At 42.1% G+C, this 72089-nt stretch overlaps 1 protein-coding gene across 1 annotated transcript; it reads left to right on the top strand.

Annotated features, from left to right (window-relative positions):
• The first annotated feature begins 35377 nt into the window (after positions 1-35377).
• On the top strand, positions 35378-43979 carry btg1 (B-cell translocation gene 1, anti-proliferative). Its single transcript, XM_041029726.1, has 2 exons — positions 35378-35838; positions 39598-43979. Exons 1-2 carry the CDS (start codon positions 35694-35696, stop codon positions 39999-40001), a joined length of 549 nt encoding a protein of 182 aa, XP_040885660.1. The 5' UTR covers positions 35378-35693; the 3' UTR covers positions 40002-43979.
• Positions 43980-72089: the final 28110 nt, after the last annotated feature.

Below are 72089 nucleotides of genomic sequence, written 5' to 3'. Positions count from 1 at the left end.
TAGTTTGCAATTCTCATGTTCCCACACGGGCCTTTAAAATACACAAAACTCCACCTAGGAATATGTAGAAAACAACATGAAGCACAAACAATCACACAAAAAATTGTGTGAAAAGATTAAAAATGACTGTTGCAACAACAATTGCAACAAACTGCACAACCAGAGAAAAGAGCCAGTGCAATGAGCCTCCAAACATCCTACACAGCGTTCTCTTTCTGGAGCCTGTCTGCAAGCATGTGGAGCTCCATACCGTTAAACTTAAACTATATATAAATATATATATTTTGACTGGAAAAGCCTCAGAGCTGAGAGCAGACTGAGCAAACAGGGTCCACTAATGGCAGTCGTGTTGCTTTACCATTTGTGTGTGCATGCTTTGAAATCCTGCCAAGCCAACTGTATACATTGTAGGTGACGGTATTTCACAGTTTCCCCTGCTGTACAAACGCAGGACTGTCTGCCGTGTGTTTTTGCTTCCATAAAAAGGATGCAGGTGTGTAGGTTTAACTTGTAGCTATACCTCATGGTATGCCCCAACACATGCAGACACACACACACACATACACACACACACACTCATAGATCCCATGAAAGCTGTGCTGCCTCGCATTCCCAGGTGATTCTTGGTAAAAATAACTTCAGCCTGTGTTCAATCCTGAGGGCCCTCGAGTGCTAACAGAACCTCACACCTCCATAGTCTTGAGTTGTTTTTTCATTGAATTGGTTGATTCTTGTACATGCATGCTTTGTTTTGGAAATTAAGTTTATTGGAACGGGCTCACAGAACTAAAAGTTCAACAGCAAGTTGCAGAGTATGCATTGTGCAGCAGCTGCACAGTCGACCTACATTATATCTGTATGGACGGTTTGTGTCTATCTATGCTCGTACGTTTCAGCCGAAGCTTTACTAAAACGTCTTTGAGAAAAACACTGTTAGTCACTGCAGCTGACTTTGCTCTGAGTCACTCGTCAGATGGTGATGTTTTGTAGTAACACAGGGAGTGAAGGTCACTGAACCTTCAGAGGGTGTTGCAATCTCACTCCTCAGGTGACCAATGAGAATCCAGAAATACCTGGTGATAGGAGAGCAGGGGAGGGGCTGCTGCGCTTGCTCTGGCAAAACAACATCTTCATGTGCGTATGTGTGTGACAGGAATGTGTGCCAGAGGGTGTGGTAGAGGAGGGGGTGGTGGTTTACAAGATTGATAAGGTGATTGAGAAAAACACGCTCTAAAAGTGATTGGACAGATGGTGGGGCGGGGGTGTTGTCTCATCAAACTTGTTCCTTGAGTCTTTGCATGGGCCATGTAGAACGTGTGTGATTCTGTCTGTTTACGTTGTCCTGTATGCATGAGTCTGTGTTTGGGTTTCATTGTCTGTGTGATTGCCTGTGTATATCCACCACTGTCGAGCCATATGTGTTTCATTTCAGCACCAACACAATCCCTCTCGGATCATTTTTCATAACATCTCTGATCTCTGCCCCTCGCAGCAAATGGCCTCCCATGTTACACGAGCCGTGTGGAAACGCAACACCATTTGGCCCAAAGCTGTCCAAATATGGCCCGCAGCCCATTTGGTCACGCCTGCCCATGCCTTGAAGGCTCGCGCAAGAAATCGTTCATCATGTTCCTAATTCAATCAACAGCAATTTCATTACTAGAGCACAACAGAGACAGATAACGATGGTTCTCATTTTCTCTGCTCTGTCTTTTCAAACCATTCAAGTGTTTTTCAATGGCAAATGTAATTACCAGCAGCACATCTTGTGCAAAATGCTAATAGCAGCCAAGGACAAAACCCCCTCTGTCTCTATTGGCTAGGCACGGGGAATGTGTTGTGAGCCATAGAATCAACTCATTTAGGCTCTATTTGCCTTTATTATGTGACCTCAGTATCAAGCCTATCATTTTCTCCGCCATTGTTCAAAACCCTCACCGCTGTTTCTCCCACTCTCTCCCTCCTCCAGTAATCTGCGTCAGTTTGGTGATAATTATAGCTTACTGGAAGAGATGTGGCTGGCTGTAAGCTCTGCCTCTTGGGTAGAAAAAAAAAAAAACAGCAGGAAAAACAAGGAGACTTCCATTTTTCCCTTCTCCTGTGGGAGACAGAATTCAGGACTGTGTTGGTGACATTTGGGGGGTGAACAGGATCGCTGCTGCTTTTCTCTCCTCCTTGTCTTGGTTTAACTTCCTGCCAAAAAGTGGGCTGCAGGGGTGGATGCTCGCCGCTGTCATGATTTGACGTCTCCGCTCTTTTTTCCCACTCAAACAATCATGCATTCATACACTTTCTCACACATACATACAAAATAACTAAAGGCCCACTTAAGTGCTGTGAAGGAAGCAGAGGTAATGGGTTCCAGTATGTTGAGTGTGTGTCTGCCCTCTTTATACTGAGCAAATGTCTGCAGCACATGTACATATGTGTGTGTGTGTGTGCGTGTGTGTGTACGTGTGTACGTGTGTGTTGTATGTGTGTGTGTGTGTGTGTGTGTGTGTGTGTGTGTGTGTAGTCAGTCTCCAAGGCTCTCTATGGCCTGATCCTGTTACACTAATGGCTGCGGTCTTGCCATCCTTTAATGGCATACAGAGTTCACAAGGGACGGATGGATGACACAGGGAAGACAGAGCTGCACACACACATTTGCACACTAGCATGATGCATGCATGCACACAGCATATACACACATGAATTGTGCGAAGCAACAAAAGGAGCACGTCTCCGTTACGAGGGACTGTTATGTAGAGGGCCATTTAATCAGAGAGATAACATGTCTTTCCCCTAACAAGGTCTGGCAGTTTAAAATCCCACACAGCCCTTCTTCCTCTTCATATCTTCCTGCCCTCCTCCTCTCATCTTAGATGACCACTTTATCAATTTAAAACAGTTAGCATGCAGATTTCTACTCTTCGTATTTCCACTAATTTAGAACATATGCTGTATTGCTGATTTGATAATATTTGGAACTCCTTCTTTTTCCTTCCTCAATAGTTTAGAAAAGTATGATCTCTAATTATAATTCAACCATAAAACCCAGTTCAGTCATGAAGGGGAGATGCAGATGATGTGGAGGATACACAGAGATCAAAGCTTAGTCAGTGAGTGCTCCTCATATAGGAGTGTTTCCCTAATGTATTGTGCTGTATGCGCTCTTTTGCTTGGGGTTTGCACACTTCCCCTATATTCCTATTTATAACTTTCCAGCTGCCTTGCCTTAGAGGAAGAGAAGTACATTGTTGTTGTTTGTTTGCAGACTGAAAATGCTCACATACAGTATTTCTCTGGGAGCGGCGGTAGCCTACAGGTTAAAAAAGCAGGATTATGGTTGAAAAATAAAAAACACACAACACAACTGGCTGGTATCCCAGGACAGGCTGGGAAAGTGTAATGTTCTTTCATCCTTTAGCAAATGATTTTAAGTTCCACTTCAAAAAGACACTGTGATTTCTTAATTACAGACATTAGTATACTCTGATTGTAGTGGGTAGCATTACTATAAAAGCAAAGCATGGGACTTAATAAATGTGAAATATTCATTTCTTCCATAAGGTCTTTTACAGTATTACAGTGCATTTTATGATCCAATGCATTGCTCTTGAGCACTTTTGTGGAAATTTTAAGATCTACAGATATAATCATCTACTTTTTCTTCATCATAAACAGAGACGCACCTTTCTGTTCGTGCTAGGGCGCTAATAAACAATGTTTTTACCTCTAGGATTGGCTGCCAAACCTGTCCGATTTAATTGTTCGATGGTAAACCACGACCTACGACCTGTGTTGTCAGACATAAGGTGCTCCTCCCTTGGTGATAGAGAAACGGTTGACTTGTGTTTTGCAAATGTTGACATAGTTAACAATTTTAACACAGGCCCTGCAGAGAGAGGAGAGGCTCCACTGTGGTCATAAAACTCAGCTTAGGCTGAAGAAGGGCCGACCAGCACTTAGGCTAATAAATTTTGGTATTTGGTTGTGGTTTTGAGTGTATTTCTGTCCATATGTTCCACAAGATGTTTCTCCACACAGAAGATACAGCACATGTACAAATGCACATGCATTTGAACAGTGCACAGTATAGCATGTCTGTAGAAGTAACTCCAGGCTCATAGCATGTCTGCCGTTTTGTCTCCCAAGGAGTCGAGTTTATCAGGTGCCAGCGAGCCAGAACAGCATCGTTACAGGCCATATAAAAAGCCCAGGCTCAGCTTCCTCAGCAGGAGCTCATTGTTACTGCCCTCAGATCCTGGCTCGCAGCATTACAGCAGACTTCACAGGAACAACTCAGGAACACAAGACAACAGATAAAAACAGAAAATGATGCAAGAAACAAACTGAAAAAAAAAAAGAATAAGTCTCCCAGAAATTACAGTTGAACACTACTAATTTGTTTTGCCAGTTATGGTCTGAGAACATTTTGGGAACAAGATGCTACACTGCTGTTGCAAATTAGGATGTTTTAGTGTAATTTCTCAGAGACATGGTCTGTTGCAGAAAAAAACAGCTGGATTGTGGGACAAAAATATGTTGCAATGCAATCCCTTGATCACCAAGCTGAGATCACCCTACCTGTAAACTGCTTTCACTTTCCCCTTCACCATAATTCCAGTAAACAGCAGCGCCTCTATCTCTGCTGTGTACGGTAAAGAAACCCACATCAGGCTATTGAAGATTTCTTGGAAAGTCGGAACATAGGCAGTCGTAAGTCATAACAACCTGAATGTATAAAAACAGTTATTTCATTTCAATTGTCATACCAAAGAAGGTGACCTTCTAAAGGCCACAATTACTATAAACAGGTGATGCATGCATGGAAAAATCGTAGCGGCTGAGCAGCTGTGGCTCTCACTTCAGCCATTCTCACCTTTGGCCAGGGTGAGTGTGGTTTCTAATTTTGTCCTCTTGATGCTATGACCACAAAAGGTCTTGTTTGTTTATCAGCTCTTTCCAACCCATCTTTCCATTTCTGGAGAGATACGCCTGTACTATCAGGCTTCCTAGCATCATCCATAGATCCTCTCTCTGTCACTCAGTCAACACACACTCACACACACACTACTGTATTTGATCCCCCTCAAATGCTGCCGCAGCTGTGGTGAGTGTGCATCTGTGTCAGGTTTTGTAAGGCCTCCTGCTAATGCATCTCCATTGCTGATTGTCTCCCTTTACCCCTGTAACACTTTCCAAAACACCACACAGCTCTTTCAGAAGCTTATCCATAATTAACCCTTCATAATTCACCTATATGTCCTTGTGGAAGGCAGCATTATCAGCTCTTATGAAATCTGGCACCTTCAGGTAGTAGTTTTGTTTTGTCCCATCATGTTTGCCCCCCGCCACCCATTACACGTTATACATTGTATGAAGTGAGGTGGGGGGAAAAAAAACCCTCAAGGTGGCTTATTCTAGTCTAGACATGAGCAGTCGCGTTTCACTACACATAGACTGCTGTGAGAGATGATTTAACTTATGCAGTATACTGATAGTGAGCTGTTAATGCATTGCTATGTGTGTATATCACTTGATAAGAGGTTTAAATCATATGAGGAGCTCAATGAAAAGTATTTTTAAAGGCAGAAATAGTGTTTTCTTCCTGTTATATATGTGGGAAGAGGACTTTGAGTTTGAAATAATAGCTTTCGGTTGTTGTTTATTCAGTGCTTTTTATCTTCTTCTGCTCTTCCTCATTCTCATCCAGCTCCCACTTCTATTTGCTGCCTGTAATGAAATTGCTCTCATACACTTTCATTCTTCACTTCCCAGAGTCACTAAGAGTAATGGTAATGAGGTAATGGGTGATGTCTGCTTCTCCTTCCATTGCCTTCCCCAACACTCCCCCATCATCCATCTTCCTCCCTGTCTGCCTTCTATTACACACCAGGCTCTGCCTCTTTTAATGGAGTAAATCTCAGTGAATTATCAGTTTTTCCTTTCTTCTATTCTGTGCAAACTTTAATGGATAAGGCTGATTTATGCTTTTGATTCGACTCACAGCAACTGTGCTGTCATATGTGGGGCCTGCAGCTGAAGAAGTCCCCCAAAAATCTCAGGAGGACATATGTATATAGATCCTAATAAAGGAGCAGTATTGTTCTTGAACTGCAGGGAAGAGCTAGTTAGCCCTAGCATTACAATATGTGGTTTTAGAAATGTGATTTAAAGGAGGTGTTTTTGTGTTACGCTGTAATCTATCAATACTGAGGGAACAACAAGAAAGTATGAAAGGAGGCATTGTTAGACTTTTTGAAGCTTCTGCATGTAGTTAACAGCTGTAACATTTAATTTTTGGAAAAGGCAGCGTGGCATTAGTTTTTATGAAGCAATGGTAAGTGCGGCCTGGATGTTTTCCTTGGCATCAAGGAGAAAAAGAACAACTGCTACTGGCTGCAAAATGACGACCAACGCTCCAAGTCCAAGTCACAGTACATAGAAGGCAACCACTGCTCAGCCAAAACACAGCTTCTAGGAAAAACTCTGGCTCAGAAGTTTGTGATGTTGTCAGTCAAAGCTCAATATACTAATTTTATGTTCCCAGAGTAACCAGAAAAACACAAATGGCTATTGTGGACTTTCCATGTTAATGCTGGTTGCAGTTACATCAAGATATTTGGTTGGCTGCAGGTGTTTTTCCATGATCAGACGCAAAGCATCCCAACTAACAGCTGGCACCTAGATCTATATTCAGTTTATGATGTTAAACATGATATAATATTAGATATAGACATTCAATTGGCATTCAATCGATTGATTAAAAAAAACTCCCATGAAGCACATTGTTATTGAAAGCGTTCCTTTATGTGATGCAGAAACACTGAAAGCATGCAGCATTTTGTATGCAGCGCATTTCTCAAAAGAAATTTCCCATCCCCCTGAAAAAGCCTCCCTGTTTGGCAGTGAATCGTATCTTTAGGGGACAAATGCAAATATAATCCATACGGCATTGTGTAGCAGAGAAAGACGCAACACACCCAATCATAGACACCACTCTTGACTCGCATATTGTATGCCCAGGATCACATTTTCACAGCTTTCATAACCAAAGACGTTAAGCTATGACACATTCTGTATTCTAATGTATGTAAAACCCTTCGAGTTCTTACGGGGAACGTCCTTGCAGCAAGGTGAAGATGTGTAAATTGTGTGTCTGTATGAAATCAGGTTATTATTGAGATTGGAGGGGGTTTCAGTCATGGAGCTGATTGCCAAGTGCAAGTGAAGAAGAGAGGAGATTGATCGCAAATGTAATTTTGGACATATGTGGCACAAGCAGAGAGCTGATCTGAATATCTCAAATCAGGTTATATTGACCCGCTGACTTTTTTCCCCTTCATTTGCATGTGTGATTTTAGTATGCGTCTATGAGCATATGGGCTTTGTGTGTCTTCTGCAGTTATTTCTGGGTGTGTCAGCTCAATTTCCTGTTTCAACATGTTATTATTAAGGCATGAAAAAAAAAAGTGTTACAAAGCTTGAGCGCTCTTACTGTTTCCTCATTCCAAGCAGCTTCATAACATAAATCATTTATAACCACCTTAATCATCATTTATAAATCCATCACTTTATGAAGCTGGGTGCTGGTTTCTGTTGCATAAGTCAAAATAAATGTTTTTCAACCAATGAATACTAACAGATGTTAACATTACTGGACAGCATGGGGCCTGCTTTTATTCATCAGTCTCAATCAGCGAATTCTGCCAGAGTCTTAGGTCTAACACGGAAAATATTAGTTAGCGTAGAGGTCATCTCAAGTCGAAACACTCAGAGAAACAGAGAGGGGCTTTACGTTGGTGTATATGAGGAAGTAGAAGTTTTCTCTCTAGATGAGGCCATAATTTTATTATTAAAAAAGACAACTTTGTCATCAAATGTTTAGTTTTCCCTTTTTTTGTCTACATTTTGCTTGGCAGATGTCTATATATATATATATATATATATATATATATATATATATATATATATATATATATATATATATATATATATACATGTATGTGCTGAACTCAGTCTGGTGGAACTGCCCACAACTTACTGACATGTGCAACATGTGAGGCTGGTTCATAAGTAGATGTTTCTTCATTTTAAAGGTCATAAGGCAAAATGGATGGAAACCACTGCTTTAAGGTTGCCTAAAGTTCCCACTAATTCTATTGTTTTTCAGAGCTCTTTTGTCTGTCTCTCCCTGCAGTATAACCCTCTTTGTTGTCCCGCTGACTCTGCCTTGCTCTATACATTACCCTGTCTCTCCCAGGCTAATTAGCGGTCAGACTGATGGTGTGCGTAACGTCATGTAGCAAGGGACCTATTTAACAAAGGCTTTGTGAATGTGACTGACCGGGAGGCAAATTCCAAGAACCCCTGCGTTGTCGTTTCTCACCCGAAGGGGCCCTTGAAGAGCCACTTGTGGAGCTTATCTGAGATATGAGAGGATGGTTGCATACTTATCAAAGTATGCACTTTTTCCATTTCGTACGCATGAAGAAAAACCTGACTTGGCCTAGTTGTATTCATTTCCAAGGTAAAAGTAGCTTTCTCTTTCTGGTGCCAGTGAGACAGTGGTTCAAGAGCGAGTTTCCTCTTTCAGGGAAGTGTGGGGATTTTTATGTCAGTGTTCCAGCTATGGTTTGTGGTTTAAAAAAAAATCTTTACAGAAAGAAGAGGGGAGTTTGGGAAACTGACTGTGACACAAGAAGTTTAGTTTCACAAATCCACATTGTTGCCCTCTGCCCGGGTTGTTTTTGCTCAGATTGTACACCCATGTAGTGGGAAAAGGGTTTTGGCAGCCAAACAGTAACAAACAACATTCTGCAGATCTCTCTTTGCGGTGCAAAGGTCACTCAGTCTGCAACAGATGTTAAAAGGCCAAATCACAAGCCAATGTGAGCGTGGTGGTGGTGAATGAGCTCCTGTGTTCCTCCTGTCTGTCTCCCCTATCAGCTGAATTTGGGTTAGCTCACATGTGCACTAGCGCTGACAGAAAAGATGAATGAAGCAATGAACTCTTTTCGTAGCAGAACATGACACAAACAGATTCACGAATTTTATGTCAAACCGGTTTTGTTGTCCTAGACAGAACATGAAGTGTCTGCTCGATTGCATACAATGTGAAAAGACATGATTACGGATGAATTTGGTATAAATTAACACGAAAGCGCGTCTGTGAACGTTACAAATGTTTCTGACTTTGTGAATCTGCTTCACTAACTCAATGACGATGTGAGACAGGAGGAAAAAGGAGAGGTACTGGAAGGACGTTCACAGTCAGTGTGTCTGTTACAAGCTAGCTTCCTGCTAACGTCGATACAGATGGTATATTAGCTGTTTGGGGCAAAAATAAATGATCAAGTGTTCAAATTCACCAGGATGATGTGAGGCGAACATTTGCTTCGCTTTCTGTCTGAAAACACTTTGAGTCTGCGTCGGCTTTTTCTTCTGCAGCAAATGAAAATAATTACCTGCAGTAAAGAATGGCCTTGTTTCCCCTGTTCTCACATAGATGTTGAAGACAGCACCAAAACAAGATAACAGGTGGGAAATCACATGAGTTGCGGCAGTTCTGTGCCATTTGAGAAGACTGAATGGTTGAAATTCGTGTGTGTTAGCTGGTGACTTGTTTATGGCTCAAGGGGCCTAAAGGTCAGGCAGCCACAGTAGTAGGTATAAAGGGAGAACCAGTTTTGGACAATTTGGCTTTGAGGCTGACAGCTGCTCATCGCCAGATGCTTGGCCGCTACAACACACTTAGCCACTCACATTTTAAGCTTCATAAACAATGATTTCATCGGATGGGAGAAAATAGTAAGCTGCTATGTTTGGCATGCTGTGAATGAAATCTGGCAGAGTTAGAGCTTTTCTTTCTGTAGAGAGCAACTTATACACAACAAGATGATTCTAAACTTGGAGTACTTTATTTGTTCTTGAATGACATGCAACATCTGCTGTTTCACTGAAACTCATCCAGTGAAGCAGTGAGGTAGCCAACATCACATTTGTTTTTTAGGACGGAAGCCACTCCTAGAGGAGAAGGTTAAGCACTAATCAAGCCCAATCTTAGCTAGCCAAAGAGCTTTGCCCTCTCATCTTGTGGCTGAATTGACAAATAGCTTATACTTTTTTTTGTTAACAGCCAAACCAGCTGAACCAGCCAAACAATAACCCTGCTGCAGGCTCCAGGTCGTTTTCTGTGCAGTTTTGTGACACTGAAACCAGCACAAGACGACAAAACGATATTCACGTCTGTGAGACAGTTGGAGAATGTGAACAGACTCGATAACACTCAAATTAGCACTCCCACAAGTATCGCTACACATTTCAAACAAATCTACACACACACAGACATACACTCGCACACACATACACTGAATCAGGATCCACAGGAGGCTTTTAGCCTCTAGCTCTCCAGTCAGAGGACCTACCAGGCTACATGGCTCATTACAGCTCCTTAGCCCTCCTCCGCAGCCCTGTAATTATAAATCCCCTAACAACCCATCCACATAAAGCCTTTCATTAGCATACAGGAGCACAGGAAAGTATGAGTTCATCATTGTCCGAGATTTCCATCTAGCTACCTCTGGGGTTTTAAATTTGCATTGGCTTTTACAACAGCCTGTTTGTTGTCAGCACAGCCAAAAAGGGGAAGTTTTGAGTGGTTCAAATCTGCTGTGTTTGAAGTGTTTACATATCACATGCCTGTGCAGTGGTGGCTTGAATGTTTCATCTGTGTGTTTATGTGTATGTGTGTATGCATTCTACGTGTGTGTTGCTGCAGCAAGAAGGGGCAAGACTGATTTGGTTGGTGAAGGCAAAGGAGATGTAATCAGCGTAGGCAAATGCTACGGTCTGAGAGGACTGTTTACACTTATCAGCCACACACACGAGTACACAATCCATTTTGTACACACCCATACGGACACTCATACCCTCAGACACACATTCAAACACGCACTCAGTCTTCTGTTTTGCATGGATTATCAGACAAACTTGTTATGGTACACAGAGAGCAGTACGACAGATAAGGAACTGAAAGTTGTCCCATCAAATCCACACATCATCTGCTGTCATTAGCCTGCCTTTGTTGATTCAGAGACAAGTCCTTGGTGATACAGTCACCTGTGTGTTTTTCCAACACGCTGCCTGTCCCTGGGCTGTTTTGTTCCACAGCATGCCCTTCAGGACATGCAAACACAGCAGATACTATCTCCCACTCACGGCATCTCTGTGGATCCTCATGAGACTCGGTGATTAGCATCCCAAACAGTCGGCCATTTTGTGGCGCTGGTGTGGATCACAGCCTTAAGCAAGGTGATATATTGTACATCCATTCCATTTGGTGGCCTGCTCTTTTGCGTTCAGTGACCTATTTGAAATGTTTTTTGTTAAGTATTAAAAAAGGTTGTGCTTTGTTTCGGTTTTTAGGAACTGAAAACAGGCAGACTGAGTACTATTTTTTGAAAGCACCTGTGATTCAGCTGCTTGTGTCACTTTTTAGCCACGCTAGCAGTGTAGCTCTAGGGATGGCAGTTTCAGCTGGTGGGCCAACACTTTACAGAAACATGAACATGCAACATGATCCTTTAAAGATGAATCCCAGTGACTTTGGCGATATCGACTTTCAGTTTTGTTCATCTATCGGTTTTGTTTTCTGTCTGCCAGCTTCCCCATTTAAAACTTATTGTGTTGGATCACGAGACGAGCCATGGATCACCCATGCTTTTCCCACGTGCCCACGCTGTTCCCTCTCTGTGCCAGTCTTGTTTGGCACTGGCTGTTTCTCTCTGCATAAATAAGAGGCCCATTGAAGAGGCGAGGCCTCGGCAGACAGTTCTGCGGGGGTCGGGAGAGCTCGCTAATAACAAGCTGCCTATTATGAGTCCGAGACAGATGCAGTTTGTGGTGTAGTATGTTTGCTGGAAACTGATAGTAGGCCAGTGTGAGTGTGTGCAAGAGTTGTTGTGGAGACTCATCAAATGACCATTGTTGATTATGTCTGTGATGTAGGTCAATGGAGTTCTCCACCCCCCCCCCACTCACTGGACTTTTTGACCTAGTGCTTTGTGAGAGGCTTCTTTTAGAGCTACTGGCCTGTGGAGAAGGAAGCCCAGGAGGGGTGTGTGTGTGTGTGTGTGCATTGCCCTGCTGAGAGAATGAATGATGTCACCGATCCCCGTACTACAATCAGCCTTGTTGATGTCTCCTGGCAGACTGAAAAGAAAGGCAGTGTTTATTGTCCCGCCCTGTGGCCACACTACACTGTTACTGACCACCCTGGTCAGCACCCAGGATTAAGATACACTAGTAACTGTACTTATCTCTTTTTAGCAACAAACAATGGTGAATTAACCTTAAAGGAATATCATCCCTTAAACCATAATAGGATGGTAGGGCAGGACATAAAGTCACTCATCTGAATAAATTAGCTGCTGTTACCAAGAAGTGGAAAATATCTAGTTGTATCCAGCCTACTCTAAACACAGTGCATGAGAAGATGTCTAAAACGCACAGTGATAAATGTATCTGCTATGTTCATTGCACTTTCTTCTGAGGAGGAAATTATTACTGTGATTTCACCAATGACTGACTAAAGTCTCTAATTTTCAAAAAAAAAAAAAACATAATTTTTTTCTCAGACATAGCTTCTCTAAATTACTCTTTTGACCTCATAAAATTAATTTATGTTGACTTGCAACAGGTCATAACCTCATGTGGACACGTGGACAGTTTTAAGAAATAAACAAAAATTAAAGAAAAGTAAAAAATTAAAAAGAATTTGCGCCTGCAGACTTTTCCTTTTTTTCCTGTCCCTTTAATCTACTCATGATGTTATCAGGCAGTTATCTTTCTCATAGACTGATACTGATACAAATACATATTAATAAACACATAAAATGTCCTGTATGTATGTTGTTATGAACTGCTTATATGAGCTGCTTATAGATGCTAAACTTAAGTTTTTGTGTAACATTAGTTGCTGTATCATATACCCTAAAGATGTTACTCAACTCTTTTTGCAAAGAGAAAATGAAGTAAACTGATCTGACATCATTTTACATAGCAACTGGCTACTAGCATCTCTGTCATGTGATACCTGAAGCACAAAGAACAGCCAAGAGAAAGCCTCAGGGGATATTTGTCCCCGAAGTACCCTGTGTTTATCCCCAGAGAGCTAATATTTTACCATCAAGATGTTTTGCATAACACCAAACTGATTTATGGACTGTAGCACAGTGGCCACTTGTGTGCACACAACAGCATGCATATATAAGGTATGTGTGTGTACACCGATGTGATTCCATGCACATACATATGTTTGAAGTCAAGGAGACTGGAACTTGTTACAGGCCATGAAGGTCGTTTTTGCCTCTAAACTGCTTTCCCACAAGTAATTAGGCTTGATGAAGTGTGACACATTCTGCATGATGCTGTGAAAGGTCATCTGTACCAAGGTAAAGCAACAAACCCGATGACCCCTGCACTAGGGGAATTACAACACACACAGGGGATACACATGTATGCAGGCATAAACATACACACGTTAAGTCCTCAGCCGGTCCTTCATGGCAGTTCACGGTCATCTCCTCTCTGCTCTATAAGTGTAAATCCCATGTTCCCTGAACCAGACCCCAGTTATCCCCGTAGCTGCGAGACGCTGGGTGACATTGGGATGTGGTTAGACCCTGGATCCCTGTAATCTCTGGGCATTTTTACCTCCTGGATGGCCTCCAATCTCAGCTTCATTGCCAAAATACCTCATTGTTTCACTTTATCCTCTCCCACATAGTTACATAAGCACATAAAGCATGAACAAATGTTTCTACACACACACCAACGCACATTTAAAATACATATAGCACATGGTGCACATGCAAGTGTCTGTGAACTAGATGCATTTGTACACATACTGAAAACTTCACACACTTTATAGATACTTTTCCTTCCAACTTTGGCTGGGCACGCTCATTTATGAGGCAATGTAATCATCATAGCATCCTTCCTGACTCTTTTACTCCCTTCCCTCCCTTTTCTTTTATTTCTTTCATTTTAGACCAGCTAATGAAATATTCAACATGATGGCCACCTAAACTCTTTTCTCAGTTTATTTATGTTTTTGTGCATGTGTGTGTGTGTGTGTGTGTGTGTGTGTGTGATTTTTTTGTGAACTTGCACGTCTTTAGGGCTGATTTATGACTGCGGGTATGTGATTGTTTGTGAAAGTGCAAAAAAAAAAAAGAAGGATATGATTTGTTACATGTCACACTGTAGATTGGATTTTTTTGAAAACAGGGGAAAGAAAGCTGATTGGCTATTAAAACAAAATCTCACAAGGCTAACACTCATCATGCATTTCATACTTTAAGTTTCATTCATACACATACTGATTCATTTTTTTGGCACATGTAAAAAAAAAAAAAGAAAAGAAAAAGAAAGAAGACTCCGACAAACAATGAGCTCACATGGATTCTATCCTCCCACTGGTCCCAGGCTGTTCATAGCTGCCCCACCTCCTGCCTGCTCTGAAGTGTCTGATGGGTTTATATCTTATTTATAAAGCTTTGAAGTCATTACCAGTGAGACACAAAGACCCTTAACCCTTGAGTTCCCATGAGAAAAGAGGTGAGACTGACTACATGGAGTTTTCTTTTACGCTTTTGTATTTTACAGTTTATTCCGATGACCCTTCCTACAGCAAGTGATTGGCTTCTGTCGATTTCTCAAAATGGCCACACAACAGCATGCGATGATCCATCAGTAAATTGACACTTGGCTGATGTAACACGTCAAGCAGATGTGTGTGTGGAGGAGACTCAGTCATGTAATCCCCCCTACTGCCACTCTCTTTCACCCCAGGGGCTCCTGTGGCGCATGATACTAATAAATTTAGCAGAAATCACATCAAGACTCACTGCTCCATCGATTGTAAGAATGACATCATCCATCCCCCTCTCTCTCTCTCAGCGCTTCATATACCCACTGGAGGAAGCAAAGTAGGGGAGAGAAATCTTTAACCCTGAGAGATTCTCTTTCAGTAGGAGGGAGCTTTGTTAATGTTCATTTTCACGTCTTGCGTTTTCTCCCGCACACAACCACGTATGCATGCATGCTCACGAGCATCTGCACTATGTGGGATTTAACTCTGCATAGAAGTTTCCACATTAGTCTGCTAGAGAGAGGATAGACAATCTATGAGACAATTACATTAGAGTGCCAAGTGCGTGTGGAAAAGCTTCTCACACACTTAGGGCGAGAGCTAATGAATATGAGCCTGTGGGTGTGCTGGAAAGAGGTCGGTTGGTGGTAACGTAAAGGGTGAGCGAGCGTGCAAGCCGTGCTTATTTTCAGCCTTATAAATGTTTTTGTTCCATATGAAGTTCTGCAGCATATGGCCCTTTAGAGCTAACTGGGTTTGAGAGCTAATGAAAGGAGGGTGTTTTAAAAGGTTGTGGGACTTTCTGGCCGCTTGGATAATTAAAATATTTTCACTTCAGCAGAATCTAATTTTGTTGTTTACAATAGAAGAAACATAACTCCATAAAATGTTAAATCACACATTTCTCACGTATCTGTGAGAATCTGTGAGAAACTGCCTGTGATTTTTCAGTAGGTTGTATTACCATTGCTATATTCTTCCTAACCTTCCACATGTAGCTGCATTTGTGTCCTGTGTGTAGTTTCTGTGCAGTTGCATGTTCTCCCCTCTGTGTGTTTATGTGTGTGTGCGTGTGTTCAGAGCACTGGGTGACTCATCCAGGGTGAGCACGCCCTGTTCTATTCCCATCAATCCCTGGCTCATCCTCTCTCTCCGTGCCCCAGGGAGCTGATGAGATCTTCTGCCAAAATGGGCATGACCACCTGCACTCTGCAGATACTCATCAAAGATTTGACTCGCAAAATACTCAAAAACTGCCACAGGTCATGTTTAAGGTGTTGTAAACATCAACACAAAGCAACATTTTGGCTCGTTAGACATCAACAACTACACAGATCAGTGAGATCCTAAAATTTTGAATCCATTTTTTTTTTTTAACTTTGGGTTTCCAGAAAATGTTGAGTAAACAAGCTTACCAGCAATGCCCTGCTTCAAATTAATCTGGTTCAACACAATAACACCCGACAGTTGACTCTGTAAACACCACAGTCCCCCACTGTTGGCCACCGAGAAACTCCGTAATTGACAGTTCGGTTCTTTGCTCAAGGGCATCTTGGCTGTAGCTGTTAATAAAAACAGTCTGAGAGTGGCACTTATCCACTACCTTGTCAGTTTATACATTAAAAAAAAAAGGGTGACCATGATTGTGCTTCAAGCTTCAGTTCTGCTGCTGGACTAAAGCTGATCCTGAACTCAGACCTCTGTTTGGAAACCTCTCCTTGGAGCATGGGAAAACATCCCCTTAGGCCACATTCAGACTGACACAACCTCCTCATTCAGGGAATTTACTGTGTGGGCACAGCAGGAAGCCAGATGCAGGGTTCTAGCAAAGAAATAAGATACAGATTGATCCAACAAAAAATGGTGAACATGGCTCAACTTTTGCCAGCATAAATGCAACATCACCCGGAAACCATCTACACTTTTGAAGCAGTTAAAGTAATTGCCACAGAGATAATACCGCCTTCTGTTTTATATTACTATGAATTACTATGCAGTGTTCTGGTGTCTGATAAGTCTTCAGAATTGCAGAGTTACTCTAACTGGACTTCTTTAACTGTATTTAAAGGTGCAACTATAGAGCCAGGACACAGGTTAGCTTAGCATCAAGGCCGAAAACAGCCTGGCTCTTTACAAAGAAAAAAATGTATATCCATCCACCAGCACCTCCAAAGCAGCTCACTAATTAACACCTTACATCTGGTTTGTCTAATCCATACAAAACTAAAGTGTGAAAACTGAGAAATTTGAGATTTTACTATTTCATGGCTAAGCACAGTCTCCAGTTGCGTGGCAACCTCACTGGGGATGACAAGATCCCGCACCCCACCCCCCAGTCTTTATGTGAAGCTAATCTGCTGCTAGCCGTAGCTTCATATTTAGCAGCCAGACTCATGAGTGGAATCGATCTTCTCATCTAACTCTTCTTGCCAAGATCACTAAAAAGCTTATTTCCCCAAATGCCAAACTATTACTTTAATTTTCATTTTCATTTTAATGATAGTGTGAATAAGGTGCTGCGGTAATTTTGTCTGCACTCATTTAATGCTTTTTTTGTGGGGGTTTTGTTTGGTTTTTTTTGCATTACATGCTGACACCAGTCTGTATTCAAAGCTGTGATTCCTCTGTGATTTGGATCTGTTTGCAGATTGTCTTGGTGAGTGAAGTGGTAATCCTTTTTTATAAGAGCCCTATACCTCTAGAACAGTACAAGTGTGTCTATGTCTGTGTGTGTGTTTACTCATACTGAACCCTGAGATTAAAATGCTGTGACCATTCATCTCGCTGCCATATCTATCAAATATAACAAAGACACTCAATCCCTCGTCTCAGTCCCTGCAGCTTTCCCATATGTCCCTTTACGTTCCCTTGGTCAATATTTGTTTCTCTGCCCACCATTTCTCACCTTCCTGCTTATTAATCTCCTGTCCTTTAAAATATATGACATTTAATTATAAATGGATTAAGAATTCAGGTTCTGACTTTGGGGTATAGGGGAGGAAACAAAATAGATTGAGGCCATTGCACACACCATGACACAAGACAAATGGGCTTTGTATAAGTTGTTTCCATTAAAGCCTAATGCAGACAAATTATGACGAAAGATTGATTAGTGCTGGTCTGAACAGCAGTCACCGGAAATTCTATGGAGTCAGATGATTTCTTCAAAGAGCCACGTGAGACAAAGGCCTGCGTAGCAGAGCAGAGTCCTGTGTGGTAGAATTACTGCCTGGTTTAAAATTCGCTGGAGGAGCCTCTGATAGCAAGAAGCCTCTATCATCTTGTTCTTCCCTTCATTTCCTCTTTTTTTTCTCCCCTTCACTGATTCAGATGCTGAATTAGAATTCCCATTCAAAGTAGGTCAGCGCCCCCTCTCTCTCCTTCTGTTGCCCCATTCTCTGCCGGTGTCTCTCCACCTCTCTCTGTCTCTTTGGCTCTGTTCCCTATGTAATCCCTATCAAAAGCGCTAAAAAAAAAAAATACCAGAGATGAGACTCGGGTGCTTTGATTCTACTTACTCTGCTTCAAGCTAATTTCTTCTTTCCCTTTGTGGCCTTCTTCTCAGGCTTCCTCTTGATGTCTGCTTTGCTGTTCGTATCAGCCTGAAACGGTTCCTTTTCTTCCCCTCTCTCTCTCTCTCTCTGTCCATCCCATCGTTGCCTCTCCTCTTTACCCTCTCCTTGAGTTATCCATCACTGTCACTGTACTCCTTCACAGAGCTACTGAAATTATACATCGAGGCTGACCCCAGCCTACATGTCTCTGATAGCTCCTGTACAGCATTTCAGGCAGTTCAGCTAATGCTGTTATTAATGGGGCTCCGTGTAATGCTGAAGGACACTTTGACAGGACAGATGATTGCTGCAGGGACTGAAAGTTAGATCATTTGGTCATGGGACATGTTTCCAACCACTGGGCCATCTTGTCATCCTAAGCATAACACTACAGTATGTATAATTAGTCAGAGTCTTCCAGCTTGGGGAAGTATTGTTTTAACTTTTTTTGACAAGTACTGTAAGAAATTACAAGTTGAAATTCACTTTGGCGTAGCTTCATACTATTTATCAAACTAATCCCTTAAGCTTACCTTACACAAGTTACTACATATTATTTGTATAAGCCAGGGCACTGTACTCTGTATCTTTTTTTCTTGTGTTTAAAGGTTGAGGGGACGTTGTGGATTATGACTCTCTCCTTTCATAATCAATTAGTCATTAGCTTTGTCTGTCTGTCTCTCCTCCACTTAAATTGTCCCAATCAAAGCCCCAAACACTAGAGGAGGAAAGTGTATGTGTAAAAGCTTTGCAGGGGGAAAAAAACCCCTTGCTAATCCATTTTAATTACCAAGAACAAAAGCAAGACGCAGTCACTTGAAGGTGACGCAGGGACATTCTTCAAAGGGCCTGTCACCATGGCAATAGCTGTAGGCAGGACAGACCCCTGTGGCACACATCAGCCTGTGCAGGGTGAGCCTCTGTCTCAGACTTGGGAATGGTTCACAGCTTCGAAGATGCCATCCAATTCTGTGGTTAAAAAAAAAAAAGAATTAGCCCGAGGCCAGCGAGTGATACAGTACACTCCTGAAATGTACTGTAATGTTTAACTCTGACTCCTCAGTCACAGTCAAAAACAGACAAACGACAGCTTTCAAATATCCATAAAGAAATAAAAATGCATTTGTTCCATTGTTAATGTGACATTTTTCTTGACGGCCCTCTCTTTGATGGCGTGCGCAAATTGCAGTGTTCCCTGAAGGCAGCAGCACTACAAAGCTAAGCTTTATCTTTTACAAACACATGCTGTCGTTTCTCTCGCCTACTGCCCCATATGGTTGGATTTCCTTGGCTGGCCAGACTGTTGAATAGGCGGCTGTTAATGAAGGGTTGAGTGTGTGTGGTTTTGTGAGCACAGGTAATATCATGCTCCTTTTATTATACAGCATGAACCATTAAAGAGCGGGTATCTTTCCTAGACACCCCTATCCGTATAATTTCATGCTGAAATTTGAATAGTCTGTCCCACGTTAAGTCATACATACTGCAACATGATATCTAGTAAAATGTAATACTAGATCTTGTTATGACAATATTTTGAATATGTGCTTGTTACTGAACCCAGATTCCAAGAAATGTCCTTTCAAGTAACTATTAAGTTGGATCGTATCATCGTCTTTATCTGATCATTCCAGTGGAGCTAAATTATTTTGAATAGCTGGACTGTTGAACCATTGGGACTGTGCCATTCTCATTTAAACATTGATTGCAACCAGATGACAGGTTAATGGTTGTTTTTCCAGCATATCTCCAAAGTTTAACTCTGACCACCTGATCACTGCAATCATTTTTTAATGTATTATTTTATAGTAACTAATAAATCCACAGGGTCAGGAGAACACATGAGAAAGCTTTGATATCTTTGTTTACTTTTGTTGGTATTAGATAATATGTCGAGTAAGGGCAGTGGATGTTTATGTTCTTTAATTAGCAGTTTTTTTTTATCCCTTTCATATAAGGAAGATGAAGACTATATTCAAGACATTCCTTTTATAGTATTAGAGGATTATTTTTGCAGTCTAATGTTGCCTGATGGGAAAATAAAGTCATATTGGAAACTATCTTTCCAGTGAGAGGGTTAGTCTTTGCTTGAGTGAAAATATGTGAACACACTTAATTTCACACAATCAAAGGACTTCTTGAGTGGAGGCCCTGGAATTCCACTGCCTTAACCAATTAAAATCAGCTGTCTCTCTTTTCCTGCACTGTAATCATCCACTCACATATATGTGACACATATGCCCAGCCATACACACACGCACGGACATGTGCGCCTTCACACTGACACAAGCGCATCCTCTTATTAGGGACAGCAGGAACTTTTTGGCAGCAAAATGTGTATTTTTGATCATTTCAATAGTATTTACTGAACCCAAATCCAAGTCAAGCAGCAAACAGTACGCTAATCTTCAAAGAACAGCTTTGTTATACATTGAGGGGACATTTTACGCTCCACTAACCTGTTCCTGCTTTTGCTTAATACCACGTGGTAGGAAATACCCTCATAAATACTGAAGGCTCAGCTCTGGCTGGATGCAGCAACAAGGAACCCTGTTCTTGTGAGGCGGCGACGGATTTAGTCTAGACTGAGGTTGTGTCTGCCTGCTGTGGCAGGTGTGCTCACATTGTATATGTTGTACATGTAAAGGTGTGTGTGCAAGTGAGATTTTGCGCTCTGCAAACTTACAAATTAAGTTCTTTGAGGCTGTAAAAACCCACTTGATAAGCCACTAAACTATAGCTAGACACTCACAGGCTCATGTATAACAGTGCTTAGACACATGCACATAGTAACTATGCGGTTAGTGAGAGAATCTGGCACTCAGATCATTGTTTTCCCAAAGAGAAATGGCCACTGAAATAAGCATTCAAGGTATCACCTTCCATGGCAACATACACTTGTGGTGTGCGTCACACTGTGGAGGGTGTTAAAAGGATGCAGAATGTGTAGGAGGGGGGTCATTTTAAGATTTGAATTAAATATGATCTGAGTGTGAAGAGTGTTGTGTGTGTGTGTGTGTTTGGCCTTGATCAAAGCTGCACTGATCTTTGTCCTAACCTCGCTATGCAATTACCCTCTGAGAGTCTCTCACACTCACACAGAGCAAAATAAACCTCCAACCTCTGCTCTATCCACTCTAGGGACAGACAAACACAGAAACAGTGCATGGATACATACATGCACAAACATAAAAGCATGTTTAAATACACATGTATGCATACATACTGTACATAGGCCAATACATATACTACACATACCCAGACAGTACATATGATCACATAAATGTACAAGAAGCTGTAGGTATAAACACACGTGTACATTCATTCACACTTGAATAGATTACATACTTATTTACATGCATAAAATACACACATTTCCACGCATGTAAAACATCCATGGGTCAGTTCAGTGCTGGAAATGTTCCCTTTGCCGGGTCAGAGGTTCATCAGTTAATGCAAATGACGCGTGCCGACAGGAGCCGGACAGAAATATGGACGAGTGCATGTCGCACAGCTGCCGTAACGAGGGCAGAGTGGCACGACACGGGCTGCCAGGCCCTGACCCGTTCATGACACTCTGTGCTAACCTGCTCTGCGTTCGCTTTTATTTATAACTCTACTGTCATTTGTATTGTATGTGTCATCTGCTACCCATCAGGCACTCACACCAGTTCTCCTTTGTTTGCTCGCTTTTCTCTATAATGTCCTCTCTGTGCTCACTTTCTGTGTCCTCAGTACTTCTGTACTCTTAGTCTTTTTTTCTCCCTTTGACTTCACCTTTGTCCTTTACTGTTCTCCTTCACCAGAATTTGGTGAACAGGCCACTTGCATTGTTGGAGTAATTTTCCAGAGCACTGCTGTGCATATCACCTTTCACATCTCAAGCCCTGTTCATCTTCTCACAGCTCATTTGCTATTTTGTAATATCGAGGCAACCTTGACATTTAATCGTTCCTTTAGTCCACTGACTGATTTGTCCACCGACCTCTTTTCAGGTGTGTCCTATTAAAAAGGAATAAATTAAATAAACAAGCCGTATCTTTTGAGTTGTGTATCTTATCTGATGGCCACAAATAACAGTAGTAGAGGGTGGCCTGTTCAGATACCATCAGCAAATCCTCACAAAGAGCGAATACGTCTTGCCTCCCAGGGTGTGCAGCATGCCAGCGCTTGATCAACAGCCTTGCTGTTGCAAGTAAAGAAGCCAATTAACTTCCTCTGTCACCTTCCAGCTAAGTGGAACCATCGCTGAAGGGTGTACAAATTGCAGCCAGGAATCTAATTTCAGATCTACACACACCTCAGGCTCTCTAAAACAGCAAAAAATTCAATCTGAAGAAATTTGATGACTTGCACATGCTGCTCAGTATTGGGTTTGGCCCATCAAAGTCCCTCTCATAGTTGAGCTGCAGGCTGGGCAGCAGACCAGACAAAGGTGGGGTGTCTCAACCCAAAGCAGGTGCAGTAGTTTTAAAAGGAACAGTTCAACGGTTTGGAAACCATGCTTGACATACAAAGGGGAAAATCAATATCAAATTAGCATATCTTAGCATAAAGCTGAAATTGCCAGTTTAGCTCCATCAAAATTAAAAAAAAAAAAAAACTACACCTTCATACAGCTCAAAACCTGTTTTATATGTTACCAAGTAAGGTAGTCAGTTCTGGCTTAGGCTACAGTAAACTGAAATGAGTTAGATGAGAATAGGGGGGGGGTATGTACATACTGTATATACATGCAACTCCCCCTACGTGAAATTCAGTAATTCCACTTTGGATATACATCCTACTCTGAGGTCTATTCCTTTAAGGATGTCCCTGTAGTGTTTAGGCCAGGAGGATTTATGAGGTGATCAGGCAGCAGTATAATGGCAGTGTGCAGTGGCTATGGAATGTATTTTACTGCACGTTTTTACAGCAGGTTTTACCACAGTTAGATATCAGCTCAGACTCTTTGGGCCACGCTAGCTGTCTGTCACCCTGACACAATATCACTTTCGCTGCTGCAGTTGTCCCACTAATTCTGCAATGACACCGGGCCCTTCTCCCCATTACATAATCTTCACCTCGTCCTTGTCCTCAAAGAACAAACTGACAGGAACTTGGAAACACACCGCCATAGGCTCGCGCTGGGATGTGACATCACCCCAATACTCTTGCTAATGTACAAATGGGAGGGCGAGAGGAGAGATGCTGTGACATTCACACTTCCTCCGCAGCACATTCATTTCCTCTCTAATCTTGACGGACATTTCACTCTAGTTCTTTGTCTCCCGATCTAGATTGTCTCTCAATTTGTCACTTGCTGCCACCTCGGCTTGTTTCCATTCCCTCATTTCTCTCTGAGCCCGCTCTTCCTCTTATTTACCCTATATTTTCTACCCCGCAGCCATCGCCTCCTCTGCTCCCACCACCTGTACCCGCCTCCTGAAAACACTGACAGCAGGGACAGAAGCTGCACAGGGCCAATTTCCTGAGTGCTGCTCACCACTGGCACTCATTTAATTACTGCAGAGACAGGGGTGGGAGGCAGAGCCTGTCAGAGCTTTAGCATGGATTGGTGTGGTCGCTCACAACTCCTGCTGTCCTAGGGGATGGTGGTGGCGGGGGGCCATACCTGTCATATTCTATAGCTTCTATATGGTCCTCAGCTGACAACTACAGATTAGTTGTCTTTGTTGCAATCCTGGGAGGCTTGGTAGCCATATGGCCAGAATCTTAGATGAATGCCTTTGATTTTTTTTTTTTCTTTCTTTTAGCACACTCACACAAACTACACACATTTGAACCCTTTTTTGTGAGCTTCTACTGGGATTAAAAATGGTGTCAAAGAGGAGGTGGAACGTGTCTCAGTGGGAGGCTCACTGGCATGGTGTGCAAGCCTTCAGCATCAAAATGTGCAGGTAATTCATTCTCATTAGTCTCTGAATTAATGTGTCTCTCTAAGACACGCAAATTAAAGCCAGTTTAATATGGGTAACAGCCTGTAGTAACCTATATAAAGTCCTGCAGTAAGTTCACAACCAACACTCAAGTGTTTAGAAAAACTGGAGGATCAAAGGTGGAGACTCAGGCAGGACAACAGGCTCAAACTCTGACAGCTACAGACATGACCACAAGAACAAACTCTGGGACAAACACAAGTACCAACACAGACCAAATGATCAAGATGCAGAGGAGCAATGAGGCTTATATACACTGGGGCTAATTGGCAACAGGTGATACAAATTAGGACGGGGCCGAAAATCAACAAAGCCAGAAAGAAGACAAAGACAGGAAGTAGACAACCACCAATGTAATTTCTACTCTCAGGTTTCCATGTGTTTTCGTGCAATGGAAGCTGAAACGTTGTTTTTATAATTGAACAAGAAAGTGGGGTGATGATTGTCAGCAGATGAGAAATGAGAGGAAACAACTTTACACAGACAGAAGCTTGTTAAAAGCTGTTGTTCGGCTTTTTAGGATTTTTCAATCACTTTCTAGTCTCAGGGGCCACATAACACCCGTTGTAGCAGCACCACATCCCACTGCTGAGCCTGTACGTGATCACATTCATTCCCTCTACGTGGTTTAATTTGTCCTCCCACAGGAACCCTCTCTGCGACTGTTCCTGCATGTTTCAGCCACGGCTTCTCAGCCTCCTCTGCTGTCTGGATTGAACCCACTCTGAGGATGGGAGCAGGATCTGTGGACATCACCATGGAAACTGCGACCACATGTTCTCCCTTTGAAAATATTAAAAACACTGTTTTTTTCATCTTTCAAAACACTACAAATTACAGCGGCACAAGCTTGCTGATATTGAGATGTGGTTTGACAGAGAAAATGTGGCCTCTGCTGTTTCTCTTTTTAGTGAACTCTTTAACCTGACATCAGAGTCGCCTGTTTTCCTTAGACATGTCAGTGGTGGATCCGGTCTGTCAGGTCTTCCTGATATTGTGTCTGTGATGTTTTAGGATTGTTGCTTTACAAGCACAGAGAAATTGGACAGGTCGAGGGAACTTAAAGAGCCATTAACGCCTCTTCTGCAGACAAACACTCCCATCCACCCACACACACACACACACACACACACACACACACACATGCACCTCAGAGATCCTGTTGGGCCAAGTCCCAGATTCAGTTCAACATGTCCTGACACAACTCACCAACACAGCATCCTGTAAACTAACAATAACACAGCATGAACTCGGGTTGGAGTTCAGTAACACTTCTTCACACACACAGACACATTCTAAAGTCCACATAAAACTCAACCATAAGGCAATATAACTTGGCATAATAGATTTTTCTGTCTCGCAGAATCTTCTCATATCTACTAATAGACTCTAAGATCACAGTGGATGAAAGTGAAATTTGAGCAGATTGGCTTTATTCTCATTTAACACCCACTTAAACCCCGGCCGTCACACAGGCTCACAATCGGTCTGGCTGTTCTACAACATGTCCTGGCATGTCTCCTGACACTGAGTCAACCAGAAATAGCCCTAACTTTCATGTGATAGTACGGTTTGAAGTGTTTGTCACCAAAGTAAGGCTGTAGGGTATATTCTCGTTTTCACTCAGTCAGCTGTTATTTTCCATATTTGTAAATGAGGCTGAAGCTCACAAAATTCTATACTTCTGTTATTTTTAAAAAGAAAAAAAATCCCATGAAAAGGCCAAAACCAACAATGTATTAGCTAACCTCTCCTAACTTCCCTATCCTCAGACTCCATTGCTGAGGAGGTAAATCTTTAAAAGGGGGTCACAAGTATATCCTTTTATGTATAACCTATTTCTTAAAAGAGCTGGGCACTGTTGTTTTTAGCAAATGTTTCTTAAGCAGCAGTAAACAGTGTATTTGTTGATGACTATTTTCAGTCTTTAATAAGTATTTAAGGCTCTGGTGAGAATTTAAAGCCGGACACTGTGTGTGGATTGCCTCAAAATAAACTCCAGTGGCCATGATCTTTAGTGTAAAGTAAATTGTTAGCCACTGCAAGAGTGTGTGTGTTTTATCATGTTTGGACTACGATGGAGCTCTGTGTCTCTTTGTGGAGTGACAGATTGAGTAGATGCTGTCAATACTGGTTGTCTTTTCCTGACAAGAGGAACAGCTTTGACAAGCCACCGTGGACATGGACTACTATGAATACTGTACCCTCCACAGCCCAACATGGCATTAGCACAGCATGCTTACGTTGCAGGTTGTGTTGCAACTTTAGAGGTCCTGAAATCAGGTACATCTCCCTCTTATCATACCTCTCTGCTGACGTCCGTGCTTTCACTTCCTTGATACAAGTTAATGTTTGCCTGTCTCAGCTAACTGGCATAGGCGTATGGGTAACACCGCAATCAATCAAACTGGTATTTTTTCCACACGTCATTATTTAAAGTGCTCTCTGACACGCTGTAACAAGCAGCCACTGGCTTGTCGGCCCAGGAAAAGGTCAACGGTAGCATCTAAACCAAAACTATGCAGGTTTGATTATATGCTGCCCCTAACTGTAGGTGAGGATTGTTGAAATATACTCACTGTCGAGAGGGTTGAGGTACATGATATGACGCCTTGTTGCTGGGGAGAGCGTGAACATTAGCTCTGAAATTCAGTGCATTTTCCTACACTTTAGCTGATTGTCTTGGTGCATAATCTATCATTTAGTATAATTAATGAATGGCTTTTGCTCATGTCATATCATGGTCAGTATGTATGAGAATGTGACATGACCAGGGACATAAAAAATAAATGAAATTATACATAAAATTAATGCATTTGTAAAAATTTTAATTGTAGTAACAGAAAAACATTTAGAAAAATAAATGTAAAAAAAATCCTTTTCAGTATTTTCATCGGAAACAAATAATTATCTTGTATGCATGACTGATACAGCCTTCATGTGTATACACGCCTTTATTATATGGACAAAACCGGCCTTCATGATGGTAGCAGCCCAGATACTTCATGGAAAATCCGACAATGAGCTATCTTATCTTCAGCCGGTATCGCATGTTTGGAGTCTCTGCTGTGCTTATCTGCAGATCTGAAGGAGAGAGCTGTGCACTTCGGGTTTGGCTTGATGGTTTCCACTTCACTGTTGTGTCCTGTGAAACTATAGCTTGTGTCATGAATAGCAGCTCGCAGTGAAATGACAGCTTGCGTGGGCCCAGACTGGATTTGATCCCCAGCTGTTTGAGGCTGTTTAAAGCGTGAGTCATGTTGAGGGATTTAAGTAGCACAGTCACTGACTCTCGCTCACACATGCACACTCTTGCTTTCTTTCTCTCTCTCTCTCTCTCTCTCTCTCTCTCTCTCTCTCTCTCTCTCTCTCTCTCTCTCTCTCTCTCTCTCTCTCTCATTTTTAGCTCTGGGAAAAGGTGGATCCAGGGTGGCAACATTTTCTTCAAGTTGAGACACTGACAGGAGCCACTGAATAAAAGCTGTGTGTGTGTCTGTGTCTGTTTCCCCTTATCTACCTGAATGATAAGGTTATCATACACTTTCTAGTTGTCTTTGAAGTCATATTATGAGTAATACTGTTATATGGCAGACAGATAGACATCCTGAGTAAACAAGGCAGTGAATATTTAACATGGAGATTGTGCATTGAGTTGATTTTGTTTTTCTACACTCCCCTGAGTGCTTATGATTATGGAGTTAGTCTGGGAAATAAGTAAAATAAGTGAGAAAAAAAAGCTTAATAATTTTCAAAGGAATAATTCAACATTTTGGGAACAATGCTTTTTCACTTCCTTGACTGAGAATATTCTCATGTCTGTATGGTAAAAATATGGATACAGGCAGCAAGGAGCCAGTTAGCTTAGCTTAGCATAAAGACTGGGAAAAGGGGGAAACAGATATCTGAAGTAAAATCTTTCCATGACCATCTTTAAAGCTCACTAATCAAGGCATTACATCTTGCATGAAGAGTGTTTGTCTATGGTTAGTTCAGAGCCTCTGTAATCATTTTCCATTGCCTTGTGTAATCAGGAACAAATCTGTATATAACAGAATTACTCACTGAATTAGTCTCAGCAAGAAAGTAATTCCAAAAATTGCCAGACTACTCCTTTAAGTATTTTGTTATTCTTGTCAGCTGCTGTGGATGTTGTTTGAAACCCTGATTTCTGCGGCCTTGAGGGAACCTAAAAACACATTAGGTCAAGATAATATATGTCAGTGTAAAATATGGTTACAATCTACTTGAATAATGATCAAACTTTCCTCAGTTATTAGCAGAATGGCGTTGAAAGACTTCCTCTGTAAGTGTCCATTTCAGCAAAACTAAAAATAACAGCCTCTCTTCAACCAATCAGAAAGAAATATTCACTCAGGGCATAATATAATATGGCATTAATCTTGGCTGAGCCGCAGCACACAGGATGCCACAGTCTAGTTTCTCACACAACAGAAACATTCAGTATGTGCGAAGACACTGTCCCAGATAAAGTGAGAGGAACATGTATGTAATATTCATCAATGTTACATATTTATATCTCACACAAATGTGCTGCAGTCAGACACTGTGCTATGTGGCCTGCTCAGCCTGTCTATGTGTCTGAGAATGTGTGTGTGTGTGTGAGTGTGTGTGAGTGTGTGAGTGTGTATAATGACTCAGCCGTGGGGTTTGAAACTTGGTCATTCCACCACAGAAAGTCAGAAAGTCACTGCACAAGACCAGCAACGTGCCACATGCAGTATGCCACATACACACTAGCCAGTCAGCATGGTGACTTTCTTTGCACATGCAACATTTACACAAACAACCTTTAAACAGGGTTACATCTGTTTAGGTTGGGCAAAAGTCACAGACGCTGGTGCAAACAAACAAAAAGCAGAAAAAATGGAGATGTTCAAATAAAAGAATACTCCGTCTCTGACCATCAGCAACACTGAGAGTCAGCAGCCATGCGAGTGGCTCTGTGGGGCTATATTTGAGCTAAATGTTAATGTCAGCGTGCTAACATGCTTCTAGTGGTAAAGCTAACATGCTATAAAGCTGACCATTTTCACCAACTCAGTTGCATTCTTACTTATTTGCTAATTAGCGCAAAAACACAAAGAACAGCTGAGGCTGATGCTACCATTAATTTTGTATTTGGTCCATCAGTTAATCATAATGACTCTAGGATCACTAAAGTCATTAGGATTGATTCTCTGGGGACCTTGGATATTCTTCCTCAATGTTTCCATATGTCTTTGCAATTCATCAAGTAGTTGCTAAGATTTTTCAGTCTGAACCAACATAGGCTTTTACTATTATGCAATGGCTTAAGCTGAACATCCTTAAAAGGTGATGGAGGTCATCAGCAAATAAGTTATGTGCAGCTAAGCAGGTGCATCTTACATCATGGTCTCGCCGTTTGGAGCCCAGATAGCTTGAACACGGCAAGGTCTGAATGTACAGTAACTGCTGGTGGGACACTTATTGCAGTGTGTGTGAAAACCCTGACACCATGAGACTCACACACACATACTCTGTGGCCTTTGTTTTAAGGTTGGAGTGAGTTTGGAGATGTAAAACTGCACTTAAACTCTTCAGTTTCAGTGACTTTTTACCTGTGATTCACAACCACATGAAGGTGCTGAAAGGAACATTCAGGAATCACTTTTCAAAACTGGACTTGACTGGCCTTGGCAGGCCCCTCACAAATCTCAAATGTCACTGCTATAAATACACACACAGAGGCATACGCACCGAGACACATACACAGCTATATGGGGTTTATATTGTTCAACTCAAACACATATAGACAAGTCTTCCCTTCTTTTCGCTAGCTTGAGAATACTGAGGAACTGAGTCACTTGGCATGAATAACTTCATGTGTGAGCGGAAAGAGGAACTGAATAATTTGTACAACATGTACAGCTAGGGACAAGTTTAATCCCTCCAACCCGGAGCTGGTTTATTCTGTGCATTTTGTCTTGTCAAGCACAGAACATGAATAAATCCAGATGTTCTGGAAAGCTATGAGTATGAATAAGAATAATGGAATATCTGCATAATGAAGGTTTTATAGTGCTAAGGACAAGAGGATCCATCTGGTCTTAAACCTCAAAATGAATTAAATAAATACAGAGAGTTAAGCCGAATCAGAAGTGGGAAAACATATTTTACAGGAAAGCAGTTGTAGGGGGGAAAAAAAGAGAAGTTCCTGAGGCATTCAGTGAGCACGTTCACTCCATTTTTGTGAGAGAGTCAAGGCCAAGCCACAGCACACAGAGCAGTAGTCCTGGGGTAAGGGAGGCTGGGACAGCTTCCTGCTTAAATTAACATCAGCAGAGAGAGAGAGAGAGAGAGAGAGAGAGAGAGAGGAGAGAGAGAGAGAGAGAGAGAGAGAGAGAGAGAGAGAGAGAGCATCATGGAAAGTTTGTGGTTTTCTCAGATGAGCCTCTTCCTGATGACCAAGGATCAAAGTGGGAAGGGCGTAGAGAGTTTCTGTAACTTGTTTTTCTGAGGGACGATTACTCCGTCTGAGCCACACCCATACGCTCACAGCGCAGTGACATCACTCATGTTTAACTACATTTGCATTTGAGTGTGTAGACCTTTAGTTTTACATTCTTGGAGCGACAACCCACAAGTAGCTCTGTGTGAGTGCTTTTCTTTTTTTTATGTTAACATAATTGGTGATAAGCACATCACCAGACAGCCGCTCTTTATTCCGCCAACTAAACAAGAAAACTCTGCTCCAGTGAGGATATGCCAATAGAATAGAATAGAATAGAATAGAATAGAATAGAATACAAATACTTTATTCATCCCAAGTTGGGAAATTTCACTATCACAGCAGCAATACACAATGTTAATCTGTCCAATGACAGTTTATTTATTACATAATCTGAATGGTAATTATAGTTGCAAACAAACAATATATATTTCCACCTGAAACATAAAGGGGCACTCATATCATGTAGAACAGCATGAAAATAATAAACTACAAGAACCTCAAAACTGTACTTAGGTACTTGAGTAAAAGCAGCTTTAACCATTGCCACTGTGTAAATCATGGTTTAGGTATAATCAGGTTTCAGGTTTCCATACAGTGATCTAAGCGGGTCAGGCAGAGAGAATTCCCAGTTATTTTACTGTACAAAAGGACATTTGACTGACTCAGAATCTGCACTCAAACGATAAGCCCGATCCTGCCCAAAGAGACAGATAATTATCTGTGGCCGTTGAGAGATTGTTATTCATGTCTGTGTGTGTTTATGTTTGTGTTTGATGGGAACATCGGTGGCGTTGTTTTGTCTGGATGAATACAGCCGATGTTGGTTTAGCTTTTGTGTCGCCCACAGATGTTGGTGTCTTTGCTGGTGTATGCGCCTCTTTGTGCCCTCAGCTTGTATATATACACCGTGTGTGTTCACCGCTATGAAAAAGAACATGTTTGGAAAACTCTGCCCACAAGCAGCCAAGGTCTCTCTCTTCATTCCCGACCTGACATTCTTTCCTCCGCTGTAGTTCACGTGTGGTTTCAAGATTAAAGCCTCCATTCATTAGTCTGACTGAGGGCCCAACATAACGACAGGATACCCCACCCTTGTCTGGCAACAACCAGGGCCATATTTTACCCAGTCCTGGTGGCCCTCACATTAAAAACAACCAGTCTGTGAGTGTATTTCAGGTGCTCTATGCTTACAATATTGTTTCAGTGAGGAAAAAAAAAAGCAGTGTAAGATCAGGGGTTTTCCAGGTTGGTGCCTGTACTTTCTTTCTCTTTCTCTTTTATCCTATTTGACTTTTATCTCCCCTGCAGAGCTGCCAAAGCTCCACCACACACCCCCACATACTGTCTGTAATGAGGCATTTGCCTGTCCGCAGGTGTGTATGTGTGGTACAGATGTGTGCTATCGTGCTTGCTTGCAAATAACCTGCTTGCTCCGCTGCTGCTGTTGCCTCTGCTACTACACACCCAGGAGGAAAATCCTACAGGAGTAATGGGTCCAGACGATGACTTCCTTCAGAGGCTACTACTGTGTGGTGTTTGTGATTCATCTCCACACACTGGTGCCAACTGGTGTTACTAGTTAAAGTGGTACTATACTACTCAAAACACTTTTTTGAGTATCACATGCTCAACATATGTCAACTTGAGGAGCAGCTGTTAAGAGGTTGTTTTGTGTTTCCTTGAGCGCGGCAGCTGTGAGCACTTTTAATTCTTGTCAGTTGCACAGATTCCCATCGTGACCATGTTTTTTTTTTGTGATGGATAAAAGTTTTTTTTTTTGTTAATTCGCAGAAACTTCTTAAACCACTTGTAGCACAGTCTACTTCTCCTCTGCCCCTCTGTATGCTCAGTCGGCTCAAAAATCGTTTATGCGCTTAATGTGGTTAAATACACGGCTTCACTTCTTCATGTACAGCCTGGTAATACACATTAGAGTGTCAGCCTTGTGCTCTTTCATTGGCTAGAACCATTCTTCCCTAGCTCACTCATTGGCTAGCTTGATGAACCCACAAATGGCTCATTCGTTTGTCTTAATTGCTATTTAAGGGACCAACTGGCTCCCGGGTGCCTCACTAAAACAGTTACTTCCTCTATAAACAATACAGGGTAGTAGCGAGCATGACAGAGTGGTGCATGAGGATAATGATAGAAATTGTGCTGTTACTGTGGCCATATATTGGCAAACATATCAACATTTGAAGCATGTGGAACATACTGATGGAGAGCAGAGAAGTGTATCAGGATGTAGGAAGGATTGAGAACTTCCACTGTGAAACTGTTCTGTTTTTTTTTTTTTTGTAATGTTGGTTTGCATCTTCACCAAAAACAACATAAAAGATAATTAAATCTTAAAATAACCGCTCTGCTAAGTTAAGTAAGTCCAGCTTTTGTTCAGCCTTGTGCACTGATGCCAAACTTGGTGGCTTTGTTACTAAACTTAGACAACTTTTGTACTTCTAAAACATAACAACCAAAACTCCAACTTAACCGTACACTGGGGAACAAAGCCCACACAAACTGAAATAACAAAATGTCAAAGAAAGTGAAGAACACTTTTCTGACATTAATGCCTGTTGACCAGCAACTTTTACTTCATGACTTGCAACTTAAAAACTCCAGCCTGCCCATCACTCCAACAGACACATATGGTCTCATACAAACTTGGATATTACACTGCACGGGGTCAGTAATACTTTGGCTGGAAGAAATTTCATTCCACAGTTATGTGACTACTAGGACAGGAATGTGGGAGTAATGTGAAAAGTCACAGCTCACATGTGAAGATCTCTGTATAAGTTAAACTAATATGATTTGTGGAAAATGAAATTCTCAGCTTTATTAAAACCACAACTTGTGCAGCTGTGTGTTAGTTTACATCTGTAAAAAAAAACAGAAGTGTCCTGACCTTCTGTCACACACCGAAACTCTCCACTGTTTCATAAAATAGCAAGGTGGTGTGTAACTGTGGTCGAAATTGTGACTGCAAATGTGTGTGTGTGTGTGTGGTGAAGAGGTGGGGGTTCACACATGTATGAACTTGTGTGTGAGCTGAGTGTTTCCCTGTCCGTGTAAGAAGATCTTTATTTCACACAACCAGAAACTGAGTCACAGTTTTTGTTGGACTGGTTATAAGAGGCCAGTGTAGTTGACACCAAATATCACTGCTATTTTACAAAATTTAAGAAAATAGAGAGGACACACATAAACACAATGTATGTGAAGCAGCAGTCAAAACTCACACTACACAGCACCATGTCAGTTTAATGAAGAGACAGACATGTACACACATGCCTACATTTTGTGTGCATTGTTGTGCACCTTTAGATCAGTGGCTGCGCCAATCAGTGCGATGCTGGTCTGTTTGATTGCATCATGATTGGAGCGCTCAGTGGGTCATCATGACTGTGTCTGCCACAAACAAAGCACAGCACCCTGTACTTTTCCACTGATTTTAATGAGCACGTAGGAGCCGGCCTCCGAATAGAAACCTGGCACAATGTTGCCTCCTCTGTGTTTAGCAGGGTCGCACAAGATGTGCCTTTTCTGTTGATTGAGACTTCTCGTTTCATGTGTGAATAAACACCCACAGACGTGCTCACCTGCACACTCTCACCTTCTTGCTCTCGAGACAGAGAGCGAGAAGAAAAACCAGGCACAGAGGTGATATGCTGAAGTAAGTCAATGTAAACAGTATCACTCTCTTTTCCTGTCTGTTTTACACACACACACAGACACACACTTGTTCTCTAGTCTGCCCTAACATGGTCTGACCTGAAAATAGGCCGCAATAAAATCCTTACTTTGAACACAAGGTACCATAAAACAATCTTACCACCTGTGGGACCCAAATTTTGTTTACAAACAACAAAAGTTTTTGTCCCAACTTGAGTTCTTGCAGTGTAAAACCCAACCAAAAAAGTTAAATGGGGCATGAAACTTTGATACAAACTCATTATTTAAAACATAACTTGTGCCAGTGTTGATTCAAGGAAAGGCGAGGAAAGTGAATCTCACACAGAAAACACAATTCAAAGTTCTTTCACAACACATAAAAACAAACAGCACAAAACATTAAGATACTAATTAAAAGGATGAAAACGAAATTTTTTAATTTAAAAACAGAGAAAAGTAAAGTTGTAAGTTCAAAATGGACAATGACCAGTGGAGGCGGCTGAGAACATTTTAGTCTGGGTTTAAAGGTTTATTTCCAGGTCTGAGGATTGTAGTAACCCAAATGGTGCTTCTTTGTGTTAACTTAGAGATTGGACTTTTAGATACAGCAAACTAAACGGAACAGGCCTGTAGTAAACTACACGTTCTGTTAGCCCTTTGTTGTTATATTGAATAATTTTCAAAAGTATACAATTACTACTTCTAACAAACTATCGTGGCTTTGGTGTATCCCTCTTCTACTTGCTAATGCGCGATCCAACTTATTCAACCAAGATTATGTGAGTTTTTTTCTTTGCTTTGTTTGTTGTCGTTTTCTTTTGTTGTCGTTTTCTTTCTTTCTTTCTTTCTTTCTTTCTCTTTCCTGCCGCCCGTATTTCCGACGGCCTGTGAACGCGGCGCGGCTTCACGCTGTGTGCCTCTGTTTATTTTCAGAGCGGTGACGTGAACGCTGCACTCCTCCTATATGTGGCTCGTCAGACGGTGGCAGGCTCCGGGATTGGTGAGCTGTTGTTGCTGTAGCAGCTTGTGTCGGCGCTGTGGGGAGGGAGGGGGCGCTATAAAAACCCGCTCCCCGAGAACTGGAGCTTCACTCTGGAGGTGGAAAGTGAGCAGGGAGGGTTGGTCAACGTGGCACCAAGGGACGCCCCCTCGACCCCCTGTATTTACCAACAACAGGCGTCTATTTTCCAACACTGTACCGTCCTCGCACACGGACTCTCTCTGAGAAAACTTCCCTCTACCTCGACTAATAAATGCCAAGAGAAACAACACAAGCGCCAACAGATAAGGATCGCTGTTCAGAAGTGGAGAGAAAGACGAAGAGTCGGACAAACACGTAGAGAGAAAAAAAAAATCAACAAAAGCGCACGGATCGTCGCCGTTGCCTTTTCTCAATGCATACCCTTTGTGCCCGGGGAACGATGAAGCCAGAGATAAACGCCGCCGTCGGATTTCTGTCGAGATTTCTGAGGGTAAAAGGACACGTAAACGATCGACAGGTCCAAACATTCAGCCAAAGCTTACAGGACATTTTGGCAGGTAAGCAAACCAGAAAATTATCAGTTTGCGCTCACACAACACCGCCGAAAACGGCTCATATTACAATCCACGATTTCGCACTGTTAGTCTGGGTTTCGTTTGAGTCATTACTGCTTAAATTTGGCTCGTAATTTGTTTGAGGAGGATTCAGAAGAAGCCTTTCTTTGTTCTCCCAAGTATCACTAACAGCGCTACCAACGCGCACCACTGTTTGCGCACGTCGAGAAAAAAAAAACGACAAAGTATAAACACACCGGACGATCGGTCGACGATTATATTTATACGATTGGATATTTGAACCAAAGAAACACATTTTTGGTTTTAGATTGATTTGTTACTTTGTTTGGAAAGGAAGGAAAGGAGAAGAAAGAGGTGGGGGGATGGAAAGAGACGCTTGGCTCAAACAAGGAAGTGCGCCTCGGTCGATGAAGCTCTCAAAGAATGGAGCAAAACAGCCCCCAGTGAGTTAGTGCAGGCTGCTCAATTACGTAATGCGTTGGACGAAATAGGTTTATAACAAAAACATGTCCAGTGTTTGTCGGAACACAGGCACCTAAAGCTTAACATTTTAAATTTTTTTAATACAAAAGCCCTATTTGAAAACATAATATTTTGAAACTAACGTGTTTCAGTAACGACTGTAGGATCTTGTTACACACTGATCGGCATCATTTTCGGGTATCTATATCGCGAATCCGTTTTTAAAAGGGGAATTTTCTTTTTATCACATCACCCATTCATTTAAGTATCATACACCCAACACGCTGATTGGTAACAATGAATGGAAGTCAAATCAAGCCACCCTTTTTTTTTCTCAGCTTATTTCCCAGGAAGCTAAACTGCAGTTTTACCCTCTCATTTCCTGCTGTAAACACATTCCAGTCTCAGGGCTCTAAAGCTGCCATACATCTGCATCTACAGCAGCAGATGACCTACATTTCCTACAGAACAGCCTGGCTCGTTCAGAAACGCGTCTTGGTTTGTGGGGATGTTTTTCCACAAAATATTTAATAAATAAACAAATCAGATCTTTAGCAAAGACAAAACAAATGCAGAAACAGTGTAGTAAATTTCAGAGCACAATACAAACATTTTTATAAGAATAGCATAACTGTTTAAAAGAGGTCAAAAGAACAATAGAGTGTTGCAAGGAGTCTCAAACTCACCATTTGGTGCCAAAGACAAACTGCAGTCAATTGTTTGAGGTTTACTAATATCTAGTGTTAAATGATTTAGGGTTGTGTGTGTTATTTTTGAGAAACTGGCATTGGAGTTTGAATTTATAAAATACATGCGAGGGTCCAATTCGACGGCGGTGTTTGTAAACAGACAAAAGTTGGGAGCTGAATGGAGTCGGCTGGGAGGCCTGTGTGTGGGGGAGGGGATGTTTTGGTGGGAGCCTATAGGAGGACGTTAAAGAAGGAGGCAGTGCAGCATAATCTGGGAGGAAATGGAGGGGAAATCCAGTGGTATACAGTGGCACACACATTTGCTTAAACTGCTGTTGTTTGAGCAAAAAAAAAGTTTAAGAGATTATAATCTTATTAAATGAAAGATAGTGTGTTCAACCAAATCCGTTTTGAGCACGAGGCCAAAGCATGAAAACAAAAGCGACTGTGTGTGTGGTAGTACCCTGTGGGGCTTGCTGCTACTAAACTAGGCCAGTCGGAGCCCTTTTGTGCTTGGAAACATCACAGTCACCCACTATTGTGTCTGCATGCTGAAAAGGTGGGCGCCTAGCTCCTCTTGTTTGTGCTGAACAAGGGGAATTAGGGAAATTAGTCCCAGTGACCAGATTGAAACCACGATAGCTGCGTAATTGTAGGTAGCAGGGTTTCAGTTCTTCCTGTAATTTGCAGGATGCAAACGCCTTCAAATGGAAAATATCAGGTGACCCAGCAGCTAGGCCAAACTCGGCTCAGTTAATGTTCGAGGTCAGCTGCAATGAATAAACAACCCTCTTTCGTTAAACTCTTTAGGTTAAGTGCACGCTTGTCTGCTTACTTTTCCATTTCCCATACCCCCCCCCCCCCCCTCCCTCCCCAGTGCCCTGGTTTTTAAGAATAGGCCATGCTGAGCTGATCCTTTCCCAGCTGCTCCAGGGTTTGCAGGTAGCTGCCTTTGTGGCTCAGTCTGAGGCTGAAAGATCATCCAGCCCCTTGTGTTCTTTCACGAGTGCCAGCCCCTCCATTAGCTCAGCAGTATACAACCTTCTGTGATAAGACACGGGGGAGGAGGGGAGGGGGGTCATTATCCTGTAGATGCATACAGGTGGCCTCCGGGCCCCAGCTTGAATGCTGGCCTACTTCACTTACCCCTGTTTTTCATTGGTCACAATACAGTTACCATCAATGGGAATTCAATATGGATGAGCCATGTCAGGGTAAATGGTTAGGAGGGTAAGGTGTGTTCCTTAAAGTGGGGAGGTCAGTAAATGAAAAGGTCAGAACAAAAGATTGTAAACTATTCCAGAAGAAGTTTGGAAAGTGTTTTTATCTGCCAAAAACAAACTTTTAAGGAAGGAATGAGCTAGATTTGACTTCCTCATACATCCCAAATCAGACAGTCAACAGTTTGGTTTTCCTCTCGTTATCTTAACCACCAAAATGCCTGAAGCATACTGTGTGTGGCGTCACTGTGAATCACTAGTTTCACTGCACTACCAAAACTTCCACTCAGACGAGGGCAGGAAAAAAAGAGGTGGAGCTGTTTGTCTCAGGTGGCTGGCTGGGACGTCGACATTTGTGGTGTTTTTGTTTCAGTCGTGGGAGACTTTGTGACACTGACGACGGCCAGAAGAGAGATTGTGCAATCCAGCAGGGCTCGCTTTTGTCACGTACACCCAGGGTGCCGCTGGCCGCCTGTTTATGGCTGCTTATCAGGCCTGTAACAGGTGGTGATGTTTTTCTTTCCTTTCTTTTGCAGCCGCACACAACTACGCCTTGTTCTTTAGTGTAAATAAGTATACTCAGTTCATTTTGATAAGCTCAAGGCTAAAGCTGCTTTTTTGTCAAACGTCCACAGGAACAGCCTGTTATTACACCATAAACCTGAAGGATTTACACAGAGAAAGTAAACGGATAATAAAGAATTTGCTTATTAGACAAAAAAAGATCTCTCAGTATCTCTAAATCAGTAGCAAGTTACAGTTAATGCTTTTTGCAGAACATTGTATTTGATTTATTTTGACAAGTCAGAACCCATTTAGTTTTATGATCACTGAAATTACCTCCTGGCAAAAACACATGAGATTAAGATCTACTTCTCTTAATCATTAAGCCCTTGCTCTTGTTTAATATTTGGAAACAATCCAAACGTACACAGTCAAACATCAAGCAGTAATGTTTTGTTTGAGATTAAAATTATCTAAATGTTTAGATGCATTTAAAAATATAATGAATTAGGATCTATCACACTGTTCATTAACTGGGTTTTCATTTATTTTTATGGCAATGCCATTTTACACAAACAGTTTTTACAGGCACAGCGTGTTTACTAAATCACGTGGACTTCCCTAACACAAAGTACAGTGTGTACACTTTGTGTTTTGACCTTTGTTCAATCCGCAGCAGCAATTGACGTCTGTAGTCAGATGCAGCATTTAGTGATTCTTTTTGATTTGGCCCTTCTTCTCTGGGCCTTTATCAGTGCGTATGACGTGAGCTTTCCCACACTGCATGTTAGTACAAGCAGGCTGATGGTTATCACTCCAAAGCTAAACTTTCTCTCTACACTCTCTATCTCTCTCTGTCCCTGCAGAGCAATATAAGCACCACTGGTTCCCAGACAGGCCCTGCAAGGGCTCAGGTTACCGCTGCATTCGCATCAACCACAAGATGGACCCACTGGTGGGGGAGGCAGGCCAGCGCATCGGCCTGACCATCCAGCAACTCTACCTGCTGTTGCCCAGTGAGCTCACACTCTGGGTGGACCCCTTCGAGGTGTCCTACCGCATCGGCGAGGACGGCTCCATCTGCGTCCTGTACGAGTCGCAGCCCAACCCCGTAGGAATGCCGACAGCCGCCACCGCGAGCTCCCCCTCAGGAAACAGCGGGTCGGTGAGCCCCATGGTGGACAGTCACATCAGCTGCAAGGAGGAACTGATGGTGCTGGGCAGAACCAGTCCCTCCAAAGCCTACAATATGATGACTGTGTCCAGTTAAAGAGGCACACCGTCACCCCGGCCTACTTTTCAGGGTCACGCCATGCCTGGTCAGATCATATGACCAGGTCAGGGTGAGCCTTTTTAAAGCTAAGAATATGAAATGATAGTGAAAGAAGAAAAAAGAAAAAGAAAAAAAAAAACAGAGGATGTGGCCTATCGTCCAGGTGATGGAAACCTTGTAGGTTTTATATTTTTTACCCCCCTCCCCCCATTGTCATCTGTTCTGTTGTGTCATTGGATCAGCTGGGCACTCCATTTTTTAGGAGAGGCTTTGTGGAAATGGAACTGTTGGGGCAGCTAAACCAACCATCCAAACAGGAACCCCATGGAGACTGGCTCCCCCTCCCCCCGCGACTGTAAACAACACGGTGATCAGCTCCATCTCTGAAGGGGCTATCATTGACTTTGCACTTTTCTTACTTATGGTAACTATGGGTACATGTTCAACACACCACCGCAAAACACCAAAACCCAAATTGTAAGGAATTTTTACCGGGAACTACCCCTTGAATTACAAAATCCAGAGGTTTTTCAATTTGCTGTTTCTCATTTCTTTTGTTTCCTGGGTGGGGAGGAAGCTGAGGTTCAGGCTGTGCCTATTACATTCCAAGCTCATGGTAAAGAAACACCCAATAAGAGCATCTCTATTTTCTATAAAGACCCCTTTTTGGACCACAGGGATTTAGTTTTCTTTATCGTGTAGCTGGAGAAAGGCTTTCAGTCTTAACTTCTTCTCCTCCCCCTTCAACCATCACCACCCAGCTTTAGAAAACAAACATTCATCTCAACCTTCTCTCGGCCTGTATGTAAGTGCAAGTGGAATGTGTTGTGACACCTGTTACCTATGGATACCAGTGTGTCCCGTTGCACTGTCGCCCTCCCATCACCCATGCATGTGTAGCTTTCTGGGGGAGCGCATGGGGACCTGTCTCCTCCCCCCCTCCCCCTAGTTAATGAATGTTGTTGAAATTCACAATCAAGTTCCTGTGTTGTTAACTTTAGCCCCCTTTCCCCCCCACCACTTTGTCATCTCCCGCATCACCAAAATTCAAAGTGTAGCAAAGGGGGTCCTATTTTACCCAAATTTTGGTCACGTGGCCCTGTTAGAATTGACATTGAATGCACTTTGACGTGAGATTGTGTGGGATGTGTACTTTTTAGAGAAAATCGCCTGCATTCCATCCATTCGAATGTCATGATTTCACGCCGTTTTTATTGCCCTCCCCATTTTTAGCCGTTTGTTCATACTGTAGCTCCCACGTGGGGATAGACTGATGTCTATCAGGTCGGGAGTGTGCAACTCTGGATTTCAAAACCTTTTTTACACTGTATTTGTGAACATTTCAGAGCTGTTGATTTTAGGTGGAGAGTATTTTTGGTGGTATGTTAGAAACATTCGGTCATCCGTTCATATGGCACTGTTCGCTCTGGCAGGATGCAGAGCTAAGCTGTCCCCTCCCCCCCAGACACACACAGATGGTGATTTGGTGATTCGTGTTGCTGACAGAAAAAAAAAAGTTAGTCAGAAAGGTCTGGACTAAGTGATGACTGTGTGAGACTTTGGCCAAAGGGAGGTCTGGAGCACCGACTGTTCAGAGATTAATTTTAACTTGAATTAAAAACAACACCAGGCCTTGTCAGCCTTCTATTTTCATTTGCATTAGCTATTTCCAAGGTCTTGTAAAAGGGAGAGACTTATCCTTCTGTGTGCATTGGAGGTGCATTGCCTTACAGAGACCTCATTGTCATGAATTATGAGCCATTCGTGATTTTAAACTAATATCAGGCTTATGTGAGCCAGCCTGGTGCATCGTGCTGCCTGGACCCTCACTGGAGGTGTCATCTTTCCAGCCTGGCAGCTTCAAATCCCCCCCACCCCTGCTGGTGTGGGGGTTAGAGTGCCTCAAGTGCCACATATCACCCCTCAGCTCAGACCTCCTGTTCAGCCAAAAGCAAGCCAGCATGCTGCTAGCTGACCCCCTGTGGATGCAGGTAGACTTAATGTGACACATATCATCATCCATTACTGCGGGGAGCTGGGTAAGGAAGGCAGGGACGGGGAGATGGTGTGAGAGAGGGGGGTCCAGGGCCGGACTCTCTTTGTCCAGGGCAGCTAAAATCCCTCCAGCCCCCCCTCTGGACTTATTCAGCATCCCCAACCCTGACCGGAAGCCCTCGACCCTCCCTTAGCAGTGATGGATAAAAACCAGCACACGCGCTTGGCGTGCTCAAGCTGCACTAGGGGGGCTAGTGAGAGACGAGGAAACATGGATCACAGATGAAGAACTGAGGGTACTAGGCCATTGTTTTCTGTTTTCATCTCACTGGATTGCGCTGCAATTGATTACTGAGTTTGAGTAGCAACTGTTTACATGCATATGAAAGGATGTGTGATGGCTGTCTGACGTACCCCCACTTCACTCCCGGTTCTGGGCTTGAGTGGTTAACAGCAAGCTGGAACAGATGCTGGGACGGCTACCGGTGTTGCTCGGGCCTTAGCCCGTGGCCAAATCTGTCACGGCAGGCTGGTTCACTGCTCATCACCAGACCTATGGGTGTTTAAGCTCCCCTAAGCCTGAGAGGATCATGGGTAATAGAGCTATAGCCTTTGACGCACTGCAACCCCCTAACCCCCCTTCCCCTGCTCTCTGCTGATACTCCCTTCAGCAATCTGTGAAAAGCAGTGGTTCCATGTTGGCCAGATGGAGAGGAGCTCGCTGGGAAGGGAGCCCAGAGCTTTGGTTTCCATGGTGGACACCAGTTTGAAAATCACACTGCTCCATTATAGCTTTTTTTTATGTCATGTGACAAGATGTTTTGAGATTGGTCTATATTTCGGACGCGGGATGATCATCTCGTCTCACTTTCCTCTAGATGTATTTTATGGTCACACTGGTAGATTTCCTCATCCTTCCACTCTGCCACCCCCATCCCTCTTTATCCTCTTTTTAAGAGGATTTTTGGTCTGGTGATCTAACCCACTTTTAACTTTGTTTTTAGAGCTACGAAAAAAATTCAAAAAATTAAACCCAAATCCCCTTTGACACCTTCTAAACTGTACTACCACCATCCGAAATGGTTTAAGTCCTCAGTAATGGTAATTTATTTAAATGGCATCCATTCAGCTTGTGCGCACATAGGTTACAGAATTGTCGTGAGAGTGCTTTGAGTAGTCAGAGGTAAAATAGCACATAAAATGCACTAAATATGTCAAGTTGAAGTTGTGTGACATTTTTTTTGAGACGCGAGGAGTCTCTCCTGGAATGTATTGCCAAACTCAGGCCTCGGACATTCAATAAATACCCTTATGGAAAATTTGTGCATGTTAAGACATGAAACAGGAAGGGAACAGCAGTTTTGTTGTTGTTTTTGTCGTCAATATTGTCATCGATTAGTTGAATTATTGCCACTTTCACATTTAAGGTGTTTTACATATAGTAGAATGTATTGTAACTGTACAACAAATGGTAGAGTACATAACATTACACATGGGAAGTGCCAATAATTGCTATCCTGAGGTGTTTTTAGATGTATTCCTTTTTCGTATTTCATCTTTTAACATGGATAATGCTTTTCGTAAGTGAAGCCATTTGTGATGGGAGTGTTGGCAAGGACCAAAGTTGTTTTGGTAAAAAATATTAGTTTCCATGATCTGTAAGTGTAGACGTATCCTTTGTTTTTTTTTTCTTTTCTTTTCAGTTTTTTCTCCTTTTTTTTTTTTCTATTTACGTACAAAACCATAAAATACACAAAAAAAATCTGAGCTTACCCAAGAAGAAAAGCTGTCTATCTTGTGATCTCATGTCAGTACATCTTTATCGTGTTAAGTTTTTTTTCCTTGGGTATGTTGTGATGAACTGCTGTAAATTTGTACAGTTCATGTAAATTGATTGTGCGGAAGTTGTACAGATTTCTATATTTTGGAAGAAAAGTTTTTTTTTCTCTGTAATAAAAGATTTCCTATCTTGGCATCATATTCCCTTTAAGCTGTGTCATTATTTACTTACTATTCAGAAATAGTAAGTTACAACTTTACAGTTTCACATGAAATAATACAGAAACATGAATTTAAAGTTCAAGAATACTGCTTGCATTTTATTGTTTATGAGAATCAGGATCTTAGACTCTGTCTTGTACATTAAGAGTTACACAAACCGAAACGCTGATATTGTGGCCCCACCGTGGTCCATACTGGAATTTGACCTCCCAGTCTTTGAGGACTTAATGGGCCATCTGTGCCAAGAGAACTGGAGAGGAGTCAGCAATTCTCCTGCCTCACCAACATGTGTCCTTCTCTTCGGACAGTAAGCAGCACTTTGTGTATAAAAAGGTTTTAGGTCATACAAGCTCATTATCCTACCACACAGCTGACTCTAGCTTGCTGCTAAATTTGATTTTTTTTTTTACCTAATAGTGCTCAAATGGTGCCATCATTCGTATTTAACACATAAACATGCAAACAGAGAAAATCTGCTTCACTGAAAGACTGGACGACTGTCAGTAATGTTTATGCAGCTCCATATTTTGGGAGTAACTGTGGAACATTTCATAAGCTATTTACTTCTTTCCCTTAAAAGGTCTGTTGTCTGCCCTGATCAGCAAATCCAATCACTTCACATCCAAAGGCTCACACAAATTATGTTTTCATACACTTGGAATAAAACTCGGTGTTCCATTTTCCGTCCAAATGGAACTGCCAGTGCTTCCATCTATTAAATGATAGGATGTGACAGATGGTACCGTTAGCAAGGATTCTATCAAAAACTCGGAAAAAAGTGCTAACTCGGCCAGGGCACTGAAATGCACAATATCGCTGCACCCGAACCAGCTGACTCTGCAAAACCCAGGGTTTGGATTAAGACTGCAATCCTTTGCAGCATTCTGAATCCCCTAGGTTGCTTAGCAGCAGGAGGAAAAAGAAAAATGTTTGGCTCATTTTGACACGCAGACAAAGGAGGGAGCGAGAAGAGCTGGTTTAGCAGGAGCCGAGGGCGTGGAGCTGGGGGAGCGAAGGGCATCGAAAGGGAAGGTGACTGTGCTTGTGTTTAAGCCGGGCTTTACTTCTCCAAACACTGGCTAACATGAGGCCTCAGCAGTTGGGTTGTGAGTTTTAAATTGCTGAAGGCTGTCAGTGTGGACCACTGTGAGATTTTAGTCATATTCAGGCCTGTCTTCTTCAGTGCCACAGGCAGTTTTTTTTGTACAAACCCTCTGTGCTGCGCACTGCTAAATTTCCCCTGTTCGATCTCTGTGGAAACAGGTCAAAGATTCCCAGGGTGTGTCTAACTAAGTGGCGCAGTGTGGTTTGTTTTGTATGAAAATATCATCTTGGGGGGAAGTGAATAAAGAACCATCCAACAGTAACACACAAAAACACAAGTGATCCAGATTTAACAAGATTTTGCAATCCTCCTCGGACAGGGTTTTGCAATGACTCATTTGAGCAAGATGTTTTGACACGTTTTCATTTCTTAAAAACAAGAGGTGGATTGCAGAACCTCTGATTGTGTTAAAACTTCTCATTTTGACATTATACTATATATTTGGTATTTATTTTATACAAATAAGGCCATTAATGCTTTAAAAAAAATACTGTAATCTTATGTTTCACATCATTTTGCTCGGGGCAGATAAAATAAGATAAAAAAATAAAATAAGAGATAAAAGATGTGATCATAAATATTTTCTTACTATACTAGCTCAATCACTTTTCACTCTATTCAAATTCTATTGCAACAAATGTCAGAATATCATCAAATTGTCATCTAAGAATTGCACCGGAGTTTCAGGTTGGCACTGATGAAACAGCAGTGTAATATTTTTCTGCCCTCCCCTCCCACTCACATAGCAACAGAGGTCACCCTGTAGAGATGGTTTGATTAGGTAGAAAGTTCCAGAAGGTGTGGCTGATTGCAATGAAAAGACAAGGGGAAAACTGTGAGATTATTTTACTCCGATGCTATGATACTGTGTCTACATGGAATGATAAAGTCAGGTTGCGTCAGTTTATATAAAGTAATTGACCTTAACATTTATAGAATGAACATATGCTTTTTTTTATTATTATTCTTACAACGCACTAACAAGTGTACTCTGTCCTGTACCAAAGTTCTGTCCTCAGACTCTGTGACAACATTTACGTACACTGAGCCTGAACGTTGTGTACAAGCAATATGTTGCTGTCTGAGAACAAAGGCATGGTGAGTGACAGTGTGAGCCTGTGTGTCTGCTAACAGGGGGAGGCCGACATCTGGGACCCGCTTTATTGCCAGCAAAGATGACAGGGTAGCCCTCCTGCAGAGTGTGTGTGAGTTTATGCTGCTCTGCTTAAAAGGACAAAAGCTATGCCGCAGCTGCATAAGTCACACAGGCTTTTGAGAAATGCATCTCACACTGTGAGCTTTGTGTGTTTTTAGGTTACTTCACTACTTCTCAAAGTCAGGTGCAGGGGTGAAGAGTGCTGCCAGGCATCCCCAACACAAAGAAAACTCGTTTTATTTTGCTATTTTATCATAAGCTACCAGCATTTCTTAATGTGGAAACAAAAAAAGACTTTTCACTGTACTTCTCTGCTATAAACTCTTATCAGATGTGTTCATGGCCAAATATTTTATGATCTGTGTAACTGAAAACCACAGCTGTGCCATGCTCTTGCATGTTTTCCGTTGAGTTTCCACTTTATTAGTATCCCTGTGTTCCTTGTGAGTGTGTCATTCAGAAGCCAAGGACAAGCTGATTCCTCTTTGAAACAGATCCCTGCCTTGCCCGTGTGGGTCTCCAGGGTATAAAGACTATACCAGCTATCTCTCTCCTTCCCCTCAGGGCACTATTCATCCTCTGCACTGACATCTGCTTTGACTCCACGGCACACACCCATCCCACCGGCGTCCAAACAGGGACAATGAACGAAACAGAAGATGGTGGGGACAAAGACGTCGAGCTTGGGTTGGCCACGTCACTGAGTAGCCTGACTGAGGGAGGGGTCTTTAGTGAAGGGGTCTCTATAGTCTGACAGTTAACCCGTAGAAACCCGTGTGTGTGTGTGTGTGTGCTGTTTTTGTATACACATATGACCAGACGTGCCAGTAAGCACGTGTGTCTCTTTACATTTCCTCTGATTGAGTTAGACTTTGCTCCAGAGGTCACGAAAATAGCTCAAAACTAAACAGACTAATGACAAGTACAGTGCACAAGTGACAAACTAGCATATGCTGTGTAAAGGTTCTGGTTATGTTGTGTGAAATGTGTAAGAAATGTTGATATTTAGTTGCCCGAAAATGGAGGAAGTTCGATAGTTTATTAGCTGTGTAGCACCATCCACTTTATTTAAAATGCAAGAACTTATTGTCTCATTAGACCAGTCGCTAACAAGCTTGCTAACTGACCGAGACCCTAGCTAGCGTGTTAGCTAGCCAGCAGCAGAAAGTCACCAACTAGCCCTGCTAATAGTGATATGATTTAAATTTCTGGTTTGAGAAAAGAAGCGGGTAAGTTACAGTGAGCAGTGAGAGCCACCATGACAAAACAGAAAAACAAATAGGCCCCACCGGCAGGAACGAAAAAGCGACAAACAGAAAAATGAAGTTTAAAGATGTGGGACAGTAGGACTGCTTGTTTGTCAACTGATCTCTGGAATGAAAGTTGCTGCTTTACTCAGAAATAATACTGTATATATATCATGCTTGCATGCAAATATTTGAATATGTAATGTGACGTGCGTCTCATAGCATCAGCAGCTACTGGTTGGTGAGACATTTGTCACTGTCTTTCCACAAGGTATTGGTCTTCTCTTGTCTCTGGAGTAAAAATGTCTTCTTATGGCAACTGAGAGAAAGAGGTAAAGTGCATGTGATTTGATCTGTATCACTTCGCGGTCTATCTTCAGCAGCCCTTAACTTCCTCATGCCTTCTCTCCTTTCTTTAAGCAAAAATAGCTAATCTCATTAGTCACCCTCTTTATCTCCCTCTCAGGTTATGTCCTCTCTTTTTCCCCAGATTCCTCCTCACTTCTTCAACCCTTCCCTCCCCTCCTTCATACCCTCTCCACCACCTCGCCCTCTGTCTATCTTTATCCCTCCTTCTCCACTCTGCCGGTGTCACCAGCCAGCTCTCACACAGCAGAGGAATTCATTCCAGAGTCTGGCATCAGGCCTTATTGGGGCAAGGTGAGGGGTCTCAGAGGGAATCATGTGATAGAGTGCGTCTCTGTCTGCACGTCGGTGTTTTTAGGGTTTATGTGTGAATGAGAAAGAATAAAAAATCTAAATGAACAAAAGGAATAGAGTTGCAAAGTGAACTCAGCCACTATATCCAGATGTTTTAATCCCAGTTTAATGACAAACCGTTTCGAACTTGCTACAGATTCGTTCTTATGGCTGGCTTCTTCTTCATAGCAACAGCAACTGAAATTCATAGGAATCATAGTATTTAAAGCTATTAGCCACAATAATGAAATGCTACCAAAATTATGTAAAACATAACATGATACATATGATTTCTCAGAAACCAGAAAGGAAATAATTAAAAATGATGTCAATAAACCTTTAGTATCTGTAAAGCAGTTGTTTATGGGCCTTGGATCAACAACACACTATCACCTTATAAAGTATCTGTGGCCATCTTTAAATAGAGGGGGAGAAAGGAAGCAACACTGGCATAAATTTGGAGTCATGTCTCTGGCTTTCCAACAAATGTGAATCCAATATTCAGTCTCATTCTATTATGGTTTCCACCAACTCCTGAGAAAAACATCTGTCTCTTTGGCTGTTGCTAACTTTGTCTGGATGCTGTGTGGTGCGGGGCAGCAGGTCGTGTACAGTGAGTTCTTTTTTGCTGAAAACAGCTGTATGCTGTGGCTGGAAACATAAGTTGATGATGATGTTGATTTACCAAAAGATTAATTTTGCAGGTTGCAAAAAAAAAACAGTGAGCTCAAAGACAAGATGCTAAAAAAACTCAGGGAAGTTGGCTTATGATTCTTAGTGAGTTAATCACCACACCACAAGAGACCTGTTTCACATTTCTTAAAGTAATTTAAACTATTTATTGGTCCAGCTTTAACTTATGAGCCTCCCATGTATTTTTGCTGTGGAACATTGAGGATACGATTGGGAAAGGTACATCTGGAACCAGCAGCTCCTGCCATTTTGCAACTCTAGTAGAGAATCAAAATTAAACCGTGTTTCTGTTTTTTGAGTCTGTCCCACATTATATTTGCCCAGCAGCAGTGATATCAACAAGCTCTGCATCCTAATGATAACCTAACGGGCTAACCACCGCTGATGTCTTCATCCGTTTGTATTCTCCCACATATGGTTATCTGAAAGTCAGTGGTGAGACATCGAGGCAACATATTCCTGTGGTCGGCCTCTCCCAATCAGTAGGCAGCGCCTCAACCACTCAGAGGGAGAGAAAGAAAGAGAAGCCAGCCACCTAAATATAGCCTGGCCTTGGGGCTCAGCAAGAGGCCCTCTGCATGAGGTCCGGCCACACACACTGAGGTGCAAGTATGTATACATGCATTCTCACACACACATACGTACAAACACACATATTTATTTAGTTTGCATCCTCCATTTAAAAAGGACAAAGGCACTCACAATCAATCACATGCTCTTCATAGTGTGTGGACAGTTAATACACAAAGACAAAAACAGTGGGTAGGCTGTGTTCACATCAATAAACAGACGCACACACATACACACACAGAGGCTTGGATTGAAGGTCACTTGCATCAGTGGCCATCGGCTTTCTGCTGACTGCAGGAGAAAATCCCCCAGTGAGAGGCGTCAGGACAGCAGCCATTTCACAAACACCAGAACACAAGGTTCACATCCTCAAATTCTTGCATTTCACCTACGCTGTTTTTGACTTCGAGCTGCTGTTGCATCACGTACTGTGGATCCGTTGTTGAAGACTGTAAATTTGATGTTGTTCAACAGGCTTTCAGTTTAATCAAATGAAAACGGTTTCTTAAGTCAACAGCAAAAGAGAAACCAAACAGCCGTTTAAAATCTGTTACTCTGAGGCACGTGTTCATTTAAAGCCCCTGCTGCTTGTAAACACGATGCCGCTTGCTAACCTCGAACCACATGAGCAGCCTGCTGTGCCTAACGCGTTTCACTGGACGGTTGGTGGAGATGTTGGCTTCGTTTCTGCTGGTTTGGTTTAGTTTTCTGAGAAGCTGACAGGAAAAAGACACTCGAACACACCTCAGCTGTTTCCTGTTTATGTTAATGGGAAGATGTCATTTTCTAGCAAGAGGCAACACTGCGAGATGGAAAGATACAATGGGGAGATAAAGAAGGTGATTTAAATCGGGAAATCGGGAAGGATGAGGTCTGGAATTAGGGTGAATTAGAGATTAGGCACAGAGATAAATTTAGAGATCGCGAAACCAAGGGGAAATGTGGAGCACAAGAAGGATAAAAATATGGTGTGAATGAGAAACAGAGTTGGAGAAAGAAAGGAAAACGATTTAGAGGAAAGAAAAGGCGTTTGATTGAGGACTGGGGAAATATACCAAGAGAACAAGAAAGAAAACAGCTGACAGGAAGTTCTGCACCTCTTCTTCTCCACCACCGTGAACACAGCTGTGTGAGAACATCCACACACACACTTTGTCGAACAGCTTCAAAACACCCACAGTTGAGACGCAACAGTCAGCAGCATCCGCATGTGAGTGAAAACACGCCGGTGTAAAATGTACAGAACACACTGTGCCCAATTGAAAAAGGGAACACAATTTAATTACACGCAAATCTACATGAGAACACACACAGACACATACAAACACACATTTGGGTAACCACATACACACACACTTGCCCTTGCAGTTTTACCATAACAAGATTGTCAAAAAAAAAAGAAAGAAGAAAAAACCACCCAACGTGTTTTATTAGCTCAGAAGTGGTTGGTTGTTGTAATGTACATGCTCACACACATACTTTGCGTATATTTCCACACTGAAATGATGTTAATTATTTAATTAAAGTTTAATTTTTACTGGATAATCATGAGATTCTCTTTGCTCACTTCTTCACCAGCGTGGGACTTAAAATAAAAACCTTTCCCAGAAATGATGACAGCAACACCTAAAACATCCGAGACTACTTTGTTTATTCCAACTGTGTTTAATTGGTCCACACTGAGAAGTGATATTCTGGCTTCTGTGGCAGTGAGCTATGGATGATAAAGCAGCGGCAAAACATTTAACGTGCAAAAACAGCCATGACCTACATAAGACTGGCAGCTTAATGAGTAACTGTAGCAGACTTATTTCTCTACGGGACTAATATGTTACTCATTACTCGCAAACCACTTCATCATGAAAGACACACACCTTGGAATTGTATAAATAATTAAAGTTATGCATTGTAACCCTAATTCTATGAGCACAGGTAGAGTCCTCAAATTGGCTCAAAAGACTTCATCACTTTTTCCATGTGGGTGCCTGAGCTTTGTATGAGTTTAGCTGATGAGGACGTTCCTTTTATTATTTATTATATATGATTGTTGTAGAAATACAGTCTTGACGCACCGTTAGCCATAGAGGTACTGTCAAACCCTCATAATTTATGACAATAATCTGCTCAAATATTACTAGATGCAGATGCCGTTTAGAATATGGATGGATGAAACCCTAATGATGTGTTTCAGCTTTTCAGAGAGAATGATGAAAGAAGTCATTTATGGGAAATTACTTGGAGCAATGAAAGCCAGTGGAACAGAAGCTAACCCAGAGGTGGGGTGGGACTCAGCAGCAGCCGATCCCCATAAACCCTGCGTGTGTGAGCTTGCCTGTGTGTGTTATCTTACAGTTATATATGGGGCAGCACAGAGTGGGTTAATAGAGAGGAGGTTTTAAGTGTGTCATGGGATGTAGATGGAAAGGGGTGTATTTCATGTTGCTGTATAAAGTCCATTATCATCTCCTCCTGCTATTTTGGACCTTCAGCAGTGATCATAAACCATCTGAGGAATTGCAATAGAGCTTTCCAGAGGTACCTGGAGACAGACGGAGCAGTCGGAGGATTGCAAATCAGAAAGTGAAAAAGCTAGACAATGGGAAGAAAACATTATAAAGGGAGGCAGCAGAGAATGGACTTGTCTTTTTATTCATTTTAACAGGGCAAAAGATTGGAGACACCCACTCCTTTTACTGATGAGCACTGATGAGACAAATCCATTACCTCTTATTGATTTCACCGATTAAAATGATATCATAGAGCGAGAGATGCAGACAAAGAGGAGCAGAAACAGAAAAGGACTCAAGATTAGAAATGATTGATGTATGGAGTTACGACTCAACATTAGGAGCATTTCTATAATATTTTGTAAATAAAGTGTCAGTTTTCCTGTGTTTTCACTTCATGTCTCTGCCAACTTTCAACACAACCCAAAACACAGAAGTTGCAAAAAGTGGGTGAGAGATACACACCCAAAGATATGGACACTACATCAGTCACTGGAGGGCTAAGGAGGACACACACACACACACTCTCTCTCCACCTCCCCCATCGCAGCTGTTGGGGTGTGGTGGGGGGAGACGTGCTACAACCCCACCGCCTGCGTTCGAACCAGTTCTAGAAGGATTTAGCACAGTCTCGGCTGGAATGGGTTGGACTCATGCCACGCATTCCAGGGCCGCTGTGCGTTCTCTGTTGGCCTACTTGTGTCGGGGAAAAATGCACGTATGGTGCACCCACACACAAGTGTGCGGCAGAGGAGGAGGCCATCTTACTGTTCCTTGCTTAGACTGTAAATAAAGACTTGTGAAGAGATACAGGTAGGCGAAGGCGCATTCACGCAGGCGCCGGCTTGCCCACATCACATGCGCTCACATGCTGCTTCACTCTGAAAACAGGCTGGTACAGCTTTGTACTTTGAGTTGTACAAACACACTGTACGTGCAGGCACACACGGATAGGACACACACAGACATGGAAGTACAGTATAGGAACATGTTTAAGTTGATGTGTGCACATATAGACTTTGCACGCTCATCATATAAGTAAACACAGTTCACAGTGTGCTCCACTGGCCTATATCACAGTGAACATGAAAGCATATTATTGAGAGTGTGTGGGTAGAAAGAGTCAACTCTTAATACCTCTCATAAGGGAAACATCTGCTACCCTTCACATCCGAGTCCTCTCTTCTTCTTTTTTAATCTCCCTCCATGTCTCTCCTGCACTCTCCTCCTCACTCTCTCTCTCTCTCTGTGAAGTTGTTTCTATCCTGCTTTTCTCTCATCTTTTTCTCTCTCTTCTCCGTCCTCTTTCTCGGTGTGCCCCCAGCTTTTGGCTGTTCAATGACTCTCCACCACAGCTGGGGTTGTTTTTGAACTGTCAAGTGCATCGAAAACAGCCAAACAACTGGGCTGCATTTCTGTGAAAAGCCACCCCACTCCCTGAACAGAATTGCTGACCTCTCCAAAAGGCATAAGTAGCCTTTTCTTCTTGCCTTTCTCTGCGCTTCCTTGAATATTTCTGTTTTTTTCATGACTATGCACAGTAAGGCTAAAACAGCTGTGGTTCACATCCTACATCCCGCCATAGCTCATTTTGCCAAAACACAGAATTCCAGGGTGCACCAAGTGACCTGGAAAAAGACACAACAAATTTTGGTTTTCTTGGAAATGTCAACTACAGGCCACTGTGACCATCTGAGAGTGCTGACATAGCAACAAGCTGCTATACAAATTACTATATAAAGTTATAATCACTGGATCTAAAGGAGTTAAAGTAGTATATTTGACGTGGATCGAATCCTGCCTCTGTTTCTTTTCCATTTACTCCGTATTTCTAGCATGAAATACTTTAGTTATTAAGTTATTAAAAAACAACTCCTAGGCCTAATATAAAAGCTCCTCTTACGGTTGGGATTTTATTCCTGTTTGTCTCCATTTCCCTCTCTTCCTCTTTCCTCTATAAGGATAAAAATGGAAATGTTACACTGTGTAGATCCACCATGTAAACTGCACTGGCATGCTGGAACATGAAAGCGGTCTTTGACTGTGGCTGCATACGCTTGGCCTACTTTTTGATTCCATTAAATTATTGGGTGGGTGGGAGGAAAGGCTGCGCTGTCTTTTAAGTATTAGCAAACTGGATGTCAGATGGTGTATATGTGTGTGTGTGTGTGTGTGTGTGTTGTCCACGTGTGTCTTAGTCAGTGCAAATGGAGGCAGGGATCTGTTGTTTATTTGTGCTTGACTAGAGGACTGTGTCAAAGGACATTTACATATTTACATATAAGCTTTATATTACAATGACCTCATTTTGTTTTTCTTCAAGACAACAGTTTCTGTGTTTTTTCCAAGACCATCAAAACTGAACTGAACAATCTATACTACAGAATATTAACAGCTTTGGGTGAAAAGCTGAAGACCAAATGACTAAATGATGGGACACACAATAGTCGCCATACTGTGTTGTTTCTGTTTGAAACAAGAGAGACGGGGAGGGGGGCGTTACAGAAATCAGAACGAGGACAAACCATCAGACAAAACAAGAACCTTGACTCATCATGTAAACAAACTCAAGTAAAGCTGTGAAACCTGGAGCAACGTGTCAGACAATGAGTGACAACGCCTGTGAACTCTGTAGCTTTGTAGTTTGCTTTAGCCCTTTGTACCCATAGCCATTCCGTGTATTTGCATTCTGTGAGCACTCCTTAATTTGCATGTTTCCATTGGTGCTGCCAACATTCTTGGCAAATATGCAAATTTATTGCACACACAGGACTTGATGCATGTCAAAATCTGAAGCAACGAACAAGTGGCTTGTTAGCCACTGGCTAATGGCTAACTGATGGCTGCTCTTGGTTTAAATATGCTGTGAATTTCTGTTCTTTTGCTCTGAAGTTATGTTGACATTCAAATTTTCTTTTTATTGTTCTCTATATCTGATTGGGCTTTAGGTGTGGCGTAAGTGTGTCCGTTCTGTCAGACCAATGTAGGCACCACCCGTGTGCTCCCATATGGGTTTGAAGAGAGATTTAGCTGGGCCTTACTTCAGGCTCAACTGAGCTAGAAGTAAAGTGGATTTGTACACAGTTTCCAAATTGACCCCTGTCTCCTTGCCTATGTGTTGATGCCTTGGTAGGTTTGCAGTTGTGTCATATGCTTACTATTTTCAAATGATGGATTAAACAGTGCTCCGTGAGATGTTCAGAGTTTGGGATATGCTTTTATAACTTAACCCTGCTTCAAACTTCTCCACAACTTTATCCCTGACCTGGTGTGTTCCTTAGTCTTCATGATGCTGTTTGTTCACTAATGTTCTCTGACAACATCTGAGGCCTTCCCAGAACAGCTGCATTTATACTGAGATCGATTGAAGTACACACAGGTGGACCCTATTTACTAATTAGGTGACTTCTGAAGGCAGTTGGTTGCTTTGGATTTTTAGTATCAAAATATCATTTTTCTTCCACTTCACAATAATGCGCCACTTTGTGTTGGTTTATCACATAAAATCCCAATAAAATACATTTAAGTTTGTGGTTGTAACGTGACAAAATATGGAAAAGTTCAAGGGGTATGAATACTTTTGCAATGCACTGTACACCATTTGTTAGTTTTGTTTAGAAATTAATTATTTATAGAATTAATTTGGTTTGACAGGTCAAGATTTTTTACACTTTTTTCTATGATGAGTATGACTAACTGGCTGCTGTGAAGGACGCCTGTTGTGTTGGGACACAGTTCCCCGTGCCTGCATTTGTGCCTGTCTGTCAGGAAAGAGATACAACGTGACTGAGAGCATGATTGTCTGCAAATGTTTAATGCCTTGCGTATTTCACAATGGGCTTGTGTGAGTCAGAGGGACTTTGTGTACAAGTATCGCATTTGATGTGTTTGTGTGTGCATTTCTTTTTGTCCCTGGGAACTAGAGAACTAGAGTCTGCAGATATCCAGCAGCTTCTTTAATTTGCCAGCATGGAACAAACTTGCTCAACTAATTTAAACCAAGGTATCGATGCTGAGGGTGTTTTTACAAGTCTCTTTTTTTTCCCATGGAATTCAATATGGGAGCCAAACAAAGGAGGGTCCACATGGTTCCTGCCAACAACAAAACCTGTTCAAAGAGAAATACTAAACCTTCCTCTCCCGCATCCCTCTAACCAAGGACATGTTTGATGTCACCCAAAACAATGTTTATCTTCCTTCTGTGTACTCCAGCTTTGTTTATGGGTTATCCCTATATGCTCCACTGATAGGTGTGTATCAAGGCTGGGTGTGTGCCACTGGGAAGAGAGGAAACAGTGGTCAACAGCAAATACATTTTATTGACAGGAGCAAAGACTGAGAAACTGGGGAGAACCCGGCTAACGGTGTCCCATTGCTTCCAGTCTTTACGCCAGGCTATGCTAACGGCCTAGCTTAGATTCGTATTCAATGGACAGACATCAGAGTGAATTTGATCTTTTTATCTAACTCTCAGCAGGAAAGCGAAGCATATTTTCCCAAAATGTCAAACAGTTCCTTTTTTATCTGTTATCCTTTATCTTTAACATAGTCTAGTGCCACAGCTAATGACTATTTTCTTTAACTGTTACACGAAACCATTGAAATCCGAAAACTCAATGAGACATGTTCAAACTGATTCCACATCTGTTTCTATTAAAATGATTGCAGCTTCTTGAACCAGCGAATGTTTAGAATTCTTGTATTTGTTGTTATTCTTAGATTTCTTGTATTTTGTTTTCAGAAAATCAATTATTCAACTATGTATTTTTCAGCACAAATTAAGGTCACACTTTTTTTTTTGCCTTGTGATGTGTATCATTGTGTTTTTGGTTTATGCCTCCAGTTCCAGCAGATGCTCACATTCTGGGTGAGTGTATACACTGCAGACAAGCAGGCAACTGTGCACATATGTGCGCTGTGCATACGAACAATGCCACCAGTTGCTGTGGGTGGAAGCTCCCTGGTTGTCTGCCAGCATGCGAAGAGGGACTGACCACGGCACAATGGAGGGTGTGCGCTGACTGCGGGGGAGGGAAGCACAGGGGGGAGGAGGCGGAGGTGGAGAAGGAGGAGGTGGCGCTGGAGAAGGACGAGGTGGCGAGGCTAGGGGGGTGGTAAGTAGAGATAAAGCCAGACAGATGGGGCAGACAATGAGGCATAGACACCCACCCTGCATGTCAACAACACCCCCCGGGCTCCTTCAAACTTTAGCTCCTCCTTTATCTCTCCCTATGTGCTAAAGTTTCTTTACATTCTCACTTTTGTGCCAAGTTTTGGTCTGCTTTACTCCTTTTCCTAATTTAAGCTCAATTGAAAAGGCATGATATTTCACAATTAGTTCACCACAAGAACATTTTGTTCACATTCTCCAAACAAATCAAATTTTCTACCTCCTTTTGTTTGTTCACTGACTCTCCACCTTTTCCTCTCTCCTTCTTTATTGTTCCCTGATATGATAAGAAGAAAGTCTGATACAGCTGCAGAGCAAAAACAAATAGAAAGAGAGGAGAGTATAGATAGATAGTTAGTATGGACAGCCATAGCTGTCACCTGTTGTGCTGAAACGCCCTTGTTTAGAAAGCTGATCTTATCTTCTGTTTCTCAGGTTTCCACAAACAACCTCAGCTGTTAGAGAGTCACAGAGCTCACTGTCTCCTTCCATCCATCCCTCATCCGTCTCTCACAGCTACCGATCACAAAGAAAGGTCGACTTTCATCAGCTTGCTCTCCAGTTAGGCCCCAGCAGCTTTGAACACCTCCTTAGAGAATCTTTTAGTTTGCCAGCAAACTGGTTCCATAAAATTTCAGACCCATCTCTCATTAAAACACAAAGTTATTTTATTTGTGTTTTTGGAGTTACATAAACTCAAATCCCACAAGTAAAAATACCATATCAAAGAAAAATCATAACGGGACTGCATGTTAACTGAGGATACAATATACTGTGCTTCACAGTGAGAAATGTTTGTGATGTGAATAAAATAATAAAGTCTTAAAATAATGAACACATTGCAAAAATCTCTCTGTAAATGTGATCCCACGTGAGTGGTGAGGAATAGTTTCCAGAACATGCCCTCACACACGCCCACAGCCATTTAGAGAAGCTCACAAATGTGCAGTCCTTTCTGCGAATGTTTTGTGTCACATGCAGGCGTGAAAGCTACATCTATAACCGTGAGGATGCAAAGATGGCTGCTTTGCATATATGTATTCTGAGCCATCCGTGAAAAGGTCGCGCTCAGTGTGATTCTTTGAGGATGAGGTGGAGAGGGGACAGGAAGCCCAGGGTGGTGTTCACACTCTCATTCCACATGAATAACCACTGATGCCAGAGCAGAGAAAGAATGAGGCCTTTTCTCCACAACTGTGACCTCTGACCTGCCAGATGAACCAGTGGACAAAGCCACTGTATCAGTGTGTCACCGAAAAAGACAGAAGTTGTTATGGGAAGTGAAAGAAAGAGTAATCAGAGAAAAAGTGATTACGAGGAGAGGGGGAGATCTCTGCCTTTGTCTTTATATACACATACTTATATGTACATGTTCTTTTTTCTTACCATTTTACTGACTAATTTAGTACAAGTGTGAAAGTTCATTCTTGACCTTAGACATAGTATACTGGCAAAATAGTCTTACTCAGGTTAACTTACTAGCTTTTTCTGGAGCTTTCAACCCATCATCTGTGGGTGTAGCTTGCTCAGACTCCAACTGTTGATAATGAAGTTTGTAAGATGTATTTAAAAGTGCCAATAAATTGATCCCTGAGTTCATATTATTTTGTCTGTTTTTTTCAATTGTTTATTTTTTAAAAACAACTGTTTGTTCCTGCTCTTTATTGTCATGACAACTAATTTGCCACCCCATGCCCTGTTATGGTGTAATGTTCTTGCATGAGATGTGACTCATGGCTAGTCATATCCTGCTGACGCCTATGGAATGGTCTGGGCCTTCCATGCGTTGCAGTGTATTGCAAAATACATTACATGGTATTATAGTGCAATTTCTGAAGTAGAACAATATTTTTTTCTATTTAATTCTCAGATATTAAAAGGAATTCCACTTCCACAATTCAACTAGAGGTTTTTGTTTTACCTGTTTGCTAATGGAAAATGTGTGTTTGAAGATGTATTTATACAAGTGTGTGTGTGCAGATGACTCAACTATTGTAACACCTGATCACCCGGTATGACCTAACTAGATATGCGTGCGTCTGTTGGTGTTTTGGGGGTGTGTGGCTGACACAGTGCGTGTGATGCAACATCTGTACCCTGTGCCATCTTACGTAAAAGGCAAAGAGTATGATGGTGGTGAGGTTTCAAAGCGTACCCTGAACTGGCCTCCCTGCAGTGACAGGTGTTGTTGTGTGTGGATATTTGTGTATGTGTTTTTGTGTGTTTGCACAAGTGCTACTGTAGAACTCTTTTCATCTATTTTTGTGATTTACTGTCACAGAAATACTCACAAGCATGTGACCAGTGGTGAAACAGGGCTGACCATAGATGGTAACATGGCATGGTGCGGCATTTGATTTCTGACTGTCTCTTCGGATCTCTCTCTATATCTATATTTAGTAAAATTATATGTAATCTTATTGAGTATCTATAGCAATTGTGAGTGCCTGCACATGCAGTGACCACAATTAATTAATAATGAATTGTTTATAAGTTAAAAATATATGGCATTGGTATTAAGTGTTAACCAGTGTAAACCCAGCTCCCCTAGTGTGTCCCTGTGTCATGACTGCAAATAGACTGTCAGGTCACAGTATGCTACCCCAACACAGTGATATAAATTAGTTTAACATCACTTAAATAACGACTGCATCGTCTCTTACATTTAGAAATAAACCATAAACACTTCTGTCTTTGCTGTAGAGCACAGAGAGATAAATTTTACTGTATTAAAGTGTAAAATGAGTATCGGTTCTTAGTCCACCTGCCTGGTGAGAGAAGACTTAAAGAATATACAGCTATAACCCGAAACACCCATTTCTTTGTCTGCTCCACTTTTCCTTTTGTTTCAGATCTTTTTTGGCTTCAGGATATTGAAAACAATATTGAAAAATTTTATGTGCGGTTGTGCACTGGAAAATATCATTATTACTGTAATAAAGATCAATGTTATTTCAGTGCTTGAGTCAATATTTTGCAGCTGAGTGAGATGAGACGTGAGATGAGACTCGTAGAAAAGTTGTGGAACTGGTTTGAAGCATTTATGGAGAGGTTGTTTTTTTTTTTCCACAGCTAATAGTACAGCAGAAGCGGTGCAAATCAATTCTGACAGTGAGGCTGGGCTCTCCCTGGAATGAAAAAGGAAAAAAAAAAAAAAAAAAAAAAAAAACAGGAGGGAGGAGAAAAAAAGAGAGAACATCTGTGTCTGTATGTACATGTGTGAGCAAGAGAGAAAGAAGCTTCCTGGAAGTAAAGGAAGCTAAACTGACCTCACCCAGCGACGACTATAGATTGGATCTACAATGTGACACTCACAAACAAACACACACAAATTCCTCCTCATTCTTCCTCAGTAATCACCGGTGCTTCCCACTCCATAATCAAAAGTTAATGATCACTTTAAAGTGATGTCTGTTCCTGTGCGACATACATTGTGCGACTGATCCAATACTTTAGCAGCTTCTCCACTCTCTCCCTGCTATCAGTGTGTATTTATGATGCCATTACTTGCAATCACAGATCACCTATAATCACTGACTATTCGGTTTATGTCGCAGCAATTTCTTCCGCCACGGCATTTTTCTTCTCTCTGCCAAATCCCAGTGTGATTATCTGTCATTACAGCCCGATTTCAGAGAAGGAGAAATATATGTCAGCATACATACGGCAGCAGAAAGGTGGGATGTTGAAGAAGCGAGAGGCCCAATTAGTCTCTGAGGTCGTGGAAACTCACTTTTTTGTTGTTAATCAAGCAAAAAGAAGGAGGAGGAGAGTAAACGGCTGTCTCTCGTTGTCATCGTGTTTTCCAAGAAAAGTCTGCCAGATAACACCAGTGCTGTTGGCCCACCAGACAACTATAATTTAGGTCAAAGGCCATGAAGTAAGTTCAGTGAGTAGATGGGCACAACAACCATACATTTACACATTCTGTGTCTAGAGTTTCTGCTGTCTAAACGTGCACAGTCAGAACTCCCAACAGATGCCTCATTGACTCATTAAATGGCGTCAGTGCAGATGTGACTGAGCAGGTGGGCCTCGCCTGCTAAAAGAGGATTAAGAAGCAAGATTTGTGTGTGTGTCCAGGCTTGTGTGTCTGTGTGTGTGTCTCTCAGTGGTAACACGACCTTGTCCTGAGCTCTAACCATGGCAGGAAAACAGATCCACTGAAAAGAATTGGAGGAAGTACACAATGCACTCCCCACAGACACACACAGATATAGTGTGAGAGGATTATACATACACACAGTTCATCTCCCTACATACATACAGGCTGAACACAAGCCAATCACAATGCTCTGTATGCCTGTGACAGCTTGAATCATCTCGCTTGTCAGTCAGAAACTGAACATACACACACACAAGCAAACACACACTGGCACAATTAAAGTGAAGACTGCAGTTGTAGTTGTCCAAAGTAGGGCACTGCAGTGCCTATCACTCAAGGCCGTCACACAGCAGGAGAGTTTTCACTGAAAAGTGCTGCGCAAATAAATAGCCCCCACTGCCGTCCTCCTCTGTCTTCCTGTGCGGGACAAGCTCCCCAGATACACTGAAGGGTCATTATCAGTGCGTGAATGGACGTGACGCCACCTGCAGCCGCTGCAGGATGAAATACCCGGTCACCTCTGCAAAAGGTGGTTGCATCAGGCTCGTGAACGAGAACATTACTGGCTATATTTACCGTCACTAATGGATGTGATATTAGATGTTCTGTTCTGTGGAAAACTGGCCAATTTTTTGAAGGGATTATTTTGTGCGCTTTTATCCGATGAAATGTCTCAACATCAAATAAAAGGACAGGAACAACATTTTGGACAGCCCTCTGTCTGAATGGGAGAAATTGTTGGAAATTGAAGACTTGAATGGACATCATCATATCAAATGTTCTAAGCATCGAGAGGCAAAGATCTCCTCCTAATCATCTTTTCTCAACAACTTGCATCTTTTTTGGGGGACACACTGATACCGTGCCTTTTTCCATTGTTTCCTCTGGCAGGTCAGAGGTTATAGTTAGAGAAGTTACACATAAATGAACACCAGTTTCCTCACTGCATCTACCACACATGAAGAATGAGAGAGAAATAAAGAGACGTAGATGAAATTTTGTCCTCTCTAACCTTCCCCACATCTAGATGAGTCTAACTCACTGGAGCTATTCAACTGTGGCTGACTCCACAGGCTTGAATGTTGCTGATGGGTTTCACGTGAGCCTGTTAATGCAAGAGGTGTTTTTTCCAAGTCTGGCTTCAGACATGAGCTTTTCAGGCTGTCAAAGAGAGAAGTTAACAAAAGCAACAAAACAACAAAAACAAAAGAGAAAGAGAAGAAATAGCGCGAGGGAGGATACCAGCACCTGCGTTTCTGTGCCTTTGGAAAGTACCCCCTCCTACACACACACACAGACACACACGCACGCACACACACACAGTGTTGTGTTCTTTCACTCTCATCACCATAGATACCCAATAGAAGTTCTCCAAAGGGCCCTCGCAACCCACAAAGTAGCCAAAGCCTTGCCATTCTGCGTAACCGCCGGCAACAATACATACACTTGTTTGGCCGATTCGTTTTGTAGGTCTCCTTTGTGTATTAGGATGAAGAGAGCGAGAAGGGGGTGAGGCGGGCTGAGGTGGGCGGGGGGGGGTCTGGAGTGTTTTCTGTGCTGGTTTTAGACACTTTCTCGGGGCAGCGTGGGCAAAGATGGAGGGGCACATCTGAAGCCTAGCCAGAAAGAGGCCTAGAGCAACAGCCAACGTGTTTGTGAGTGTGTCTCGGCATATCTCTCTGGTGTCTGTACCTGTCTTATGTTTGTTTGGGTTGACAATCAGAGCCTCCCTGCCCTGGTCTTTTATTTTACTCCTTTTTTTCTCCCTATAACTCCAATCCCATGTCTTTTTCTCTTTGGCCTGACCTATAATCCCCCTATCCTTCAATACCCCACTGGCCCATTGTCCCAGACGCCACACACTGAATAACACACACACACACACACGCGCGCACACACACACACACACACACACACACGCACATACGCACAGACTTGCAGCCTGCTCCATTGTCCTGCCACTGCTGGCCTAAGTCCTAATGCTGCATTGGACTCATGCCCATGTAAACAAGCTCCCTGTCTGTCTTTCTGCCTGTCTGTCCGTCTTTCTGCTCCTCTTTTGCATCTATTCATGTCACTGTGATCACTCTTTTCGCTTTATTATGCCGCTCTCCATCTCTCACCCTCCTCTGTCTTTATGTCCAACTCCTCTCCCACTCCTCTCTCTCTGTTCATGCTGTTGTGCTCTCTAAGCTGGGCTGAGCAATTAGTTAATGTACCCTCCACCCCAGGGGTGATTCTGGCACAGCCGACCAGCCGAGTGTTTGTCTGTGTCTGCGAGTGTGTGTGTGGCTTTGGCACTGCCACGGAGAGGGGTTTCTGGGTTAACGGCAGCCCATCTAGAGTGTTTTTGGCACTGGCAGCCTTTTGGGCAGCCCTCACCTCTTCTTTCCGCACGTCCACTCAACCATAGTGGCCAGCCCTCTGTCCAGAGCTCTAGTAAACAGCCTTTTAATTACCATGGGGAGAGACCCGAACGTCTAAGAGATCAATTCATTTGAGTTATACACATTTTGGCCTGTTCGGATTGATTATACTTTTTTTTTGTTTTTGTTTTTTTCACTGTGTTTGGCTGATTATAAAGCATTGATGCACAGTCAAAATGGCCATTCATTTATTTTTTGGCTGCAAATGGTTATTCATTTGTGTGAGCAAATAGTTAAACTCCCCATATGTTTTAACTAAACAGATTCCTATTGTATCTTCAACTATAAAAACCACAGTGTTGTGTACGCAGTTGAAGCTTTTCTTTAATTCTGGGATTAAAATCGACTCGGGGGCCATTTCAGTAGGAATTATCAGACGACTGTATTGGAAAAATAACATGCACTGACAGGATGTAGATGTCCAGACCCATCACACTGTAGTCTGTATGTAAACTCTGTGCTGTGCTGCAAAACTTGCATACAGGCTACATCTAATTTATGTATTAGAAATTCCTTTTGTTCCTCTTATTTTGTAGGTCTTGGTTTGATAGGTATATGTCACATCTAGTGACATATACTATACCTTTGTTTATGATAAAATACTTTGTTTTCTGTTTTGAAGGTCTAAGGACAGAGGCTCATATGCCATACATATTATAATATAATATAGATATATAATATAATTTAAATATATATGATGATGTTCAGGTAGTGTACAGCTACTAATTCAGAGTTAAGTTCACAATATGTCTTGTATTTGTTTCCCTTTTTTATTTCATGCCATTAATACTGACATGATTGATGAAGTATGCGTTCAGATCATTTCCAAATGTCTGTGTAGGCTACTCTGTGAGCTCGCTTGCTTTATTGTTCCGTGGTGCATACTAGTCCCTCATAAAAGAAAGCAAAAAAATCTATTCACAAATTCCAGGCGAGTTGACTCTCCATGCCGCAGTTTAATCTCAGCCCCGACTTTGGTGCCTTTCAAGCCGTGTTTGGCCCTGTGAGGGTTTAAAAGGGCAGGCAGGCGCCTCGCTGGACACCTCTGTACTTTTCTAAAGGCCTGAAGGACGCACAGCATGCATATCCACTCGGTACAAACAACAAAGAGAAAGAGTGCGTCACAAAGGGACACCAGTGTGGACGAGACAGAGCTCTCCGTACCGCAGGGGGACAAGTGGAAATGCATGCGAGGGAGTCTGTTTGTGTGTGTGCACATGATTGATTGTCAGCTGAATCCCATTAACAGGCAAGGGACCAATAAGAGCATCTTACAGTTATTGGATGTAACCAATTCAATATCTCTCCAGCTTAGAGTAATAACTGCACAAACAAGGCTTGTGACGCAAAGTTGTGCCCTTGGCCTTCTTGTTTTATACGTGGGCGCTGGCTTTAACCTCATTTTTTTGCATTGGCGGCATTAGGTCACGGCTGTACACAATACATGTAGACAGCTAATGGCCAATGGCTAGGTCAAGTAGGGGGATGTAGCCCTTGTGTGTGCACATAACGATTAGCGTGTGCGCATAGCGTCTGAAATGTAATGCAACCGGGCATAGCCAGAAGGACAAAAGACGAGACAGCAGCTCGACCTTTCACCTCCCCACCCCCATCCTCACACACACACACACACACACAGCAAAGTGTTTACTTGCCAATGCTTTCCTAATTCCTCCATTTCATAAAAAAAAAGAGCAATCTGGATGTTCATGGCCTGAAAACAGTGATGTGTGTTCCAACCTCTTGCTGTGTAATTACATTTGTGCAGACAGACAGTGGGATGATTCTGATAGGACAGAGTTATATTTATATATTTCTGTTGTTATTCTCCTGCCCCATAGAGATATGACCCACTTCCACTGCTCAGTCTGTACGTCTGTCTGAGCACACTTGGACTGTTGTGGTAGTGTGTGCTCAACATAGATCTTTCACAGTGTGTTTGCATTTGTGTGTCCTTCTTAAGGCAATGGCACAGATTGGAGAGAAAGCAGACACACAAATCCAGACACTGCCTGTCTTCCCCTGGCGAGTGGGATTCTTTTCTCACATTTCCTAACCATTCTGCACTTTGTTTTTTCTTTTTTTTCTCTTCTTCTGTATACGTACGTATACATATGTGTGGTGATGAGTGGGTGCTTCACTGTGAATTTTGGAATTTGAAAAAAAAGCAGGAGTTAACCTCTGAATCCTTCAGTATCAAACAGTTTTGTCAGTGAGCTGGTTAAATTTTCATCTCACCTTTCATTGATTAATTTGACCTCATTCCATCATGGTTCTGAAGGTTTACACACTCATCTGCAACAAAAAGCAGTATTCATTCAGCTCATCATGTGTCTGCTATCTTGTTTGTCTGTGTGTGTCAGCATGTGTAAATGAATATAACCTTAAAAAGGACTGATAGCTTGTGTGGCAGCACTGTTAGTCTGTCCTAAACATTATGAATGAATATTCACCCCAGTGCACAACCGAGGGCATCTCCAAGGAGTTTCACCTTATTTCTTAAAAAAATAAAATAAAAAATACAGAATCATGACCGCTGCAAAAGCCAGTACATCAGTCTCTTGACAAAAGTTGTTTTGATATGTGGCATTGGGATCATTTTGTTTTTGTTATGTTAGGTCACTACTAAATCTATCAAAAGAAAACGTTTACTTTCTACTATAGTGAATAAAAGTCTCAGAAAATGAAGAATACTGTTAAAATATGAGGAAAGTACTTTAAAGTTATATTTCAGTACAGTACTTGAGCAAAAGCACTGTGTTTCTTTTAGCCTCTGAGTGCACTAACCTCGGTGCAGAGAAAATAACTGTCTAAATGTCTAGTGCATCATAGCTGGCTTTGTGTGTGTTTCTGTGTGTGTGTCATCTATTCCTCGGTCTGTGCCGATGTGGCATCTGCTGTGGTCCAGGAGGTGACAGAGAGGTAGCAGCAACCTGAGCCAGGCTGGCTGATGGCCGTCTCTGTGCCCATATGCCTGCTCTGAGGACACACACTCTCCCGGCAGGACACACTCCCACACACTGGATGCTTCGTTACCTCACACACACACACACACACAAGAACAAACTGCAGCTGAACACTCACAAACACTCAAGCTACACCTTGTGTGTGGTGCCACATCATCCGTGCAGGAGCGTGAAGGGAACGAAAGGGTAGCGGAGGTAACGGTGTGTGCTCTGCCAAATCACCACATAATGGACTGTTCCTGGACCATCCAACCTGCCGACCATATGGGCTCAACACATCAGTGGAACCACAGACGCAACACACACATACAAGAACAAATAAGCACCTACACAACACGTGTACAAATAAAAATATATTTATATATAGTATATTAGCATTTTAGGTACACACGCATGTAACACACCCGCACTGAATGTGCATTTAAAGTTAGGCTTAAACTTGTAATGCTTTTTGTAATTCTAATGAATTCTAATTACATTTTTAAAGTAATGCCAGTGAAACTGAAATAACTAATTTTAAAATATAATTTTCTAATTCAGCTTCATGAAGTTTACTAAATGATTTGGACTTAAAATACATACAAAAGTGTTGCTGTTCTTTCGGGTTTGCTGAACAATTTCTTCATGAGTGTTACTTTTAGATGCACACTGCAGTGGAAACAGGTGTTCCTACTATTGTCCTTTCATCGCTGACAGTCTTTGTTCTGCGGGTGGTATCATCTGTGGAGGCAGACTTGCATCTCCTGGTAATGTATTTCATCAGCTACAGCTGTATCGGACGCTCTCCATTGGTGTGGAAATGAGGGTCGTCAAGTCGCCAAGTAGCTCCTTCATCCATATTAGAGAGACAGAGAGGAGGGGGGCTGCTCATTTATTCTGGCTCAGGTGTGAGCGTGAGTGTGTAAGCGTGTGTTTGTTTGTGTGTGTGTGTGTGTGAGTCAGAAAGCACAGAGCGTGAAGTTTTTCTTCCCCAAGTCCCACTATGAGGATGGATGGCCCCATTATGGGAGGTTTTAACCCCTGACTGAGAGATTGAACCATCACGGTGCAAAATTGCCATAGAGACATAAGAAAATACATGTCATCAGTGCAGAGATTGCATGGTGGTGGGATGGGATGGTATCTCAAACAAAAGCTTCCACTATAATATAAAAAAAAACAAGTAAAATTCCAAAATGCCCAAAATATAACAGACTTACATGAACCCTTACAGAGCTGCTAGCACTGCTGTATACTTGTTTTAGAGAGAGAAAGAATTTTGTTTACAACAGCATACACTTTTGCCTGTGAAGTGTGTTCTGGCATAGACACAAGTTTTATGTTGCAACCATTGCCTCCTTTTCTGATCTGTCAAGTTGCAGCAAACACAACTATTCCATCTGATTTTATATAAGCTTTTAAGACTGAATATGAGATTAAATGAGGGAGATTTATTTGTTGTGTTCTGTATTTTTTTTAGAGGAGGATCTCCTAATCCTTAAACCTGATTGGTTTCACATAAGAGGAATTGGAATGGATGATGTTACCAGCAGCTGGTTCTCTCTTTGTCTTCAAATCCCTCATCCTGTAGACAAACTGGCCCAAACAGCTCAGTGCTTTTGTTTGAATACAAGACTCTGGCTTTTTTTTCCCCAGCATTTCTGAACTTGTGTCTTTCAGCACAAACACAATACTGCAAGACTGAAAGCCTATGGCAGAGAGTCGTTTAGCAGTAATGTTTGCGCATGCCAAATGTGATACACTGCTTGTGCACTATTTGTATGCTGATGTCTTTGACGTCCAACCTGTTTTCAGCCCATTCTCATAATGCTTCAATTCCTGACTGTGTTGGAAAGTGCTGAGGTTCACAAGGAGATCAAGAGATGGAATTTAAATGTCCTCCATACATAATTATAAAGTAGATTCAGGTGTGAATAGTCCTCACTGATTTGTTCTTTTCACACTCTGACAATGCCCTAGCCAGTAAGCAAAACAAAAATCCCTCTAGCGAAGCAAAAAATAAATTCTGTGGAACGTAGTTGAAAGGCAGATAATGGAATATCATAAATACAGAGTGGTTCTATGTTTCTTTTCAATAATGGATGCGGCTGAGGGTGGCAACTTTGATTTTGGATTTTCCTGTTGATACAAGTAGAAGCATGTTCTGTATATTCATGTTTGGGGGGATGGGGCAGTTTTTGTGCATGTGTGTTCATGAGCAGCCGTACATACTTGTGACCTTGTCAATCTGCTGGCATGTCTGTGTCCATACCCTACAGCCCTCACCACCTATAGCGATATAAATCTTTCAAAAGCACCTTGCCTCCTCGTATACAGCACATCCCACCACAAGCCGCACACATGAACCGTAACATTTTATCTTAATGGCATATATGATTAATGATGAGTGTATCCTTTAATTATTCTGTCCTCCTATAATTACTCTGTGTCAATGGTTGCAGTTATCTCTCTCATAAATCTCTAAGCATGTTGCCTCTAATGCGAAGAGGCAGTGGAATACAGGGAGCACACTCCAGTTGGCACATGAGATGGAAAAAGGGAGAAGAACAAGCTTTAGTATCGTGTACTAATTTACTGGAACCGCAGTCAAACATATCCTGTGGGGTTAAACTGTAGGTATCAAATCCAAACCCAACATACACTGCAAAAAAGAAAAAAAAATCCCTTCTTACAAACAAGAACAAATATTGAGTTTTACAATTCATTCTTGTCTCAACTTTTCCTTAAAGGTGCTCGCGACAAATGAGCAAATCCCATCTGCTGATGAAGACCATGTGATATTATGGAATTATTATGGTTCCAAACATCTGATGGTGAGGAGCTTCCCTCCAATTCTGGAAAATTTCTCAAATATTTAGTGTGTTTGTACTGTAGAAAAGGCTTTTCTTTCAGTGGATTCAAACCACAAAAAAAACCCTACTGCCCAATGGGAGGAAGCACGCTGTTAGAAACAATGCAATCCCTAATGGGTGTCACATGTTTTTCAGCCATCAGCATGCGGCTGATACCTGAGTCGCCTCCGGAGGCTTTAATCCTGCAAAGTTAGCACATGAAAAAAGCCCACCTTAGAGGGTGTGCCTCTCGTCTTTTTGTTCCAGTGGGCTGCTATACCTTGAAAAGCAGCTTTTAGCCTGAGGCACTCATCTTCGCCTGTTAAAGTGAGCCACAAGGCCCTCCACCCACCATACAACTCCTTTTAATAGAGCGCATCTCCTCATTCATGAGAACATGGTCACCTCTGTTTGAGGACAGAGTTACATAAACGCAGGCTGAAGGACAAAGGCGAAGAGAGAGGGGTGGGGACAAAGGCGTGAAGGATGCAGAGACAACTGCAGAAAGGTGTTCTTTTAAAGTGTCTTTTGTAATGGAAGGACAAGAAATACTCAACACACTCTCTTTCCCTAAAAAAATCAATTCCATGAGATGTCAAATGTCAAGGGTCTTTGTCTGCATGTGCTTGTGTGTGTGTGTCATTTTGTTATGGTTACATGGGCGCAGACGCCAGTGCAGTGATTGCAAGTTTGTATGAGCGTCATCTGAGGTCGTGGGTGCAATCATGACATAAGAACACACTAAATAACACACAGCCGCCCACAAAGCGCAGGTTTGAGCAGGAATGAGTCACCCAAAGAACGGCAGGAGAGCTGTTTACATAAGTCTGTCCAATGGTAGCCTCCACTGGAGTCTGCCATTACATAATGCTCAACACAAGAGCCCTTGCTTCAAACTGTAAATAACAGCTAAGCATCACGCAGAGAGACAATAGGGGACACACTTGAATGCAAACTGAACAGGTTTGCAGCAGCTCATGAAGCTTTTGCTTCACCAGTTTAAAGTTTATTATAAAATATACACATAACTAAAACTTAAAGCGGCTTTAATCAATATTTAATATTAACAACGACTGACCCACAGACAATTATCATCCAAGACCCAGTTCTCCCCAGTTCTATGGAGTGTTTTATTGTATTTTCATCGTTTTGGTTTTATGACCTGCAACATTACACCTGTTTACAAGACTCTCTCTCATCAACCATGTTTCCAGGTGCAACAGGCAGCAACTACAGCAGGTTAACAAAGTGGAGCATTTAGCAGCTGAAGAGGCGACTATTTCCCTCAGGAGGTGGCAGAGACCATTAATAAGGTGTTAATGTTGTGTTTAAAGCTTGTTCAAATTCTCCCAACTGCCTGGAAACTCAATTTTTTTTATCAACTACAATTTTTCTATAAGTTGAGATAACTTCATATTCCTGATGTATTGTACTTTTTATGACTGTTTTTTTTTTTTTTTTTTTAGCTAAGATGGCACTCTATTTCAGCTGAGGTCTTATCTTTACAGGTTTGGCCACCCAAAACAAAAACAGATGATCGGGCAGATTGTAAATCTATTTATCCAGATTAGCTAAAAATAAACCACACAAAATGCAATTACAAGACCCAGGTTGATTAAGCCTTTGTTTAACAAACAGACAACATTTTTGCAAACTGGGGCCTCTGCACTTTGTGCTTAATTCCAACACACATACATTTGGCACTTGAAAAAAAAAATCTTTATTAAAAAGTTTCAAATTTCCAACATTTAAATGCAAGAGCATCCATCTTATGACCCGATTTTCCATTGTGTCAGCGGCCATTTTGAAGATGCTGCTGCTGCTGTTTATATGGCTAGACAAGCCACAGATGTCACTGTTGTGCAATTGTGTTAATTGCTTTAATTACTGCCTGCTACACAAGCACACACATTCATATACTGTAAACACAGTGCCTCTGATTAGTTCTGGTTCATCCATATTACTGAGCCCTAATGGATTTTCTCGCCATCTTTAATCTCTCTCTTTCTGCACGAACACACACACACACACAATCACCTAAAGTGTGTATCTGACAGCACTGTGATTACAGCACATTGCATCAGACTGCTGTTTATGCCACACTCTACAATTCATAGATAACTCTACTGTCTCTCTGCCACCCTGTTACCGAATCGCTCCACATATTCACCAACGCTCGCAGCCTGTCAGATGATATCAGCAGTTAAGAGGCCACTTTCTCTGCAGACTAATCGAAGAATAACATATATGTTTTGTGGAAAAGCACCCTGGGGAAAAAATGCAGCGATGGGAATCAAACATATCACAACAATGCAATCAGTATACGTGAAGCTTACTGAAACAGATCTATCATTTAGATGAAAAAGAGGGATAGAACCAGGTCGGATAGAATGATTGATAAGATTAAATTTAAAGCAGAACCAAACTGCATGTCATAAATTAAAGATCTGAAGAGTAACTAATGGCATTAGTAGCAATGAGCTACCAAAATCACAGAGGCTGGAACGGTTCTAAAAGATAACATAATCAGAAGGCGTATTTCCCATTTCATAACATGATCTTCAAAAAGAAAAAAAATCCATTTAAGCGGGGGTGAGTTTTGTATTGTCTGCGC

This window comes from Toxotes jaculatrix, chromosome 22 (genome assembly GCF_017976425.1).
Source record: "Toxotes jaculatrix isolate fToxJac2 chromosome 22, fToxJac2.pri, whole genome shotgun sequence".
NCBI classification, from domain to species: Eukaryota; Metazoa; Chordata; class Actinopteri; family Toxotidae; genus Toxotes; species Toxotes jaculatrix.
Note: the sequence above shows the minus strand (reverse complement) of the source record. Positions and strands in the feature narration are given on the sequence as shown.

Bases quoted from the DNA above. Each gene is read 5' to 3' on its own strand.
- btg1 (XM_041029726.1), top strand. From the start codon at position 35,694: ATGCATACCCTTTGTGCCCGGGGAACGATGAAGCCAGAGATAAACGCC. The intron at 35,839-39,597 runs GTAAGCAAACCA...CTGTCCCTGCAG, and splicing joins CTTACAGGACATTTTGGCAG to AGCAATATAAGCACCACTGG.